Here is a 72,089-nt window from a genome sequence, read left to right as displayed (position 1 = left end):
ATTTTGATGCACAAATTATCCCTTCTTTGGCCCTTAAGAGCATTTTATGACTCTTTTCATATAAGTCATAGTTAGAAAACTCCCATTATAGCAAAATTTTATAATTATCATAACAAAAATTAGTTTGGGCAAGAATCACCATTGAATTCATATTTAAGGGAGGATTTTGATAAGAAAACAGAAACGGGTCTATTTTAAAACTGACCTGTGTTCTTCACAAATATTAATATCACAGAAGGACAGGAGAGTAACAGCAGATTAAAGGGGGACTAAGGGACATGACATTACAGTATGTGATCATGGAGAAGATTCCATAATACAGAGGAAATCACAACAGGACAATATTAGGTAGCTAATAGCACTAAAATATGAATCGCAAATAAAAGTATTGTATCAATAATACTTTTTTTACTTTAACAATGTATTATGATATCTTTAAATATATATAGAAATATAAAAGAATAAATGTTTACACAGTGATAAAGCAAATATGCAAAAATGTTAAAAACAAAGGAAGCTGAGTAAATGATATACTTGGGTTTTCTGTATTATTACTAATCTCACAAAATTTTTGTAACTTTGAAACTTTCAAAATAAATAGTTAAAAACACATAACAACAATATATATTTTCAGTAGGACCCAAGATATTTTAAGATAATTAAGATATTTTGGGGAGTGAATTTCAAGGAAAGCAAGAATATGTATAAAGTAAACAACAACAAAAATAAATTTTAATATCAGGAAATCGTAGAATTATCTCATATTAAGATGTTTTGAGTAAAAAATTAAAATATAAACCTCAGGAGAGAACAAATATTATGTGAAAATAATTTTGCTGTTTTTATTTTCCATAAGCGTAAGAAATGAGCCATGGATGAATAGACAACAAGGTAAAGATAATAAATAGGTGTGGCCAAAATACGTTTTCTGAAAGTATAAAAATAATCCGTTAAATTTTAACACTTGAGAAAAATTTGATTTGTTGAAATTCTCAAGTTAGTTTATCTCACTACTCCGAAATAGAATAACACATCATTAAATATCATTAAATTAAAGATATTCATTGTCCTAGTCAACCTCAATGCCCATCTGTTCTCTGCAATGGTTTGGAATTTATACACGTGAACAACTGGTTTTCTGTTGCATTTCTGCATATCGACAGTAATCATATTAGTTGTAGCCAATTATTTTAATCTTGTCAATCTTCATATCCACTAGCGAAAACATCTGAGCTTGGGGCACAGGGTCAAGATTCAACAAAGAAAATTTCTTAAAATTATGGGACACAAAATATCCCTATGGTCCTCTGATGTTCAGAAATTATTATCATTAAGTTTAGGATTGTGACTGGCACTTAGCATATTTATGAAATTTAGGTATGTGAAATATAGTGCAAATGCACTAAACAAGAAACTAGAGATAATAAAATGTATCCATATTTTTGCTTTTGTGTCCAAAGCGCCTTTTCTGCATCACACTTGCTCTTTGACAAAATTGAAAGATTCTGTGGAAAAAATTCCAATAATATAGAAATGCTTGATAAATTATTTATGAGTACATGCACATGAATTATCAGTATAAAGTTACAGAAGCATTTTTTTTAATTTGATGAATCTCTTGTGTAATATTTCATTGTGTATATGTACCACATCTTCTTGATCCAGTCATCTATTTTTGGGCATTTGGGTTACTCAGCAATCAAAAAAGATAAACTCATGCAATTTGCAGCAATATGGATGGAGCTGGAAGGGATCACGCTCAGCAAAATAAGCCAGAAAGAAAAAGAAAAATACCAGATGGCCTCACTCATAGCAGGAATTTAGAAAACCTAAATAAGGGACCAGGAAAAAGACTAATTATAATAAAGTAAAAATTAAAATCAACAAGCAACTATAAACTAGAGTGGGGGGGGGAAGGGGAGGAGGGAGCAGGATCAAAACAAGGGGGGGGTGTGGGAATTGTATGGAGACTATAACCAAGATGAAAATGCATACATTGTGCAAAAAGGAAAAATGATGTAAAAATATATAAAATTAAAAAAATAATAATAATAAATGGAGAATATAAAAAAAGAATCTCTTGTGTTAAAAATCAGGGAACTACAAAGTTTTAACATTTTTTATCACAATAATATAAAGAAGAGTGAATTAAATCCCAATTACATAATATTCACATTTCACATAATCAAATCTACATATCATTATGTAAACCCCTAGAGTTATGAAACAAGATCAGATCCTTCATGATGGAGGAAAATTCTCCATTTGAAAATTGACTTTTGGTTGATTTTGGTCACTAACAAAAACTGAGCATATGGTTCTAAATGACTTTAGTAACACACAACTTATTATGAGAAAGTATCAGTAGATGTGCCAAATCACAAGTCTGGGTGAATGCCGCAGGAAAACCCAGAATATGATGAAAACGATTTACTTTAAATGGCATGGCCAGTTCACAGACTTCTGTGGCACTGAAATTATTTCCCAACTCACACCTATCAGTTTCCTAAGCATCAGCCTTACTCAAAATATATTGTTTTATCTGACAGCAATATATACTGGTTGAAGACAGAAAGCAATGGTTGCTGCCTTTAAAGATAGTCTAGAAAGAGAATGTTGAAATCTTTAGAGAGGGCAAAGCTATGAACAGTACAGTTAATTATAGACTTATGTGAAAGAAAATCAACGTGTAGTTTGAACATTTATTGACTCGTGGGCAGTAGGGTCAGCTTGTCTAGTGGGTCAAAAAACTGAAAGCTCAACCCCAAAATATAGGGCAGAGAAGTCTGACGATGAGGTATATGGCTCTATACATGGAGGAAGGCACGAATATGTGCTCCTTAACAACCCCACATAAAAATATTTATCCAGATCCCTCTTGTTTTCCACAAAAATAAAATCAGTTTTTATAAATACTATGAATGAAGAATTATAGGAATAACAAGGAAAATCTTATTTCATTACTTTATGAGTAATTTGGGCTTCTATTTCCAAATGGGACGGGGCAGGGATGACTTGAGTCTGAAATCATCTACATAAATTCTCAGTGTCAATATCTACATGTAATGAGGTCATTTATGAAGACTAAAATTCCTAATATTAAGTACTACCTAGCTTTCATAGGTGCTCAGAAATGACATTTTTATTCTCATATAACATTACAAATATTGATTTTTTTTAATGGGAATGTTTTTGAATTTATTTTACCATTCATTACAGAGTTGACTGACCTAACGCTTGTTTTTAGGGTTATCCAGTCAGGTTACTAGTATATATTCTGAGGCATTTGAAACTCTCTGAAATCAAGGTTTTGAAAGCACTCTCACAAACAGCAATAAAATGGTCCATAAATCCAGCAGAGCTCTACTTAAGTTTCATTTTTTTAATTTGTTTTCTTGTTGTAACACTTCAAGATTTTAAAGTGTTGCTTTTCCTTATTTATAAACATTTAAAACTTGTAAAGCTGACTGTAGCTGGGCAATATTAAAGAAAGCGCATAATAAAAGAGTCTGAAAATGCTAAAGGTGACATTTTACAATGAGTAGAAAAAAATGAGGTGAAAATTGTGAAGTAATTTAGAGTTTGAGTGGATATATTCATACATTTAAGCAGTAAAGCCAAATTAGAGAGATTTTTACAAAGAACTCTAAGGATACAGGGCCTCCCTGGTGGCACAAGGGTTTAAGATGCAACCCATGAAGCTGTTCACAGCTGCTGCAGCACAAGTTTGATCCCTGGCCTGCCAAGGAGCTACCCTCATGGGGCAGCAGACCTCTCCTGCCTCATCCTCTGCTCCCCTCAGCAGTGTATTTCAGTCAATCCACATGTTCTGCTCCCCACTCTGTCTCTGGTGAATCCTCTCACCCCCCACACCTCTGGTTTGTACCCCGCCCCGGCTTTTGTATGCATAAATAAATAAATCTTTGAAAAAAAGAACTCTAAGGATACAAAAAGGGTAAATAATGGGTATCACCTAATTAAATGTTTTTCCTCTAAAGTCATACTGATTTATCATTTCTTAGCTCTGGCACATGTTCTGAGAAAGAAAAATAGTTTACTGGAGTTCCTCATTGTTGCTGACAGATTCTTACATATAAGAAACAATAAGGGATTATCTAAATCAGGAGGTCATTTCCTAACACATGAGTCAACCATGGAAAAGTTATTTAAATAATTCACATTAAGAAATACTTTTTGCTCATCAATCATATTTACAATGGGTATAAAATATAACATGTTATCTTGATTAGGTTCATAATTTGCCAGAAAAAATTGATTTATGAAGTATTCAAGGTATTCAATTCAATTCCAATCCACCAGAATAAAGACTGTCTAATGAAAGACACAGGTATAATTTTACATAATATATAATTAATTGAAATTGTTTCACATGGAGACCCATTTATTCTTATGGATGTTCACAGGAAAAAACATTATGATCTAGTGATAGCTTCAAATGATATCTTCAAAAACTTTGTTACCTATGCCTTTTCATATAAATATGCAAGTGTATTTATAAAGAAGCTACATGTTTGTTATGACATGTAGATGACTATGTTTGTTCCCTACCACCATCAGCAGTCCTGTGTTTATTCAGCCATGTCCATAGCTAAGAATCTATAACATTCTCTCTGTAGGTAGTCCAGGACTTCAAAGGACCAATCCACAATTAAATTTCTGCAATGAAATTAAATTTACAAACTTACTTATAGGTATTTAGTTACATAATATGTATTCCCTTTGTGGTATTGACAATAAAGAAATATAAAAAATGGTTTATTTTAAGAACCAAAAAATAAGTTGAAAAAAATGACAACACATGTTTAAAATCTTAAATATCCAGAAAAGATTTTACATATTTAAACATCTTAAAAGTTGCATGTGCTGTCATATTATTAAGAGTGTAATAAGGTAGAAGAGAGTCGTAGAAAAAGCTTGTTTGAAGATATAAACTTGAGTTAATCACCTTGTATACCAAACCACTATTTCATTCAAATCAATGACGCCCTTATTTCTTACTTTGCTGCTCCAATTCCTTCAGATATCAAGACCTAATTCTACAAATAATAAAATATTAAAATATGACACTGTCTTGTTTAGAATTAGGGAGCATTTCCATATTTCAAGTAGAAGTGCTAGATCTACAATATGGAACTATACAAAGATCAAAAAATAACTGGCAATCTTTGGCTCAATAACCACCCTAAAAGTGTAACAAATTCTGCCTGGTATTAACCAAAAACAGGGAAGTAATTTGTTTGGAAAAAGATTGAGAGTCTGTTGACTTAGTTTCCTTCCCAATTCCACCCCTATCGTCACATAAAGGAGATGAGGGACTTAACGGAGACCAGAGAACATGACCCTGATTCCAGCAATATGTGAGTTACAAAGATCAAAGCAAGAACCAAACTGAAAATTTTGTCAAGATTAGTTTTTCGACAATGCAGGAAAGTAAAATGACCATGCTGGAAACAGCCTGTCCTAGCAGGGTTTGTTCTGAACAAGATGTTACCATGAAGGGATAAAAGCTGGTCTGGAGGAACTGTAAAGAAAATTTTCCCCAAGACAGTTGGCTACAAGAGCCATTGAATTCTGACAGAGTGCATATGGGAGGAAAGGACTATAAAAAGTCAAAAGGTGAGCAAAATTGCAAGCAAAGTAGACGTTATTTGAATTAAGAGAATGTAATAAATCCTAAGTGTGGAGGGGTTCTCCAGGAATAAACCAAACAAACAAACAGACACCTGCTAAGGGAAAGGATCAGCTCTCCAGAGCAATCTTACCCCAGGGCTCCTTAATCTCACTTGCCAAACACTGAGAGCCATAAAACAGTGCTAAAGGAAATCTTCCCTTACCAGTCCTCTCACATAATTACCTAAAAGTTCCAAAAGTCACAGTCAGGCTGGGAAGAACAGAAGAAATAAGTGAGAAAATTAAACAAGAAGTCAATTGTTTTCCCTTTACCACATCATTGATGCCCAGGCTTGAAGTGATCTGAACTAGAAAAGAGAGATTCACCCATTGATGAAATTTAGAATATTGACGATTATTCTGAATAATCATTTTAAATTAATGAAACATAATGGTTATCGTTACTAGTTACTATCTAAGAGTGCTAAAAAGGATGTATTTTTCTGCCCAATGATTAAAAGCAGTGAAGATAGTAAACACACAATGATTAAAAGCAGTGAAGAAAGTAAACAGGAGGTATGAAATCAATGACTTTCTGTTTTAACCAGTAATTTTATTTTTAATCAAAATGAGTATTGCATGTATTTCAAGTTAAGTAAAGATTCTCAGGATCTAAGTAAGGGCTTTTAGCAAAGATTTTGGAGAATTATATCATTTGATATCTCCCAAAAATCCTGAATTCTTTCAGATCTTCTGGTTATTTCTTACTTTGCTCATAAACAAACAAAATGATGTTAAGATTAATGTATATTTTTCATACATCAACTCCTCTCCAATGCAGGAGCATGAATATACTTATTTTCTGTTTTTGTCTTATCCCCAATATCTTTCTATTATATATATTTTATGTAGCTTTTCCAAGAAGTTTAGTTTTAGCATTATCTCAGCATGAATATTTCCCTTGAAAGTATATTTAAATGCCTTAAGCTAGTCCATTTTTTCCATAATAAAATTGTCATGGAAAGTGTCAAATTATGAGCACAAATTGTATGCTTTTTTCTAGTCTATATTTCTTCTTAAATGTTTAGCAATTTTATAAATTGTGAAGTTCACTAATTTTGACAGTAATAATCTCTATCGATAAACAACAGCAAATGGACTTTTCCTATGAAATAAAAACATTTTCATTCTAACTTAGTTGTAGTCAAATGATTTAGGCAGTTGTCAAAAGGTAAACATAACTTTAAATAAACAAGGTATAACTGCCATGTTATTGGTCTCATTCTTCACTTTTACTTCACTCATACTTTATTATGATAGCCTTTTAAGTAGCAATTCAACTCAATAATATATTTGTAAATAATGTAAGTTTTACAGATGATTTCATTCAAAAACTAGGAAGAAACTATATATTGAATATCAAATTGAAAAATTCCCTGACATTGTTATTATGTATCTTATCTCTTTTACCCAAATCCCTCATTTAGTAAAAGTCATATTTTGGTAATACAGGTTTCCCCCATATTTGGAGGATATTTTGCTAATATAGGTTTAAAAGTCATATTTTGGTAATATAGGTTTAAAAGCAAAACATTCTGTAGAATGTTTCTATTTGATAGGTTATTTTCTGGGTCTAGGAATGCATTATCATTAATTCATATGAAGAAAATTTTTGAGGATTCCCAATCCAAAAATTTACCTAACAAATCATACCAAATAGGATGTTGTACTTTCAGATAGCAAGGGAAACCTGTATTGGAAACTATTTTTTATCTGTGACCTTTAAACTTCTTCATCCACTAAAACAAAAAGACTATTACTAGCAAACCACAACTTCTCAGAGAACAGCTTATATTCTATACCTCAATGTATTATTAAAAGTTACTACAAAGCCCCATTCAAGATTAGTGACTTAAAACAATTTCTGTAGGCCAGGAATCTGGACGCAGCCTGAGTCCTAGGCTTCAAGGTCTCTAACAGAACATAACCAAGATTCTGATTAAAACTAAAGTCATCTCAATACAGAACTGGGGAAAGGTTCACTTCCACATTGGGTTATGTGGTTGATGGCAAAATTTGACTCTTTACTAGCTGTTGTCTAGAGGCTACCTGCAGTCCTCTGCCATGATGGCCTCCCCATAGGGCAGCTCAAACATGGCAACTGGCTTACCAGAACAAAAAAAAAAAAAAAAAAGACAGAAAGAAGGGATGCAAGTTGGAAGTCACAGTCTTTGGTAACTTAACCTGTGACATCCCATTACCCTGGACATTTTATTAGTTAGATTAGTTTCATTAGGTTGAGTCCACACTCAAGTAAAGGGGAAAACACAAAAGCTCCAATACCATGAAGTAAGGATCAGTGTAGACCATCTTGTAAGTGTAGACAGTGACTTATAAGGCAATAATGACTGACAGGCAATAAAGTCTTTAGGAGAAATCTCATTTTCCATCCAACTGACTTATCAACATATTGACTCAATTAAAATAGGTATTTCCCTGTAGAAGGATTCTGAATTTTTCTACAAAAATATTTGTTTATAATATCACTGACACACACATGCACTCACATTCATGGGCATATACCACCTAAAAACTATACCACAGAGCAAACTTACAAGATAGGAAATAACTCTTATGTAAAAAAATGATTATTTCCTTCACAATAGGATTCAAAACAGAATCATTTTAAATTAAAACATTCCTGGATATACCATTTCCAAAATATGAAATTATCAGTAGTTTTAGAAATACATTAATTACGAAAGAACAAATATTCAAATACTTTGCATAATTTCATCTTATATCAACATATTGTTATATTTTATAAGGCATGTAAGCTTTTCTTAGAGTCTTCATGAAGCCAAAATTTAAATTAAGTGATTTGAGTCATTTTTGAAATGGCAATTACAAGGAAGATGATTTTAATACACATCCAAAGGGGTGTGAATCTAAACCTCTGAACCATAAATGGCACTCTATGACATTATCTTAATTAAAATGATATTTTTGCTTATTAAAACCTTTAATAAGTATTCTTTACCAACCACAACACTGGTATTTTAGCTCTGACTAGGGGAAATAATGGGTTCTCTACTCATAATCCCTATTCTACTTTCTTAGAAAAGAGTAGAATTACCTGTTAAACTTAAAATGTCCCATTCCCATACACTTCTACATTTTCATCAAGTAAGCAAAAATGGGAAAACCAGACTGTGGGATAGAAGAGAATTAAACTGAAAATATAAGTGGCAGCATGAGTGATTGTAACAGGTACTTCACACCCAGAGGCTACCTAACTTCATCTAATGGATTGTGACAATGACACCTGAAATAGTGTGTGAAAAGTACAGCAATTTTACTATTACACCTGCTCTTATTAAGCCAATATGTCTCTAATTATCTAGGAATACAGAACTGTCACTGCAAAAAGGAAATATGATATCTAGGAAGCATGTACATTATTAATAGCCGCAAAAGGTAATAATTAAGGAAATATCATCAATGAAACTAGGAATCATTTCATTATTATGTTACAGAGATTAAGGATATCTTGCCAATGCAATATATTTAAATAGCAGATAAATTAATACAAATAAATAAGAACACAATGTTCAAGATGAGAGAGAACTGTGAAAGGATATGAAGTTACTTTTTCCAAAAGTGAAAAATCATAGCAGAATATAAACAGAAGGGGTGTTGCTTTTAAATAACAACAATGAAAAAGAACAAATAGCAAAACTGGGGCTTTACTTTCCTATATCCATTTAGAAATATAAAGTTGCATGGATAGAAAACCCCTCCCTTTATAGAGCAATTTGACTATTACATATTCTAGATGGGAGAATTGGGGAAAACGTAGAATTTCCTCTTGATGAAGTCCCTTTCCCACACAAATGTAAAAAGCCTGCTAGGGACCCCAAGCTAAAGTCTGCTCTTACTTCGATGTACTAATTCATTCTTTCATTTGTTCATTCTTTTATTCATTTATCTCTGAGATCATCACAAAGTAAAGGGATACACCAAAATCAAAAGGGTATTTATTCAAAGTAGAGAACACTTGCTCAATTGGGCAAAATTGGGCCTAAATTTTTGTGCTTTCAAAAATCATAAAAGGCACAGAGATAAAGATGTGCACTGGACCCTTCTAGAGTCCCTCTCACTTGTCTGAAAGCAGTCCCGTATTGAATATCCTCCTTCAAATTACAAAGTTTTAAACAAATTTTAGAAGATCAAGGCACATCAGGGAAATTGGGAGGGTAGGCAAGAATATCCCATTCCAAATCTTTTTTTCTGTAAATACAAGAGTTGGATAGAAATTATTACAGTGAAAGCAAAGGAAAAATTAAGCAAATTTTCTGTAACTAGTAAAATTATGCACAGAACATACAGAGTGCAAGTAAGGAATATAGCAGAAAAGTGCTAAGTCACTGAGATGCAGAAGTCCAGCAAAAGATTAGCTGAATGAGTGTTACCAGAAACAATAAATAGAGTCAATAATGTTGAAACCCAAGTCAAAGATGTGAAGATGATTGATAAATCACTTGTCACATGCAGCAAATAGAATAGATGAAAATGGAGTTAGTGAGCAATGGAGGTATTAGAAAGGCCTAAAGTACTGAAAGGTTGAACATCAAAATGATTTGGATCACTGGAAATGAATAAATAAAACAAAAAGTTAAAATACATTACTGGCATTTAATTAAAAAATAAAACATTAAGTGTTATTTTTAAATATCTGAAGTGAAAGGACATTGGAACTTGTAAATCCAAGGGAATCCCATATAACCAGAAAAAAAAATAAACAATTTAAATTTAAATAGAGCAAAACCTAGTGACATTATTGAACTCCTAGGATAAATACAAAAATCTCACATTGAACTAGACCAAAAAAAATAAATAAACCCAGTCCTCTTACAAATTATTTAGACCAAATATCAAACATTTCAAACTTCTCTTCCTCATTAATAGAGTTCAGGTTAAGGTATTGTCCATGTTTGAAGTCAACAGAAAGGAATTCTTGAAGTTCACGCAATCAAAAATAAATCAATTTGAAGATATGAAGCTAAACTTAATTTGATTAATCAAAGTAAAATTTTATCAATAAAAAAAGACTTGTAATAAAAGTCTTTGCAATGAATCCTGACTCAAGTAAAATACAATTAAATACAAATAATTGTCACAGTAAGCTTTTAATATATAGGTTAATTTAGCTTTCTTGGCACCACTGCTATTCTTTCCTCATTATCTATTATTTATAGATTGTGTGGTGCAGGCCTTGTGATGGGCTTCCCTTAGTGGAAGTTTAAGTGTGAATATATGTAATAAAGAAGGGCAAATTTCAATATTCAACTTTAATAATTTTTCCCTAATAACCTTTTGATCACTGCTTTAACATGCTAAGGAGAGGGGATTTTCATTTTAACAGACAATTGATGGCTTAATTTATTATTTCTATTCTAGGATTCAAATGGTAAAGAAATTTATACTAAGTGACCTACATGAAGAAGTAACTATCTTTGTAGATTAGACACAAAAATGATCTTGGGAAAATGTGCATTTCTTTTAAAGAAGTCCTACCAAATTGTAAGTCTCTACTTAACTATTACTGTGGTTTATGTGCATTTGTATATGTGGATTTTCTGAAAGCATAAGCTAACAACTCTTGGATGTTTTCCCTTCCTCAGCTAAGTAATTATATTTGTATTTAATTGTGAACCTGTTACATATAATATTTTTGCAATTATAATCACTTAGGATCATTTTGACATGGGTTTAGCATCATAAATATTGACAGTATAAAAACTGACCATATTTGCTGACAATATGAGGATTTTGATTCAAATACATGAGATTTAGACATTGAAATATGCAAAAAATCTCATTTCATCCAGGATCTTCCAGGCAGCTAATGAATTGTGATATCATTCCATTGCACTCAGTTTAGGCTTTGATCTCAAGAGTTACCCTCTCTGCAATGTACCAAAGTTGAGTCACTGCTGAGGACAATCAAATTCTATTAACCTCTAAGCCAAAACCAGAATGATAATGCTCTGTACCAGAAACAGGTTTCTGCCTGTTATTTGTTTTCTAGAAACAAAAACAAAAACACCACCACATCTCTAATCCCTTACAACCTAAAACTCTCTAAAACTCTTCTTCATACTTCTGTACCCATTTATTTCTATCCAAGAACCTGCAATTACATAGACTAAAGAAATCTCCAAGATCATTGAGTAGACTTAAATCCTACTGCTCTATGTGCTTTATTGTAAAATCACCACCTTTATTATAAAATCACTTTATTATAAAATCACCACCTTTTTGACATGATTACTGTTTTCAGAAACATCCAATTAGATTTTGCTCTTAAAGAACTGAAATAACAAGCACTTCCAGTTGAATGTGGGTAATTGTCTGAGCCCCAACTGCAAAGGGAAGATAGGTATTCTCTGAACTTCGAAATACTGGTATAATTTCCTTCTTGCCTTGCTTGCTTTCTTCCTTCATATATTTCTTTTTTCGTCCTTCCTTTCCCATTCTCTTTTCTTTCTCCCAGCCCCCCAGCCGTTCCTTCCTTCCTCTCTTTAGCACTCAGTCTAAAACTATTATGTTGCCCGAGTAAGTTTAGAGTCTATGAGGTAACAAATCACTGAGTGTTATTTTAATCAAATTTTTTTATTGATTTCTTTTATGCCAGGGGCCAGCATTAGCAAAAAAGCAAGTTTCTGTTTTAGCTTATTCTTTCCCATAGTTTTCAGACTCACAGATGTAGACAGTTTTACTGGTAACAGATCCAAGATTATCCCATTTCAGGGTTGGCAGCAAGTTCAAAGAGAATCCAACCTTGTGTGAAACTAGTACACTTGCCTTATGGCTGACTGCAAGGCCATGAGACCAGCTTCAGTATCACTGTGTCTCCTTATACAACCAAGACCAGTGTTCAGACCCAATGGGAAAGGGAACTAGAGGGTCACATCCCTGAGTTTTGAAGTCAAAATGGAGAGAAGGGCACTTGGCAGGAAGGGCATCACAGGCTTTGTCCATGTTATCAGATTTGAGCGGCCTGCAGAGGGCATGAAACAGCAGCCTAATATGGCAGCTCAAGAGCCCAAATAGAATGAGCCAAGGTCTGAGGATGAAGAGGGGAGTGGTAAGGGGACCTCTAGTGGTGGCCAGAATACCACAGGGTGAGGAGGTGGCAGAGGTGACTGTGAGAAAATGGTTACACAAACAGAGCATGACCCACTAGTAAATACACTATGGGAAGGGGAGGGAGATTTCTTCCTATTTGAGGAAGGCTTATAATATGGAAAAGGAGAAAACCAAAAAAGCACCTTTTGGAATGGAATTTAAAGCATTAGTGTGAATTCATGGTTTTTAATATATACAAGGATCTAGTGGAATGGGAGGTGTAAGTGTGAAACCAGTTTTCAATCTATAGAGATAGAGATAATAAAAGGAAAGGTTTGTATGTTTTGTAGCATTCTCAACCTACACAGCCTCAGCAGAGCAGCGCCTCAATGACCTCACTGAGATTACAGATAATGGTTTCTACATGGCATTTCTATTAAGGAACCAGAACTTGTAAAAATGACTGATTCCTGGGCCTCCCTGGTGGCGCAGGTGGTTGAGCGCGGCGCAGTGAAGCTCTCCACAGCCTCTGCAGCGCCGGTTCGATCCTGGCCGGCTGGCAAGGGTCCCACATGGCGCGGCAGACCTCTCCTGTCTGCCCGCTGCTCCCCCCGGCAGTGTATTTCTTCGTCAGTCTGCCTGTTCTGTTCCCCACTCTGTCTCTGGTGAATCCTCCCACCCTCCTGCGCCTCTGGCCTATACCCCGGTTCTTGTATAAATTAAAAAAATAAATAAATCTTAAAAAAAAATTGGCTGCTTCCAGGCCTGGGACAGGGAAAGAACAAGATGATACTGGAACATCTACTTTTGCCAGAATGTGAGGAAGTGCTTCAAGAATAATGGGTACATAGCAAATCAAAAACAGACAAGGTGTTCACACTGCCAAAGGTGGAGATATGAGCAACAAAATGACACGTGCTAATCACAGATAGCAACTCCGACATTAAGAAAAGCAAGGATCTGTTTGTCTATAGTTATATAAATGGATAAAGAACACTTTTCTTTCAAGGGGGCTGAAACTAATAAATGTAAAGGGAATGGTAGTATCAGAAGTTCATCATTTGACAATTATAGCAAACAGCAATTTAGTCGAGAAACATCAGTGTATACTAAAACTAGTAAGTGAATTTATAGGGAAAATAGATTTATATTTTCTCAAACTATCTTCTCACAAAATATTTGTTATACATAAAGGAAAAAAGAGAAACTTTACAGTGGAAAAAAGCAGGTAATCACCAATCAAATAACCAAAATGAACACCAGTAATGTGGCAATCAAAACCATGTGCAGCCTGATGGAATACTAACAGCAGAACACAGCATCACTCTGACATCTCAAAGATGTATTACCTGAACCATCATGCAGAAGCACCAGAAAAACTCAAACTGAGGCATAGTTTACCAAAAAAAAATAATAATAATAAAATGACTTGTAATCTACAAAAGTGCCAGAGTAACGAAAAGCAAGAAAAAACTAGAAGAAAAATTGATATATTGCAGGAAGTTAAAAAGTATGATGCAATTTGTGATTCTGGACTGTATTTGCTATAAAGGGCATCATTGTGACTGCTGGCAAGAAATGACTGCATCTGTGGTTTGTACAGCAATAATGTATTAACATTAATTTCCTGATGCTGATGATTTGTGTATAGGAAATCCCCCTTTTTGTAGGAAATATGAACCCAATTAGTTTTTGAAGATGATGGAACATCATGTTGAGAATATAGTTATTCCTAAACAATTCAGGAGAAGTTCTTTGTAATATTTTTGCAAGTTTATCTATAAGTTTGAAATATTTCAAACTAAAAAAAAAAAGTATCACTTACATTCTCTCCCTATATTTTTTCTTTCCTTTTTGTAGACATAGAGTAGGCTCTTAATCCTGGATATCACAACTGAGGAAGTTATGTGTAGTGATTTAGCATAAAGAATGTTAAGATAACATGCTCCAGAGGAAAAATTTTATATGTTTTTAGAATAATGAATTAATATAGATTGATAACCAATTGCCATTGAGGTACCTGAATTAGTTTTCTTGTTCATTTGTGAAATTGTTGATAGGTAAAAGAGAACTCAATTTTAAGTGAATGGTTCCTCAAAATCTTATGCTAGAGAAAGGTTTAGAGGCCAATTTTATTTTCTTAAACCAATAAAAGATAATGAAGAGAGAATATCACATTAACTCATAATAGATTCACTGTTTCCATGGTCCTCAGCATAATTTATTGAAATGGTTTTTAATTTAATTGACAGTATATATACATAATTCAGAGGCGATGATAACCATAGGATAACAGAATTAGAGATGAAAAATCTCAACATGTTTCCAACCAGAGAGGATATCATTTATCTCATTGCTTTTGGGTGTTCTATGGAGTTGGATGTGAAAACCTCTTACAAAAATAATTCAGAAGCAGAAGATAGAGGTTTTAAAATTCTTCAAGCAGAAATAGATTTTTCAGGGAGGGTTGTCATAAAGATTTCAAATTGATAGCCTCTACATTCTATAAGAAGTTATAACAGTTCTCATTAAATATTTAACTCTTTCACTTCTTTCTTGCATCAGTTTTAGTCAAATTTGAAGAAAAAATAAGAGCTTTTAAAAATGCTTCAATTTCTCTATTCAGGGCCCTCCTGACTTAGGTCTATATATTCTAAAATCTTGGAGATCAGTTCAAGTCCTAAGTCTCATCTGTCATTAAAGTAGTTTTCTAATTAAGTCCATAATAAAAAGGAATTAGTAGTTAAAATAATTTGCCCTTCCAGTAATCTTTGCATTTTGGCAGTCAAATGCCTGACAATTCTGAGTAGGATATGAATCATCAACAAATATAATTTCAGGAAACAAAACTAGTCTAATTCTTCCTCCTCATTAATTATTTCATATGGTTGTATAGCTGCATGGATTCCCTGAGATTTCAGGGGAATTTGCCTGTCCCAGTCTTACTGTTATTATGAGATTTAAAATACATATATATTCTATATGTTTGAATCACACTTCCTTGGATTTTATGTTATTTATTTCTCAATGTACCCCTAACTGGTGCAATATAAAGTGGGTCACATACTTACATAATCTAATATAAATACTTGATTCTCAGCAATTGGAAAACAATGATAATACAAAGTTCATTTTAGTACAACCAAAATTGCAACAGGAACATCCATAACTCTCAAATATATAAAAAAATAGGAAAATTTAGCTCAGATTTCTCTAAAGCTTCACAATTTTTGGTTCTTTAGATTTTTATTTTTTAATTAAAGATCTGTAGGCATTTCCTTTATCCATGAGAGCACTAAATGATAATTAAAATATGACTTAGTTAAATTAAGTGGATGAAAAATCAATGGAAAAAATTAATATATCATTCCAAATTTATAATGTCTACTACAGCCCTGTGGCACGATGATTCAACCTCTCTCCTTCCTCATGTGACTCAAATCGTGAAAGAGCATTTGAACATGACTTCTGCTAAATTTTTTCAATTACATGCAATGAGTTTCTGTTTCATGTGCATCTATGCATCAAATCAATTCATCAGTGTCCAGACATATAACATGAACAGGAGTCATTTATATCTTCACTTACATATAGAAAATTACTAAACTATAAAGTCCTCAGTTTCCTTTATTTACACTCTTCACACAAAACTTACACTGTCCCAACTTGTGAATTTCATTATAAGTAAACATTTCAAAAATATTTTGGAAAATGGCATAATTTTAAAGTTTTACTATGGAAGTTTTAGAATAAAAATGTCTTTTAAATTGAGTATATTCATTTTGTGACAATTGCATCTTACTTATGCAGCTCTTACCTTCATTTGCAGAAGACTAAGAAAATCTTCTTTGAAGAGCAACTGTTCTTGGCTTAATATGTAGGGGGTGATTTGCTAGATTCATAAACAATGGTCTTGTACCTAGAATGCATGTTTTGATTAAAATATTGTTTTCCTACAAGGTTTAATTTGAAGTTGTCAGGTTTACCAGGAGCATATTTTTCTGTCCCCACCATTAAATCACTGTCTGGTCCCTTCTGGTAATTTGGTAATTTCAAATGTCTTATTCAACACAAAATTATTTTTCCAAAGACTACATTAATTGACATTAATTACAAAAAACTTAAAGGATATTTTCAACTTTATTCTCAACTTGATTTCTCAAAATTCAAAATTGTATATAAGTAAGTAAAGAAAATAAACCAAAATCTACAAGATTTTGTGCAGCTATAGTATTGTAAATTGTCTTTGTAAAGAGGGATTTTGTTCACAGATTTTGGAAAATGGTAGGTCTGTCAAGAGCTTATATTATTCTGTCTGTGTTAATTTTGTGTAGAAGCATGAGTTTTCCTTAATCACATTTTAAAAAATTAGTAAGTTTGGGGAGGCAAATTGAAGAAATTTTGAGTCCATATTAACTGCAAGCAAAATTTTTTTCCTGAATAAAGGCACAACTAGCTGAGGATTAGATAAAATACACCAAGATTACCTCTACCCTATCATCAATTATGTGTGTTTCATAAAATCATTGGATGAAGATTTGTGTGTGAGGCCTCTACATGTAGCCTGGCAAATGTTGGAATTCAATAAATGTCATCAACATTAATTTAAAAATAAGAAACAACACTTACTATTGATATAAGCAAAAAAATCAAATAAGGAAAATCATTTGTACAGATAGTGGCTCTAAACTGTTAATTAAAATAACAATCATTGTCTTAAAAGTCATGCTACATATTGACTTTTTTTCTTGTAAAGAAAACAATATAGGTGGCAATTCTGACAATCTCTGGTATGTAACTATTCAGTTCAGTTATCCTATATTATACTTACTCTTTGCCAAATATCTAAGTGATCTACCTGAGGTAGTAACAATAAATGTCTTATGTAGAGCATCAAACAGAAAAGCACCATGAAACTGATGGGTAATCTTGGCATTTCCCTATTTAATGATTACTTGACTGGAAAAAAGTTTAAACTATTAAATGATTTTTTGCCTTGCTTTGCCACTATTCAGTCTGGGGTATAACTGGGTTGCCCAGCTATGTATTAAAACAACTTAGGAAAACTGAAAAGATGATTAAGTTTTTTATATGCCTAGAAATAAAACTTTAAATCCAGAGGTAAAACTGCAGTGGTCGGTCATCAGGTCTTCATAGTTAATATGATTGGTAGTCAGGAATGAAGAAGGGTATTTGGGAAAATGAAAGAAAACATTTTCACCTAAATTCTAAACATGTCCCTCCTATGGTCCCATGAGTAGTCTGAAACCCCTATGAAACTCCCTGAACTTTTTTTCAAGATTGATATATTTATGCATACAAGAACTGGGGTACAGGCCAGAGGTGGAGGGTGGGGGGTGGTGAGAGGATTCACCAGAGACAGAGTGGGAAGCAGAACAAGTAGATCTACTGAAATATACTGCTAAAGGGAGCAGCAGGTGAGACAGGAGATGTCTGCTGCACCATGTGGGTTAGCTCCCTGTCCTGCTGGGGATCAAACTCGTGCTGCAGTGGCTGCGGATTGCTTCATAGTGCTAACACTTAACCCCTTGAATCCACAGGGCGGCCCTAATGCTTAGTTTTAAAAAGAAATCTCTAGACATACACTACACTAAAACTTATATGTTTGCCCACTGTAACAGTTCTGAAGAGGGTATATATCAATACATAAATGAAGCAGAAATACAGAAACCAGAACTCAAATCACATATAACTTAATATGTCACAACTATTTAACAATTACAACCTTTGCAAATAACAAATTGACAATAATAAATTGTCATCAAATGGTAGTCTAGAGTATATTTTCCCCAATATTCAGTGCCCTCCCTGAAGGAGAATTATGCTCACAAATTCTTGAAGTAGGTGTGCTTGTTAACAAAGTATAAACAGTAAAGCAGTCACTTCTGCTAGATGTAAAATGGGGAAATTTCTTCACCTCATCTGGGTTCTTTCAAGGATGAACAAAGAAATTAACATCAGACAGATTAGTAATAGAAAAGGCCAAAATGTAATAACATATGTATGAAGAATTTACATGGCTGTAAATTTGAAAAATAATAATGGAGCAGACTGAGAATATATATATATATATATATATATATATATATATATATACATACTATGTTTAAGGATCTGGGCATCAAGGAGAGAAGGTGGGGAACTTTAGAGACAAAAAGGGGGTATTTCATCCTTACTCATAGTAAAGATAAGATTTTACATAGAAAGGACATGTTTGATGCCATTTGATGCAACGTGGATGGAGCTAGAAGGAATTATACTCAGAGAAATAAGCCAGAAGGAAAAAGAAAAATACCGGATGGTTTCACTTATAGCAGGAATATAGGGGAACCAAATGAGACATCAGTGTAAAAAAATAATAACAGTACAAAATACAAGAAAGCAAAAACGGACTATATAAATCAGAGACATCCTGCAGGGGAGGAGGAGGGAGAGGGATCAGAGGGAGGGAGGGAGGAGCACAGGGGACTGAGGTGATGGTGCACAGGCACATTGGTGAAGGAAATTCTATGGGGACTACACCTGAGGGGGTGAAGGGAAGCAAATATTGTTTAAAAATGAACAATGAGGTAAAAAAGTAAAATTAAGGAAAAAAAAAAAGAAAGGATATGTTTGCTGATAAACATACATCTGGATGAGATCCACCCCTGCTCCACCCAATTGATACGGGGAAACAGGGGGTACTAAAAAACTGGCCAAGGACACTGCCCAAATGGTTTACTGGTCACTGTCTGAGTTCTTAACCAGCGCGCACAATTGCAAGACTACTCAGGCTCAGGGAACAACAATAATGAGATTTAGTTAACAAACCAGGGAAAAGCAAAGAGTTACTCAGGCCAAAAATGGCCTTTACCTCACCCAAAGCAGTGTCCAGTGTTTTTCAGTCCTACACAAAAGTAGCTGAGAGCTCATCTTCCCACCACTGAGGACAGAGGGAGCTCCTGTCCCGAACAATAGGCCACGTGTCCAAGATAGTGTCTTCCTGCCTCTGCTGTCCTGGAGCATCGGCAGCCAGACTCTAGGCCAGGTTCTGACTCACAGAAACAGCAGAAGACACAACAGGAGACACTCCCGGAGCTGCCAGGACACATCAGCACAGCACCCGACAAGCGACACCCAAGACAGCAGCTGCAGTAGCCGAAGAGGTCACGCTCGTGCAGCTCAGCTAGGAGCCTGGGTCTGGGTTGTAGCCCTCTCTGCCAGACTGTAACAGCAGCAAAACAAGGAACAATTTCAATGCTCTGCTAATTGCAAAGCCTTTTCCTCTCCAAGATTGGCTTCTGGAGGCCTCCACCTTAAGAGGCCTGCAATAGCCTTCTGGAAGATCAGTGCGTTGGCAGCCAGAATCCGCAGACCCCAAAGGCTGAAGATCCAAAAATGGCTGAATCCCCAAGACTGAATGAATCCCACCCCTTTCTGCAGTCTCTTGTATTTCTTATCTGTCACCCCACCGCAAAATGTGATACTTTTTAGCATTTTCCCTGGGGCTATCTATCCTCACTGGCAACTCCTTACAGTCTATGGCTTCAGCCACAGGTTACACAATCACATTCTTATGGGTCATAATAGGGGGAACAGTAATTGTTTCTCTAATTAGGAAAAGTGCAGAATTTAGGATATGATAATCCTTAATTAGGGAAGAGGAAATGACAGATAAGGACAGAAACTTCTAAGCATCAAGGGATTTTATTTCTCTTAGCTCAGAACACTCTGCACGCTATTGTGGGATATCTTGAGAAGCCAAGTTCTGAGAATCTTAGGGTGGTCTGATGTGGGCACCTTCACTTCCCAGCAGAACCTTTAAGAACCAAGCTCATTCTGCTGCCCCTGTGACAGGGACAATGCCCAGACTATGATGCCCACACAGCCTGTGTGGCGCAGTGAGGACCTTATTTACCAGACTCCAATCTGATCCACAATTAATGCAACACAAGCAAGAAGCAAACCTTTGTTGTGGTAAGTTACTGAGATATGGGATTGTACTATGAAATCTTGCCTTAAAAACTACAGATCTGTATGCATGTTTTCTTCACATTTATCAACAAAAACAAAACATTGCAGCAGATTATAAGCAGAAGCAGAACTGACGATTCTAGCTGTGTTCTAGCAAAGCAGACATTTCCAAAAAATATAAAGCAATGGTACTTATTAATTTTTTTTGTTCAGGAAATTAAAGTAACATGTCTTAAGATAGCTTGTTTATGTTAACATACAATGGATTTACCACTGTTTTAGTTTTGATTTTTTCTTGACTTTTTGTTTTGTTTCTCTGTATTCCACATAATTTTTTTTTTTAATACAAGAGCCGGGGTACAGGCCAGATGCGTGGGAGGGTGAGAGGATTCACCAAAGACAGAGTGGGGAACAGAACAGGCAGACTGACGAAATACACTGCTGAGGGGAGCAGTCGGAGGGCAAGATAGGAGAGGTCTGCTTGCCATGAGGGTTGCTCCGAGGCCGGCGGGGATCAAACTGGCACTGCAGAGGCTGCGGACAGCTTCAAAACACTGCGCTCAACTGCCTGCGCCACCAGGGAAGCCCTATATTCCACATAATTTTTCCTGACTAATTTCAACTAGCATAATCCCTTCCAGCTCCATCCATGTTGCCATAAATGGCATGAGTGTCTTTTTTTTAACCACTGAGTAATATTCCATTGATAAATACATCACAACTTCTTGATCCATTCGTCTATTTGGGGCACTTGGGTTGTTTCCGTATCTTGGCTATTGAAAATAGTGCTGCAATCAACAGAGTACAGATTTAATTGATTTCTCTTTTTTTTTTTATTGTAATTTTCTCTGAAGAAGCAGAATAGAAGTTGAAAACATGCATGTTCTATTATGTGTGGAACAGAATAGTCTTTCTTGAGCTTTTGCATTGTAGGCATAACTGGTCTTTAGTACGAATGAAATAGTTTTACCTTGCTCAAAAAGACTTAAGGTTTTGACTTTTTTTTAACCTCTCCTTTGGTTTGTCCTTCCTTTTTTTCCCATTGTTTTTCTTTCTTTCCTTCACACTAAATTTTTTAAGTTGAAAAAGAATTACTGTACATAAAATTTGAGGCTGAACTAAAACCTCTGGAACATTTCTGACAAACAAAGTAGAACACAATTAACTGGCTTTACCTAACAAATAAATAAGAATAAACTTACCTACATTTCAGCGTGACAGAACAGCTTCCTGAACCTCAACCCACGTAGACTGGGTTGGGAATGGGAGTTTGCATTTTATGTTGTTTCAGGTGATGTTGCTGCTGTAAGAATAGGAACCACATGTTGAGAACTGAATCCTGGGATATCATCAGCCGATGTAGATCAAGGAGAAAATGCAAGGCTGTTGCCAATCCAGACTACTCCCCTTCATCCTCCTTTGAGGATGTTATTTTCTTCTGTAGGGTAAGGTAAAAGTATCAGGCTTTTCTGCCCTCCCGCCATTAGGATAGATGAGGGAAACCTGTGGTCCTGAATGTATGCCTGATGGCAGGCACCTGAAGTGGGTACACCTGGGCTGAGAGACTGAATTGATAAGGGCAGCGTCATGGGGACACCAGCAGAAGCCAAGAACAAACAGAAGCCGAGAGAAGAAGAAGAGAAGCAGAGAGATCGTCAGAGAAATCCCAGATAGAGTGAAGATTTGCTGGGGGCTGGGAGGCCTGCCAGCCTCCCGGCCCCCCAGCACCCCTGCCTGCCATATGCCTGGTAAATCTCAATAAAAGACCTGCAAAAGCCACTGAGGACTCTGACTCCTCCTTTACCCGGTCTGCTGGATCATAGAGATCCTGCTCAGTGTCCTGTTCCTGTCACTACACTTCTATCCTTGTTTTGTCAACTACCATCACTTAGACGCAGGGATCATAGGTTTCTTTCACTCCAAGACTTGACCTTTTTCTTTGTATTTTACTTTTTGATTGGGTATTTTAATCACCTTCTAATTTTCATCACTCCTTTATGCCTCATTTCAAACAAAATCATGTACTACTCAACCATTACATATTTTTGTCCATACCAGGTCTTGTCTTTACCCCAAATGTTCCTACTCATAAATAAATAATGCAGAAAAAAAATCCGACATTTCCAGTTTGTTTATGTAAACACCTTTGGTATAAATAACCATTCTTCAAGCAAATAGGTTTTAAAAAGAGATACTTGTTATCACTGTTTTAATAATATTAAAAACATTATCTGCTACTGTCATTTATTGAGTGCTGACTATGCATTAGTTATTAAAGAAAAGCTTACACTAGACAAATGGAGCAAAAAGAGGTTGATATTATTGCAAGTGCAAGCAATAGAAGAGAGAGCACAAAGTGCAGAGACTCATTTTCACTGAAATAAAGGGCAGGAGAGTCCTTAAGAGCAAGAGTGGGAGGGGGTAGGGGGAGTTGTAGCATCTGTTTGCTAATTGCCTTCAACTTAAGGAAAAGTAAATGTTTTGTGCTAAGAGGTAGTTTTAGTACTTGGAAGGACATATCCACTGAAGTCAAGTTCTGACTCTCCCACAGAAACTGGGAGGTAGGGACTCTCTCTTCCTTGAGGATTATTTTTCGAAGAGACTGCCCCAGAATCCTTGAGTGACACAGTCCTGTGTTATAAAACTGGCAAGTGGCTTTAATAAAAATTTTATCTGAAAGAGAAAGAATTTATAATGACCAGTTTCTAAAGTAAATGCCCTAGGAAAACACAGGAAAGGAAAATGTTTAACCAAACTAAGGAAAACAGTAAGGTTGTCTTGCTCATAGGCAATGAATAAACAAATTTTAATAATAGTACTCATAATAACAGCCCACATGATCAAGAACTCATTAAATGCCAGGAATTGTACTAGAGATATTTTATGTATTGTCTTACCTAATCTTACCAGCCCTAGGCAGTTCATCTTAAATTCTTTGCTGCAAACACTTTCATTGCATAAAGCAAGCTAATTATAAAAGAAAATAGCTGGCTGACAATTGGATTCAATATTTTGGTTCAAATTTTGGTTTCAAATTTGGGTTCAACTGACCCAGTATTCCCATTTTTACATTGTATTAACATTAGCCCTCCTAATGGTCTGTACAGTGAAGAATAGATGTAGTGGTGATAGTGAATGTTAACTGTGTATATCAACTTGATAGAAAAATAGAGGAATAAAACTTACTGGGGAAATGGCAGCAAATAAGTTTGCTAATCCTAGGAGAGCACAGTCATCCCCCTACCCATCAAAACCAACTGTGTACTGTGTTATGGCAAACATTAAAAAAGGCAACTAATAATTATCAATTCGTTAAGTTAGATACAACACTTTCTCTACTACAGTCTTCACCGAATTAATCATGCCATGTTAGAAGTTGGAGGAAAAAGAATAATCAAGCTCCTTTTAAACCCCCCAAGAGAGATGATGGTGATTTCTGATGAGTATGAAATAGTGCAGATCATTTATTATTTGTTATTGGAGAACATGATATAGACAGAATTTTGGTATTTGGCACAGAATCTGGCTTGGATGATTAAGTGAAATATAAGAAGTAGGCATTTGATGGAACATTTAAATGCAATCTTGTCAATGGCAGAGCCAGATATTGTTATTGGTCTTTGAGAGTTCTTGTTTTGTCTTGTTAACATGATGAAAGGAATTTAGAGAGAGACCCAATCAAGGAGACAAACAAGGAGCATTTATTGTGGGTCCCACAACAGGAGATGGGCAACAACTCCCTTAGATACACTCTTGGCCTGAGAATGGAGGGGCTTTTGGGTTATGGAGATGCTTACCAGGCTGGGGTGTCATGTGTTTAGGCTGGGCTACACTGGGGCTCATTAGATATGAGATATCTTAGATGATGATATCTAACATATCATTAGATATGTTACACACTTCTTCAAACATCACATCTCAGTAACATCTTAAGTCTCCATCCAGAGGGCGTATGTTTTAGCACAACTCAGTCACTTTTAGTTCAGGTCCTCTGCCACCTACATCTATTCTGTCATCAAGCTTCAGCTGATACTGGAGTCATTCCCCTAAATCAGGAAACTTCTGCAGGGTTTGTTTCTCACCAGTGATTTGCTATCTGTGATTTCCTGGAATTTTGATTTGCCTACGGACTCAACAGATTAGGCAACCATGGTTAGGTTCCAAGGGCCCTATAACAATATGTAGTGCCGACTATAGACATTACATATAATAAGAAGAAATATCAGCATCCCCCCATCAGTCAAACAAAGGCTTTTACAATGTACTATAAAGATGTTACAAATAAGCACCCTGATATATGGAAACTGATGCCTCTCTTCTGAAGGAATAAAATTAAAAAAAAAAAAAGCAGGGGTTTATTCTGTCCTTTTAAATTAATATCCCCCTTTTATTTTTTGTAATTTTTGTCTTTATTTTTTTAACAGCAAAATTGCCTTATGGCTAGTTACCTAACAAAAATTTTTGCTGTGAAAATGCTTTCAACAAAGAACTTACTGCAAATCTACTGGACACGGATCTTGCAAACATCCACTGTGAAGTAGGGATCATTACTCTCTCCCAATTTAGAAATGATGAAACGGAGGTTCAAGGGGCCTCAGCAATTTTGCAAGATCGTTTATCCTGTCAATGGCACAGCCAGGATTCTGTTGCTATTTGCTCTGGTTCCAAAGACTGTGCTATCTGTTTCGCCTGTTATCAGCAACACTCCCCAAGAGTATAAGCTGCTATCGGATATATTACTGAAAAACTACATCATTTAAATGAAATATTTTGATTTAGGGGGGTTGTTGGAGAAAAAAATGGTATGGCTTATTAGAAACCACATTTTCTTTAAGAAAGTATTAATGGGTCTTTATTACTGGAAAATTATACCTAAATGCAAAAGCAAATTTACTTAGCACAGTCTTCCCATGGGAATGCTGGAGAGGAAGTGTTCATCACACATTATTGCATTGTAGTAATAAAAATAAGGAGGGGTGAACTATATAAAATGGATAAGCATATAATAATAGGAAATCCAATTCATTTTCTGGTAAAGAAAGAGAAAAATTCAGTGTACGTAAATCATATTTAAAAGGGTATATTTCCTTTTCTACTAGTAGTGCCTAAGACTTATTACCCAATTCTAGGTACTGGTCTTTCATTCCCTTATACAAGTAACATCAAACTTACACTAAAATTTAACACATAGATGTTAATATACATACATTATGGCCATATAATTATTGTTAACTGAAAATAAAGTCTCAACATGCTTAGACAAAGAGTTTATTAGATAATCAAAGTGAGGATTTAAACACAGGACACAGTCCCACAGAATTTAACCTGTGAGACTTGTTCCAATGAACAACTTGAATTTAGTATACATAGTAGGAACAGTGATTCATTGACTAAAGGATATAATTTATCTTTGAGAGGAGGGGCATCTAGTTCTAAGTTTTCCTGACCTAAAGATATGCTAATGCTAGAGGAGGCAATGTAAGATTGCTAATGGATGCACTGCAGAGATGCAAAAGCTAAGTGACCCCTGTTAAATCTTTTTTTTTTTTAATCAGAAAAGACTGACTTTGCCTTCAGACCACAGATATCTGCACACAAAATGGAGCCTGTGAAGATGGCTTTGTTCTCTTGTCTGCTTGACCAAAAGCAAGACTCCCAGAAAATTTTACAACATTTCACACACTGAGTTTTCCAACTAATAAATCTCATGTTTATGTTTTCTTTTACATTTGCATGCATTTGTCTTTACTCTCATTAAAAAATTAAATGTAGAATGTTTTTAATGTCACCTCTCTTGATGTTGTCATTATTATTATTACTAACATGTTTGTCTTTCCTGAGAACTTTACATTGCAAAGTGCCAGCACACCATGCATATAGATGTTCAGTGCAGTGAAAGAAATATTAGAAAACTAGGGTCAATCTGATACAGGGCAGCGAGAGGGGTACCTTAGAACCCCAAACACGCTTGCTCTAATTAGATTCTGCCATCTGCCACATCAACACAAACCATATAAGACATTTAATGGAAAGGAACTTTAAGACAATTAGGAAACAATACAGAAAAGGCAAAGAATATAGTTTCTAAATCAAGCACCCAAAGTTACCCGTCCCCTCATGGGTAAAAGTCCACCCAAACAGGATTGGCTCAGAGCAAGGCCCTAAAGCCTGCCACAGGTCTAAAGCACCTTCCAGCAGGGAACCACAAAAATCATCAGAAACAACCAGATAGGTCTGGGAGGAAAAGAACAAAACCAAAACCAAGACAAAAGCCGTCATTGTCACCTCCCCACGGGTCTCTCACCCACATCTGTGTCACCCAGTGCACAACCAAAAGGCAAGCGCAGTTTCTTCACGTGTCTCTCGGCTCCATGTGCCTCCTCCAGGTCTCCTTCTGACTCCATCCTGCTTCCTTTCTTCCCTAGCTTCTTGTCTTCTCTCTTTAGTTCCACCCTCCTTTGAGTGGGGCAAGGAACCTGGAACTTCCCCTTTGCCTGGGTTACAATACAGATAGCACACCTTCAAGAAACAAGTCTGTATAGAAAACCACACACTTGAACTGTTTTATGTTTTTAATGTTAAAACAAAAACCAAATGGAGACAAATTTTGGAAATTCCACGGGCAGACAAAACCAGTTTAGTCATACAATTGTCAACTGGAATAAAAGTCTCAATGCTGGTTAGACAGAGTTTATTAGATAATCAAAGCTTTCAGGCCCCAGTGCCCCATTTCAGGCCAATCCTGTTTGGCTGGACATTTACCCATAAGGGGATAAGTAAACTTGGGATATTTTGTTTGGAAACTATTATTCTTTCTTCTTTTCTCTTTCTATGCACAGTAATTCTCTTAAAGTTCTTTTACAATTAGCGTATGCTTTGTCTTTTTGCACATGATGGCCTGGCCCCTCTAGAACACATGAGTTTAGGGGTCCAGGGCTATTCCTTGGTCTGCTTGCTAACATACATAAAACTTTCTTTCAATATTGTTATTCAACAGATTATTTTAGCCATCTGCACTATTTCATTGAGTTATACTTAGCCAAAAATGATAATCTTTAAGATAGCTTTGTTTCATGTTTCTTCCCCTTACCTATCCAAACTTGCAGGCACTCTGAAATGCTTAGCAGTCCTAAGAACTCTAAAAAGAGGAGGGATTTCTCAGCTCCATAATTAAGAATTTTCTAAGTAGGACAAAATGTCTTTTTTCATGCAAGAGATAAACTACCCCAAACACCCGTAAGTAAGCAGGATTTTAGTGCACTCAACCTGACTCTGATTGCCTGGACTACATTGTAACCAGTCCATTGCAAACCATAAGTGACCATCATTTGTTTCATATTCTTTCATTTTCATTCCCTTCCATTTGAAGAAAACTCTTTTTCCTGTCAAATACCTTTCCTACTTTAGCAGTCCTATAACACTAAAGTCTTGACAGAGCAGTTGAAGATTTACAAATGGAGTTTAATTACTCTCTCTTTGCTGAAATGCCCTTATCAGACCTTCCAGGGTTGGAAAAGCCTTAGGCTACCAGTTGCTGAATGGGGGAAGGGGGAAGCGACAACCACAACTTTAATGAAAACAATTCAGTGTGATGCTTCCATAATCATTTCTGCCACCATTTTATAAGTGAAATGTCTTCTCGATCAATGTTAAGGTATTATTTGTTATTTAGTGTGTAATTTTCCTCAGTAAAATAATATCCATCATTATCTGCATAGTTGTATTTAGAAGATGTTTTTCCTGCTCCTATTTTTTAATGCTTTTTTATTTTTTTTAAAGATTTATTTATTTATGCATACAAGAGCTGGGGTACAGGCCAGAGATGCGGGGTGAGAGAGTGTAACAGGGTGGTCCCCAAGAAAGGGGAAGGCTCCAGGTTTCCTGCCCCACCCAAAAGGAGGGTAGAGCTGAGCAGGGAGAGAAGAAGCTGCAGAGGAAACTGAGGAAGGAAGGAAGCAGGATGGAGCCAGAAGGAGACCTGGAGAAGGCACATGGAGCCGAGAGACACGTGAAGAAACTACACTTGCCTTTTGGTCGTGGACTGGTTGAAACAGATGTGGGTGAGAGACCCTTGGGGGGGTGACAATGGTGGTTTTTGTCTTGATTTTGATTTTGCTCTTTTCCTTCCAGACTTGTCGGGTTGTTTCTGATGCTTTTCTGTGGGTCCCCGACTGGAAGGTGCTTTAGACTTGTGACAGGCTTTGGGGCCTTGCTCTGGGCCAATTCTGCTTGGGTGGACTTTTACCCACGAGGGGACAGGTAATTTTGGGTACTTGATTTAGAAACTATATTCTTTGCCTTTCCTGTATTGTTTCCTAATTGTATTAAAGTTCCTTCCCATTAAAGTCTAACATGTTTTGTGTTGATGCGGAGGATGGCAGAAACTATTTAGAAGAGGCAGGTTTGCAGGCTCTGGGGTGGCCCTCTCCCTGCCCTGTAACAGGATTCACCAGAGACAGAGTGGGGAACAAAACAGGCAGACTGACAGAAATATACTGCTGAGAGGAGCCACGGGCGAGTCAGGAGAGGTCTGCTGCACCTTGTGGGTTGCGCCATGTGGGTTGCTCCCTGGCCGGATGGGGATCGAACTCGTGCTGCAGAGGCTGCAGATTTCTTCACAGTGTGTTGCTCAACCCCTTGCACCACCAGGGAGGACCTGCTCCTATTTTTAGATATCAAAGTTATTAGTTAAAAAACAAGTCTGACATAGTCATCAGTTTTGGCCAGATCAGGTTTCTTACATTCATACATGATCAAAATTTAAAACTGACTTAACATGGTTGTGGTACAATTCTGAGTGGAACCTAAAATGTCCAGTAATTATTCCATCTCAAATGGCTGAGCATGTTTAGCCCCTAGTGACTTGCAACCTGTCAATCATTTTCTCCTCTATAAATATAAAGTACACATCCACCCAGGAGTCTATTGTTGATGTTCCTGAATTGAGCAACTACTCATTCTGTAAATGAACAAGTATTGAGAAAAATTTTGAACATATTTATGATTTTAGGCTAGTATTTAAAGTCTTCACATGGGGAGCTTTACCCATACCCATATAGCTTTAGTTTTTACTAATATACACATGCATATATGCACACTTTTTAAATGAATAGCTATAGAATTAGAAATTTTATGCATAGATGAAAGTCATCTGAAATGATCCACAGACAAATTAATTGACCAAAATAATACTGAAAACACTTTATCAGTATTGAATGCAGAAGAGAAACAAAACACATAGACCTAAAAGTTATTAGGCTAAAAATAAATTCAAGATGTTGTTCAAGTTTTCAAAATTTTAGTTAGTATTTCCAATGAAAATCATTAATCTGAAGCTTTTGTACAATAACTACTATACTATTACTGTTTCCATTATTTTAATGGTGAACCATCAGATAGCATTTTTCTGTCTCAAAACAATATATGACAGCATCAATACCATTAAATATAATCCCTTCTGTGATAGAAAAGTAATGGCAGATCTGATCAATCTCATCAGAACTGTTTATATAACTAAGTCTATATCCAACAATATATCCAAAGATATATAGATGATAGATTGATGATAGATTACATGAAGACATATAAACTTTCCACATAAGATCTAGATATCTCTCTTCAAGGATATCAATCAATACAGATGACTTTTATATTTATATAAAATATATATGAATTTTAATGTGAAAAATTCAGATGCAAACCAGCCTGATGTTGGTAGATTAGGGATTTATATATGTAATGGATTTCATATCTTACATTCATTGTATTTATAATGAATTATTATATATAATAATTATATTATTATATTATATTACTTTACACACACACACACACATATATATCTGGAAAAATGATGGATAATGGGGTAAAAGGAATCAATTATATGGTGAAGGCTGAAAACCAGTGTTTTGGTGGTAAGTACAATGTAGTATCTACAGATATTGATTTACAGTGTTGTACACTGAAACCTAAATAATGTTATTAACCAAAGTGTTATTTCAATTTTAAAAAGTTGGTTCCATTGATATTATGTTTCTATGTACAAAAATTTAGGCTAAACTTTTCCTAAATCCACTAATTACTCTTCTAATAAAAGATTCATTTTGTAGTCTTGGATATTGTAGAAAGTGAAATTATTATCCACAGAAGGGCTTGAGGATCACAACCCAGACACATATGAAAGTTAGTTGTTAGTAAATAAAATGTAATTTTTACAACTGGCATCAGTATCTTGATAGAGGGCCTCCCTGGTAGTGCAGGGGTTAAAGACAGCTTTATCAAGCTATCGACAGCCACTACAGCACAAGTTTGATCCCCAGCCAGCCAGGGAGCAACCCACATGGCGCAGCAGACCTCTCCTGCCTCACCCACCATTCCCCTTAGCACTGTGTTTCAGTATATCTGCCTATTCTGCTTCCCACTCTCTTTGGTGACTCCTCTCACCTCCTGTACCTCTGGCTTATACCCCAGTTCTTGTATGCATAAATAAACAAATCTTTAAAAAATATATCTTGATAGAAATTCCTTAAGCGCAGTTTGAACTTGTCAAAAACCTGATAGCGAAAGAGATAGTAAATCTAAATAAATTAAGTGATTCTATATAAAAAATTAGCAAGAATGCAAGTACTTGTGAAAGAAGAAAGGAGGTTGGCGATCTAAGACAGAATCAAGGAATCGAGAGAAGAGGAACAGAACCAAACCAGAGACTGCAGATAAATGCAGTCATATCTTATTACCTATGTCCTGCAAGACTTGCCTGCAATTTAAAATCTCAGGTACATAGGATTATTTAACAGAACTTAGACCTTCTGTGAGAAAACAGAGTAAGAACTGCATGACATCTAGTGGAAGTTGCTGTAATAACAGTTGGTTGCCCTAAATGTTATAAAAAATGTGCTTTGTTTTTAATGTAATTCTGAATAGGTAGATTTGAGTTGGTTGTGTATAATTTCTTTTTGTAATCATGAAATTATATATTTATTACATGACAGTCATATCCTCTTTTTACAACTTCAGTTATAACTCATAAAAATCAGTTTTTCTCACTTTTGAATGTGTTGAAATTATTTCAAAGGTATTGAATTAAAATTGGAATCTTATAGTTAACTTTCAGAGCACGTTATCCTAAGTAAATAAATTAGAATCACACCATCATTATTTATAGCTCTTATTTTCAGGACAACCAACGTACTTGTTAAAAATATAAATGCATGAAGAGGCTCAAGGGAAGCTCATTAAGTGATAAATAAGAATAACAATAATAATAAGCAGCTAATATTTATTGTAGGTATACCATCTGCTAGGTAGGTGAGTGTCATAAGTACTTTACAATGTAATCCTCACAAAAAACCTCCTGGAGATGCTGTCTTTACTTGAATTTTCAGGTGAGAACACTGAAGTTAGGCAACTTATCTACAACCAGCCAAACAGGTTGGATCCTGCAGCCCATTTAGTGAGCCTTATGTTGCAGTGAAGTTTCAAATACATTTTCACTCACTCATTCACTCTTTCCTTAATTTATTCAATAACATATATCAAGTACTTCGTATTTGCCAAAAACCCGTCTTACGTAGGAGACACATTAGTTAAATAACATCTAAGCAGAGATTTCATGGAAATTAGGAACAAGACCTCCCACACGCTAAGAAATCAAAGTGAGGGACAATAGGTATAAATAATAACAGCGTAATGATAGCAGCATAGAGTAGGAGAGGAAAAAGGCAAAAATGGCAAAAGATGGAGGGATTTTGGTGGGAACTAAAATAAAGAGGAAACCCCTGAGGATATATTGTGTCAAATGGTCCTCTCAGCATCGATTCCTTCAAGTCCTTCTGTGATTTAAGTACCTTGGAATTAGTAACAGGGTGGAGTATTTTTGCAGGGTTGCTTGATATTTTTTACTAGACATTCTAGGAAGTATTCCGGAGATACTGCCTTTCTTATACGTGGTTCTTCTATGGAGTATCTTTACCAGTAGCCATAAAGTGGTTGAAGTTTGGGCACTGCATGATTGCTTTTTACTCCAAAGAACTCTGTTCAAGGAACGTTTTCTTCAAATGAAGAGGATAGTGATAATTCATGTCAAAGCAAATATGTGTGTCTGAGTTGCTAAGGATTAAAAAACAATTGGCAATCACCAAAGACGGACCTTTTAGGCATAAGGGCATCTTTCTATTCATATATTTTATTGCCTATTGATAAAAAAAATGGGTTACAAGATTAGCACATGGAAGAAAAAGACATATTGAAATTACTTTTTATGGGCAGTTATTCAACAACTAATTAGATCTTACATGAAAGTTATTTCTCTCCACTTACTAAATATGTTTCCCTACTGGGGTTAAGAATTCCAGTTAACAACTCTATTTATAGCTGATAGCAAGTGTTCAAAGGGTTGCATCAGCTTGTCCCACAGTCTATGTGATTCGGTGGATAAATCACCATGAGTAAAGCCGTGCAATCTTAAAATGATCTATCACAACTGAAAATCAATATATCAAACACATAAAATAGTGCAGGATAATTCACTTGCCAAGTAATAAATTACACATGCATATCAATGCCACATGTAATGCAACGCCTCATAAAAAATAAGCTTAAAATTTTTTAAATATATGATTAATGAAACTAGCACAGACTGAAAAATATATATTATACTGCTTACACTACCCAATATATTATACTCAGAGTTTTATGCTTCTGAGAAATGGCATTTACATATATAGTATCAACAGTGCAGATAAATCAGGATTTCTTGCACTGAAGTTCAATTCTTTGGGTAGTGATTCATGTTTCACTTTTTAAAATGGTGATTTACACTAATGTATCTCTCATAAAATATTTAATACTGCTTACAATTATTGCCAAAACTATGTTCTAACCCTCTCTATCAGGATGCCTACAGAAATGATTCCCAGAGCAATAAGAAATTTGTGAACTTTGATATTTTACAATAGAGTGACAATATTTCAAACATAGAGAATTCTTGTGCTACAAACCTGAACCTCCTCCTCGGTCTAACATCTGTTACAGATATCCAAAGCTAATTATAAACAGGGTGTAGCGTGGTCACAGATTTAAGATGAGCTTGGTCTGTTCCATTCTGCACTGACCATCTGATTCAGGGGTGTAACAAAAACACATTCCTCTCTGAGGAATTCTTTTTAAGTCAAACTTTTATTCATTTACAGTTGCTTTACACACTATACAGTTTTTCAAAGTATAGTTTCACACCTCAGTATGTGCATACACCTCACCTTGCTACCAATGTCATGGTGGTTAGTGAGCCTGGTGTCCAGAAGGACCAAACACTAGGATCAAACACCAAGAGGTGTTTGAAGCAGAAATGTTTTTTAGTTTAGAAATGATGCCAACTGAGGATAGAAGCCAAGCTCAAATCCACCTCCTCAAAGAAGGAAGCCTTTGGGATTTTATTAGCAAGGGTACAGGTTTCAGGTTGGGAAAGAATGTGAGTTATTTAGGAAAAGTAAACAAATCAGCAAGCGGTTTCAGGAACTAGTCATCTTTGCATCCGGGCAGGCAGTTTTCTCAAAACAACAATTTATCTCAACAACTTCAGGGTAGTTCTGTCCAGTTGGTTTCCATAACACAAGCTCCTTCATGATGGCCTTGGGATCTGGAAATAAAGGTTAAAAATCTTAACATTTAGCTTGCAGGACTACATATATTTGCTTACTACTTGAATTCCTTTGCTGTTATAGCAAACTCACCCACCACCATAGTTCTAGTGCTATTCACCATTATCAAATTGACCCCTCCTACTCCATTCCTCCTAACCCCTTCCTCTCTGAGAACCAAGATATTTTCCTCTCTAAGGAATTCATATTAGAGAATGCTGACAATGCTAAATTCACCTGAGGCCCATCCTCCTAGGAAAAAGTGATGACTAAGAAATACTGTCATCCGGGCCTCCCCGGTGGCGCAGCGGTTGAGCGCTGGGTTGCGAAGCTGCCTGCAGCCTCTGCAACGCCGGTTCGATGCCCGGCTGCTCCCCGGCCACCGGAGGAGGGTCCCACATGGCGCGCAGACCTCTCCTGCCGCCCGCTGCTCCCCTCAGCAGTGTACTTCCGTCCTTCTGCCTGCTCTGCTCCCTGCTCTGGCTCTGGTGAATTCTCTCACCCTCCCGCGCTTCTGACTGTACCCAGTGCTTGTATAAACAAAACAAACAAACAAACAAACAAAACATGCCTCTATAAAAAAAAAAATTAAATAAAATAAAAATTAAAAAAAAAAAGAAATACTGTCATCCTTTTGTGTCTCAGAAGAGAGTTTATTGTGAAGAGCCCCCCTCCCCCACATGACAGCTAAGGCTCGCTGCTTTAGTGAGGGCAAGGCAAGACAGGTGCTCTCCACATCCCCACACTCTCATCTCATAAATGATTAGCTGAACTTTGTGCCCCACTGACCAATCTGGATAAATTGCTCAATAATTTGAATTGGTCAAACTTCAGTGGGGTTTCTCTATTCCCAGCCTTGTCCCTGCACTGAAGCCGGTGTGCGAGCGCACATAGCCCGTTCTTAACTGCAACCCTGGGAATCAGGTGACCACAAAGCAAGCTGTTTCCTGTTTCAAATTCCCTCTGGTCATGCCACCTACTCATCCCATTTCCTAACACCCAGTTATCTCCAGCCTTGCTTCTTCCTCCCTATAAAGAAAGGCCTTTTCTGCCTGACCTCTGAGTTACATACAACTCTCATGAATGGGATGTTCTCCCCATTGCCATAGTTTTGCCCAGATTGGAAGAGTCTTTTAGAATAAAGTCTTAGCGATCAGGATTTATTTTTGGCTTTTTCTTTTTTCATTTAACAGCATCAAAAATACTGAGAGCAAACTATTACTCTCATAAACTATTAGGACACTGCACTTTTCAGCAACAGTTGTATTGAGATATAATTCTTATGCCATAAAATTTTCACTTTTAAAGTATTCAAGTTAGGAACTTTTTTTTTTTTTTGGAATACTCCTACCCCACCACGAGGATACTGCATTTTTCACTATGTCAATAAAGTAGTGAATTAGCGTTTCATTTGTCTTTTAAAATCTTGCATAAAATGTTTTATGTAAATACAATTTCTACATTCATTTTCACTTTCTTGACACTAAATTTTTACTACAAAGATATTTGTAAATATGTCCATGATTCTTTCTTAATGTTATACTCCAACTTACGTTTGAAACATTTTAGTTCCAGGCATGCACCATTCTACAAATATTAACACATATTAACTTCATGCCTTTGCTAAACTTTGTAAACTTATTGAAAAGTATAGATTGTATGAAATTGCATAAATAAAGCAACCTGATTGTGGGGGAAGGGGCAGGAATAGGCCAGAGAAGACTCTCCTGAAAAAAAATTTTTTTTTTTTATATGACCTCCAGTTAACTTGGTAAGGGGCAGAAGTGGGTTGGTGAGTATCCAAGAACTTCTTGAGTAGGAAATGGCAAATGCCCATAGGTCACAATGAGGTCAATATGTCTGGGTCAGAGAGAGCGACAGACCAGTGAGGTCTGTAGTCAGAATGAAGACAGGCTGTCATACCAGCAGGACTGCATTGTGTCAAGTATTTGAGGGTTTATCCCAAGAACAAAGGGAAACTATTGAGCAGTTTTATGTAGGGCAGTGACATGATGTGATTTGCATTTTAAACTGATCACTTAGGCTTTACTGCTGAGAAGAAATTGCAGGGGGGTGAGTGTGACTGTAAGCAGAACGCTATAAAGTCGAAATTTTCAGTCCAGTGATTTGGATCACAAATAGTTTTTATCATAACTATATAATGTTTTTGTTATTTATGATTTTCATCAGTATCACAATATGACATCCCCAGACTTCAGTTTTGGCAATATAAATTTGAAAGGCACTATATTTGCCCATTGGCAGAAAAGCCTTTCCCAGAGCTCCTGGGCTTTGGGCAAATTTGGCAAGTTCTGTGGCAGGCCATCTGTGCGAAAATTCTCCACTTTTTCTAGCACATTTAGCTCTGTGGTTCTGTTCAGAATAGCCTGAAAATGCTGTTTCATTATTTCATTTCAGTTTCAAGCAGAGCAAGAAAGATTTAAGAGCTTCTTTAAATGGTTTATGCTCAGTTAAATTTTACTTTTGCTCTTTTATTTTTATCAGTATAATTCCTGAAATAAGTGCTGCTAATTACCAATTGATATCTGTTGAGCATATAATTTTTAAACCTTGAGATCTTCTAAGGTTTCCCACGTGAGTAATAGGTTAATAATATATGCTAAGCCTTGGCTATTTCTTTCTAGTCCTTTCTACATGTATGAAATATAGTAAACTTGATATATTTCATATTTACTTAGAGCAAATATTTACTTGCCTTTTTAAAGGCATTACAGACAGAGATCTTCACTGTAGCACAAATTATTGTGAATAAGAATATGGAACTACAAAGTAATTCACAAAATATGTTTCTTACTCTAAAGAATTAATAGACACAAATATCTAGAAGTGCAACAGGGTGGTCCCCAGGAAAGGGGGAGGTTCCCTGCCCCACCCAAGGGAGGGTGGAGCTGAGCAGGAAGAGAAGAAGCTGCAGAAGAGACTGAGGAAGGAAGCAGGATGGAGCCAGGAGACCTGGAGGAGGCGCATGGAGCCTAGAGACACGTGAAGAAACTGCGCTTGTCTTTTGGTCGTGGACTGGGTGACACAGATGTGGGTGAGACCCGTGGGGAGGTGACAATGGCAGCTTTTATCTTGATGTTGATTTTGCTCTTTTCCTTCCAGGCTTGTCCGGTTGTTTGTGACCCTTTTCTGTGGGTCCCCACTGGAAGATGCTTTAGACTTGTAGCAGGCTTTGGGGCCTTGCTCTGGGCCGATCCCATATGGATGGACTTTTACCCACGAGGGGACGGGTAACTTTGGGTGCTTCATTTAGAAACTAGACTCTTTGCCTTACCTGTATTGTTTCCTAGTTTTATTAAAGATCCTTCCCATTAGTCTCATGTGTTTTGTGTTGATGCGGCGGATGGCCGAACCCATTTAGAATAGGCAGGTTTGCGGGGTTTGGGCTGCCCCTCTCCCTGTCCTATAACAGAAGGAGCCACATTTAACTTCAGCATTTATTTTATTTTACAAAAGCAGCACAAGTTACTTAACTGATGCTTTTCCAGAACAATAGTAGAAAATGTATTTTGTGTGTTCTTTAGAAATTTATAATTCACAATTTAGTACTTAATACACAAGTACAAATTCAGCATTACAACTTACAATATAAATATATATTTATAGTTATTTCTATAATAACCCATATAAAGTTTAATAACTAGCATATATTTGTGTGTATATGCACATATATATGTAGTCTAAAAGTTTCAATCACAAGAAAATAAATATTAGATTATTTCTTTACCCCAATGCAGATTAGTTAATGAAGAAAATTAGTTAGACTGTTTGGCATACGGACTGCAAATTACCAGGTATAAGAAAAAAAAGGAAAGTTATAGAACCTTCCAGAAAACACTGGTTATAAAAGGAGAAGGCATGAGCTGTCATAACTATAACTAGCCATTAAGGGGAGGAGAGAGAGAGAGAGGCTAGCAGCAAGGTGCTATACAGGAAAATAGATCACAACTAGAAAGATGACTGCCATGGCCAGGGTATGAAAGGAACACTGGGGGGAATCTGGCATTTATATAGGATTTTAACAAGTCCTGCAGTGGGAAAGGCAAATAACTCTCTTCTCCATTACTTCATGCAAACCTCATTTAAAAAAATACATGCTCCATTAGGCTTTTAGGAATCAGGTGTATGCCTGTTTGTACATATTTGTGTGTTAACTATTGAGTGTGTGTTGTGAGATGGGGGATATATGAAGTTTGTTAAAACTGAACCCTAGAAATTTCAGTTGCTCTTGGACTAAATTCAGAAAATAGGGAGATTAGCAGGGTAGGTTGAAAAAACTATATTCTGGGATTTGATTTGCAAAAAAACCCAAATAAATCATATCAGGTTAAACTTGGGAATAACTTGGGCCAAAGCTTTTGAATTCTAGTAGCTCACAGTTAGAATCCTTGATCTCCCATTCAGAATGGAGGGATCTTTATCAAATGATTTATTCAATTTTAACCTCTACAAAATAAAAATGATAAAATAATAAAACCAGAAATATAAGGATTAAACTGGATAGTAGGCATAAAATCCTGACAGATCTTAGAACATATTAATTGCTCAATAAATGGTGACTTCTATTATTTTAATTAACTTAAAAAAGAGATTCAAAAAGTTTCTGATGCATATGCTGCTTTAGGCCTTTGTCTTTTCTAAGTAATATAATTTTCTCAAAAATAATTAAGAGTTTAAAATAAAAGAGTACTCAATTGAGTATTTATGCCAAGAAAAGAATAGCAGTCAATGCTTAGCTACTGTTTTAAGACCCAACATAAATTATATTATAAAATAGATATATTGCTATAAACTATATGTAAATATATATTTTTTTATAATTTTTAAAAATTTATTTATTTATACAAGAACCGGGGGTACAGGCCAAATGTGCAGGAGGTTGAGAGGATTCACCATAGACAGAATGGGGAAAACAACAGGCAGACTGACAAAATATACTGCTGAGGGGAGCAGTGGGCAAGACAGGAGAGGTCTGCTGTGCCATGTGGGTTTCTCCCTGGCTGGCTGGGATCGAACCCGTGCTGCAGAGGCTGTGGACAGCTTCACAGTACGGCACTCAACCACCTGCGCCACCAGGGAGGCCCTATATGTAAATATAGTTTGTAAAATATGATCACATATATAGCTCAGAGCAACCACTCGCTCCCCCCACAATACACACACAAACAGAGTCTAAGAAAATAGGCATTTTGCTGTTTAAAACCATCCGTGGTACACAAATCATACCTTTTCAGTTTCCCTAAGATACAGCTATTTCCTCACTCGCAGTAACATCATCATTTCCTTCTTCACAATGTGATATGAATATCCTTAAATTTCTCCATGTTCCTCAAACCATTTCTAATCAGAATACAACCCCTCTTCCTATGCCCTCCAAGAAAGTCTTGTGGCAAATTTTGTCCAAAGTCAATCTTCAATTTGTAGCAGTAGTTCCCTCATTGCATTGCATCCTCATCCTATCCCCCTCATCATCACTTTTACCTTCAGTAGAATTTGTTCCATGTATTCTCTTTCTCTCTTCAAATGTTTTATTTTATTGAGGAGACATATTTTTCATCTCTTTCATTAAATAATTCACATTAACAATATTTTCTAATTCAAAAACTTGTTCTCTCCCTGGTTCATGACTGGGTATACGAAGGCACAACAGGCTGTGCCTGGGACCTCACCCTCACCAGTGTCCTTACTCTGCTTTAGTTACCAGACTCAAGTGACTCCAAAATGCTTCTTTTTGCTTGCCAGCTACTGTTGAAACCATCTTGCCATTTTTCTATTTCAGGTATTTTTTTTTTCCTGTTTCTGCTTATCTCACAAGCAGGAGGGCTTGACCATAAATTGTACAATAACAAGTGTGGAACAAAAATAACCAAACCCAGCTTAAATGAAAAAATAAAAAACAGATTTTTCATAAGCTGACAAATATTTTAGAGCACAGGCCCAAAAGGCTATTTGCTGTCCCTGAGGTGACCTCTCAACTGAGCAGAATACAAATTGCTCTAGAAAAAAAGGGGAAAAAGGTGCCCAGCTAATGGTTAAGTAGACATTTAGAAGTTAGAGGTACTCAATTTTGTAGCAGTCCTGAACCCAAATTTGATTTACATCATGATTCAGCAGAAAGCAGCCAATCAGACTCTACCAACTTACATTTTTTTTTTAGACTTTCTTTGTTCCCAACCCAGAAGTACTGCTCAGTGTTCCACCTTTGAGGAGACTGATTTGAGCCTTGCTTCCATCTCCTTGCAGGTAACCTTGCAATAAATTCTTTTCTAAAAAATCAGTGGCATGGTTATTAGCTTTCAGTGCCACTGGGCAGTAGAACCACATTCAGCAACAGTATCCTAAAAGAAGTGACCATTTCCTAACTTTTTGTGTCTCTGTTTAAACTTTACTCCTGTTAATAAATTCTTCAGAATTATCTTGCAGTCAGATTATCCTTTCAAAGCACAAATCTAGTGAATTCACCTTTGCTAAAAGCATTTTAATGTATCACCCTTTTCTTAAAATTAAATTTAAACTCCATATTTTGTTTTACAAATGTCGGAGAGGTGTGGTTCATTGTGCTGTGGGCCTATTAGCCTTCCTTTACTTATATTATTTACAGTGCTCCCAGAAAATCTTCACTTTGAACATGATTTTCCTCTCTTCATGGAATATTCTTCCTCATTCCTAACACATCTGTTTTCACCTAGTTAATCATTATCATACTTTGTATTTCTGCTTTTGTGCCATATACCTGACATCTTTTATATTGTCATTTTCCTGTATATGGCTTTTTTTTAGTGCTTGCCCCAATTCCATTTTTATATTATAGTGTGATTTTTTTTCCCCCACCACTGTACTTCCAGTGCCAAGCATGTTTCCAGGCAAAATAGTAGATACAGGTATTTTCTCAATGTATGCATGAGGAAAGAGTTGACATCGCTAGTTCATATTTTGGTCACAATACTTTCTAGGGTGCTGTGCACATGATAGGTCCAAACACTATTTCTTTGCAAAAAAGGAGAGGGATGAAAATTAAAAGTAAGAAGTATTTCATAATATGATTAGCATCTCTCAAAAAATGGCCACTCTAAGAAGTTTCTCATACATTTGACTGCTAACTGCAAAATGAATGAGAGACAGGCTAAAAAATAGTTTAAATGTTTCCTGAAATAGATAATAGAATTTAAGAGCTTAGAAAAAAAAGGATTTTATTCCCCATTAAAAAATTTATGCATCTTATAGTCTTGAATTGTGTTAATTTTGATGGGTTAATCTTGTCTATGTTTATAGCAACACACTGACATCAGCAGCATTTTCTTTGCCTCACCTGGAAACTGACTTAAGGCATAGCCTGCTGGTATGCAGTGAAACAGAAGCAATTGCTCACTAAATGAGTTTTACATCAAGCTACATCTTGATTAAACTTTTTCCCTTTGTAACATTGCTCATTAACCACTATGGCCCTTAATAAAGAATTTTGTATTTGAAACAATGCAATTTTACTTGTTTTAATGTAATCATCTGAAGTTTTATTCAATGATTTGCTTGAAGTATTACCTTGAATTATTTATAGACAAGAACTATAATCACAGTTTTCATGTTTTCTAGAAAGACTCGTTTTTCTAGAAGAAAATGTGGTATTATCAGTATATTTCCTAACACAAGCTTCACTTTGAAAACAAACTGGAGGTTTAAAAACACCCTGTGAGGGAAATACTTTTTGAGAGTAAGTTCCCAAGCATGTATGGAAGCTATAACTGTGTTTAGATCTGTTTAACGAATTTATCAAATACCTTTCAACTCAAAAATTCACCTATTTCCTGTGAGCAATAGAAATCCAGAGTTGTATTCTACTCTGTAGGCTAACATAAGGACAATATAATATATTGTTTGATATATTATAACTATTGTTTATATATTGTTTATATATTATAACTATTGTTATATATTATAACTATAGGCAACATTTATAGCAAAATAGTCAACATTACGAATTGGCTGACAGATTTCCCCCACTATATAAATGGCTGGCATGTGATTTTGTCAAGAATATTTGGAATATTTGTTGTCTTTTTACTAACGTGTGCTGATATTTTGTTTAACAGCAAAAACATATTTGCATGTAGGTAAAACTCACTTCCTAAAACTCCTGAAAATAATATGAATGTTTTCAGGAACTTTTTTTTGCACTGACATTTTCATAAAATTAGACATGTGTTAGAGAAGTTTCAATGAGGGAATTGAACACTTTGGAGGAGAAAGGGGAAAGTGGAACCAATCTCTCCACGTATTAGTCATTACATCAGGCACACTAGCACCAGCAGCATTACTGACACCCCCCAATCCTCTGATATGCTTTTGGTTTTAATTGAATTCTTGTATTCATAAGATTCTTCTTTTCACCACTGGTCTTTTGTTCAATCTAGAAAATCAGATATTTCACCTTGTTTCAAGTTCTTAGAATATACTGATTTTTTCTGTATGTACTTTTTCTGTATATACGGATGTATGTATTTCTGTATGTATTTTTTCTGTATATACTGATTTTTTTCATGTATGTTCTTTGTATGTCTCCTTTTGTCAAAGATTAAAGTGTCAAATAAAATTGGGTTGTAATTTTATATATTACTGTTAGAAATCTCATCTAACAAAAATTCAGACCAGATATCACTCCATCTAAAATAAGGAAAAGACCTGCATTTTAGTTCATGGATGTTACTATACATATGTTTAAAAGGACTTAGTTTAGCACAATCATCCAATGCCAAGTAGCATCGTTAAGTTTTATAACAACTGATTGTCTATATAGTAAAATTCTTTTATATTTAAAATGCATGAAATATTATGTACTCATAAAATAAAATGATAGTTTGATTCATTTTGTCTGATTTTCAAATAGTCATCAGTTGGATGGCTTTCAAAACACATATTTCTGAGTATATAAAATACGCAATTAACATACAGGACAACATTAAAGGTGTTTGAAAACCCACCCCTTGGAAACAATAAATCTCATTTGCACACATAATGAATCATAATGTTACAGAATCAGAATAATAAAAGCAAGTTGTTTTTTAAACATTTTATGTTGTGATCTAAGAGATTTGTATTTTAACCTCTCTTCACAAGTGTCAATTAGCTTCAGCTTTCCCTAACCATATTTGATTCTACCTTAGATAAAAACAGAGACCCAGTGACCATTGTTTTTTGGTTTTTTTTAGCACATAGCAAGGTTTCAATGAATGTTAACTGAACAAGTGAATAAATTAATGGGTGAGTAACTCTGCTTGAATATTATTTACATAGTTTCCTTGCTTTGGGGATTATTTTCCTTTCTAAGTCTGTATATGAATACAGTTAGATCAATCCCCCCTGGGATTGATGCGATCACATCAAATTTTCTCAAAAAATTCCTTAGTTCCATAAAACCACAAAGCCTAGACTCTGACATTTATCATTCTCCACTGAATGAACCCAGATTTGTTTTTTGAATGTCTCTTTCAATATTTCCCTACACTAATCCTTTAGCCACACAATCTGATATGCTCACACTCTTCAAACTTATTCAAGTTGCTATCTTCTTTACCTACATGATTTTGCACACAACTTTCCAAACCCTAGTCATCCTTAAAGAACAGTTGAGATCTTTCATATTCAGCAAAGATTTTCCTGATAACCACAGTCAAAATTGTACTCATCCAATCACTCAGGTATGATTAAGAACCCCTGCTAGAAATCTGAGCTTTGGAAGTCCCAGAAATGCAGTCTATGGACCTAAAGGCACACATACCACTCAACTATCAAGCCCATAACTGGCTTGTTCATCTCTTGGTTCATCCACTGATACCAGATCCCCAAGGGAAATATCATACTCCATCCATCAGCAATACCAACTCCCCAATACCCAATCGCAAGAGAAATAGCATAACCAGGGCCTCCCCAGTGGCGCAGTGGTTGAGCACTAGGTTGCGAAGCTGCCTGCGGCCTCTGCAGCACCGGTTCGATCCCCGGCTGCTCCCCGGCCACCGGGGGAGCGTCCCACATGGCGCGCAGACCTCTCCTGCCGCCCGCTGCTCCCCTCAGCAGTGTACTTCGGTCCTTCTGCCTGCTCTGCTCTCTGCTCTGGCTCTGGTGAATTCTCTCACCCTCCCGTGCTTCTGACTGTACCCAGTGCATGTATAAACAAAACAAATAAATAAATAAATAAATAAATAAATAAATAAAACATGCCTCTATAAAAAAAAAAAGAAATATCATAACCAATCCATCAGCAAGTATTGTCTCTTCTAACTCCAAGCTAAATATATTCAATTGACTTCTTAATCTTACTTTTTCTTAGAATAATTTGCCATCATCTCTTTCCTACATGGGCAACCGCAGTTGTTCTCCTTATTTCCACCCCAGTGTTCATACATTTCCCTATTTGTTATCATTGCCACCCCCCAATTCAATTTCTGTATGTTTGTTAGATTTAATATAAATATAATAGGTTTAACTTCTATAATCTTGGATAAGAATGTTTACCATTATATATAGAACAAAAACAAACTTCTCCCCACGACCTGTAAGGCTCTACATGAACTAGTCCCTGATTCACTTCTAGTTTTATTCCCCACTTTTCTTTCCTTTCTTTCTGAGTGTTTATATGAGCCTTTCACTGTTCATCTCAGACTCACCATTTGGAATCTGCACTTAGAGTTTCGCTGACCTGTAATTTTCTACCGTGAGATCTTAACATGACTGATTCATTGTAAAATTTCAGCTCTGATGTTAGTTGCTCAGAGTACATCTTCTCAAGCAATATCCCTAAGATACATATCATACCCATTTTCATATCCTCTATTTTGGAACATTTTCTACTACTGAAATAACACTATGCTGTTTAGGCCTTATTCCCAATATACCTTGGCTAGAATGTGAATTCAAGGAGAACCAAGATATTATTGGTCTTTTTCACTTCTATATCCCCAACATCTAGAATGTTTATCATAGGACAGTGGAGAATATAAATGGGGAAAGACAATAAATAAAAGGATTAGACAAAATTATTCATGTTAAAGCACTTTTTATAAAGCTCTAAAACTGTCACCATTACAACCATTTATTTGACTCTTAGCTAAACACTGCTTTATATGCATTATTATGATATTTTATTTTAAAGTATGTGATGAATTTATCCAGTTAATATTATTAAGTGGTACCCTGGGAGATATAGCACTAAATTCCATATATTTATTACCAACATCATGGAGGTGAAATGCAATCTAGATTGCATTGGGATAACAGTTAGAAAAGGCTTCCCATAACATTCAAATGGAGACTTCAAGAATGAACAGGAATAAGTGAAATGGATATTGGGGTAAGGGAACTAGGAGAATAATATGTTTTTAACTTCTTTTATCCTCCATATTACCCAGCAATTTTCTTTAATCCTGAATTGAAAATAAAGAAAGTAGAAATACCACACAGGCATTAGAAAGTGGCTATTGTATTTGGGTTCCCTATCCTGTAAAGGACCAAGGTGCAGAGGGGTGAGGCAGAAGACAATAGGAAAATAATATTTATTAATACCTAGTACATGCCAAATACTGTACCAGCAGTTTTCACATGAACAATTTTACTTTATTCTTTCACCAGCTCTGTTTCAGAGGCTCATTAGATTTAATTGATGCTCATAAACCGTACTTATGGCTGCGGTTCTATTTGGGTCTATTCTGACTCTCCAAAATCCATGTTCCTTTCTAATATGTCACCTGCGGAGGCCAGTAGTTTTCAATCCTGACTTCATATTAGAATCAGGAAGCTGAGACCTATAAAATAAGAATGTCTGGGAGTGGAACCCAGACTTCCATGGTAGTTAAAGCTCTTCAGTTTGATCAGCAGCCAAATTAGAGAATCACTGGTGTAGGCCAAAGACACAACACCAGCTGGTTAAATTAATTCATTTTGGTTATTTCATCCATATTTCTGCTTTTATGCAAGGTGCTACTTTAACCACAATAAGCAAAAAGGAAGATTCTGTTCTTTGTCATGACTTTTTAATGCACTAGTCCTAAAAAAAAAAAAAAGTGAACTGTGAAGGTTGAAACAGCGTAACTAAATAATTAAGCTACTTTTGTCTCTCAATGCACTATGTACTGTGTCTGTTTTATTAATTCCTGACTTCACCAGCATATGCTATCAGATTTAATTCTCTATGGTCTGGCACTACATATTTTTAGCAACCTTAGTTTTAGAAAGAAGAACAGAAGAAAGTAACACCATTTACATAGCTACAGGAACATGATTTATTTAAGTTTGCAAAAGAATATCACAGGGGAATTCATGAAACTTAAAATTTTTCTTTTACTTGCTACAACAGAAGATCAGTTGGCACTTAACAAAAATGCTAGTGTATATATTATTAGATAAGGCATCTGTAACTTAATATAAAAGGAATTAACACTGCTGGTAGCATTGTCCTAAATGAAACAATAGTCTCGTACTGCCCTAGGCTACAAAACATTTTTCTATCTTAAAGATAATATATGACTCTTGTCTTACAGTTGTTGTTATGACATTTATTACCACAAGCAGTACTTTGTAAATAAATGCCTAATTTGAATGTCCTCTTGGATCCTTGAGGTAAAGTATTATCTTAGAAAAGTATTTTATGGGGGGCCTCGCTGGTGGCCTAGGAGTTAAGTCTCAGTGCTATCACTGCAGCAAAGACTGCCCCTCTACCCCCACATCCCACCTCCCCACCCCCTACCCCCTCCCACCCCCTCCCTCCACCAGCAGCAACCTCAGTTAGACCCCACCAGGATGCTAACCCACATTTGGCACAGCAGACCTCTCCTGTCTCGTGTTACTCCTCTTACCAGTGTATTTCATAAATTCACCTGTTCTGCTCCCCACTCTGTCTGGGGTGAATCTTCTCACCCTCTGCACCTCTGGCGTATACCCCAGTTCTTCTACACATGAAAAAAGAAAAGTATTTTACACCAATCAATAGATATCTTGATCTTTGGTTCATCATTAATTCATGAGACTAATAACTACTTAGCACAAGGATCACTGAAAATTAAAACCATATGATATCATTGTGTGAACTTTTAACCCAATGATTTTCCTTTCTTCTGCTTTATATCCACACTCAGTGATATGCACTTGACTCATTAACATAAATAATTAGAATAAAAAGTGGATAAAGTTACTTTTATCTTTCAAAGGGGTTTTTTTCTGTACATATATGTTTGTAGTAGCTTTGCTCATAATTACCAAAACTTCATAGCAACCATGGGGTATTTTAGTAGGTAGAAAAACTGTGGCATCTTCACACCATGGAATATCCAGTGCTGAAAAGCAATGAAGTATCATTTAAGAAAAGACATGGAAGAATTTTAAATGTAGATTTCTAAGTGAAATAAACCAGTCCGAAAAGACTATGTACTGTGTGGTTCCAACTGCATGACATTCTAGAAAAGGTAGAACTACAGAGACAGGAAAAAGGTCAGTGATTTCCTGAGGTTGGTGGGTAGATAAATAATAGAACCCAGTGAATTTCCAGGGCAGTGAAAATACTCTTTATAACATTATAATAATGGATACATGTTATTATACATTGATCCCAGCCCATAAAATATACAACACTGAAATGAACCCTAATGTAAATGATGGATTGTGGGTAATTCTGATGTATCAAGGTGGTTCATCAATTGTAACTAATGTACATCTAATGTGTGGGGGAAGCAGATATGGGAAATCTCTGCACATTCCTCTCAATTTTGTGGAGAACCTAAAACTGCTTTGAAAAAATGAAATATATGTATAAATATATATATGTGTGTGTGTGTGTGTGTATATATATATATATATATGCATCTACATAAATGAATCTCCCAAACATATACACTGTATGGTTGTATTTACATAAATTTCTAAAACAGGCAAAACTAAATTATGGTTTTAGAATAAACATTTATTGACTCCCATGTGTGAGGTGCTATAACTATAAAACTAAATAAAGTATGGTGTTAGATCAGGCTACTGTTTACATTTGCAGAGAAGAGGAGGTAGTGACTGCAGGCAACCCTAGAAACGCTTCTAAGTTGCTGATAATATTGAGTATCTGAATTGTGGCTACTGCCCTTGCTTTGGGGTAATTTATAGACCTTATTACTGGCATACTTTTCATATGTAGATCAACAAATAAACATTTGTTAAGTACCTAATGTGTATATGTAAGATTGCTTGGGACTTTGTATTCTCTCTATTTTCTCTTCTTTGCACATCTTTATTAATATTGCCCCTACTGGAGAAATAAAATGGTTTGCTTAGGAAGTCACCATTGCATATTAGATTGTGGAGTCAGCAAGATAGAAAGAGAAATGAGAAAATTTTAGGGCCTCTCGGGTGGTGCAGGCAGTTGAGGGCAGCGTTGTGAAGCTGTCTGCGGCCTCTCAGTGCTGATTCCATCCCCACCGCCCATGGAGATACCCACATGGCGAGCAGGCCTCTCCTGTCTCGCTCACTGCGCCCCTCAGCAGTGTGTTTCAGTCAGTCTGCCTGTTCTGTTCCCCACTCTGTCTCTGGTGAATCCTCTCACCCTCCCACACATCTGGCCTGTACCCCGGTTCTTGTATAAATAAATAAATCTTTAAAAAAAAAAATGAGAAAAATTTAACTGCAATATAAAAATGCTTATTGTATTATTACTTTGTACTTATGAATAAAATAACACTGTAATTATAAATAATTAATTTAATCTACTCATTATGGAAGTCCTGATATTTACTGAAAATACTTTACTGGCTACTTTTCTAATGTATATATAGCAAATGTAACAAAACTGCATTTCTTTTCAAAATATTCCAATGCAGATGTTCTCTGAAAGCTCAACTAATCTATATTCTGAATCTTCAAATTTTTAGAAACATTTATTTTATATATTCAGCACTATGAAAAAAATGTAACATATCCAAGGCTAATCTCAAATCATGTGTTTAAGAACATCGACATTACACTGACCTTAGCCAATTTATAGCAAGCACCCTGTCAGTTGTTGGCACAAGAAAATTCTCTGTCTTGTCACCCAACATTTTAAGTTATATGTTATTAAGCAAGATTTGACCAAAAAGTGGTCAAATTTTCTCATGGTATATTGAAAATGTGGAATTGCTACATTTGATCTGCAAACTGTGACACTGACTCAGACATGTAGCAGAGCAGAACTGATGCCATCTGTCTCAAACCACAGAGAAAGACTTTCACTCAGCATGTGGCTTAGGGGTTATATTATGTTGATGACAAAACCATCAACATTACCGCTTGAAGTCAATTTCACAATATAATAGGATTAACTGCACATGCCCCTCTGTTATTCCACACTATTTGCTCACTGAATTCTATAACATCACTGTTTTGTTGGAGTTTACAATCATACTTTTCCATCTTTCCTTCTCCTGTTTACTACACCTAGACATTTGCTATGTTTATGTGTGAGTGTGTGCTAGTGCATGCACATTCTTAACATAACAGATATTTTTCTCTGGAACAGATTAGCCATGGGCTTTTCTTAATTAATTTGTTATTTTCAATTTATTTTTTTAAAAAAGATTTATTTATTTGTGCATACAAGAGCTGGGGTATAGGCCAGAGATGTAGGGGGTGAGAAAATTCACCAGAGACAGAGTGGGGAACAGAACAGGCAGAATGACCAAAGTACACTGCTGAGGAGAGCAGCAGGCGAGTCAGGAGAGGTCTGCTGCACCATGTAGGTTGCTCCCTAGCTGGCCAGGGATCGAACTCGTGCTGCAGAGTCTGAGGACTGCTTCACAGTGCTATGCTTAACCCCTTGCACCACCAGGGAGGCCCTGTTATTTTCAATTTCTTCTAAAATTGTCATATATTCTTGAATAGCATGAAACACAAAATATGGAAATAAGTTTTGTCTTGAAATGTAGGATTCTTTTGTTTTTCTTTCACACCATGATCATACTACTCTTCATGTACATATTAAACCTTGTCTCAATCATTTTTTAAACAATAGTTGCAGGGCCTCCATGGTGGCGCAAGGGGTTAAACACCTCACTATGAAGCAAACCGAAGCCTTTGCAGCACGAGTTCAATACCCAGCCAGCCAGAGAGAAATCCACATGGCGAGGCAGACCTCTCCTGTCTCGCCTGCTGCTCCCCTCAGCAGTGTATTTCAGTCAATCTGCCTGTTCTGTTCCCTACTCTGTCTCTGGAGGCTCCTCTCACCCCTCACATCTCTGGCCTGTGCCCCAGCTCTTGTATGCATAAATAAATAAATCTTAAAAAAAAAAAAAAAACAATAGTTGCAATACCAGGTACTAGAAATAAAAATAGAAAGAAGAAGCCAGGTCAGATCACTAGAGACAAAAATACAAAAAGACAGGTCAGATATCAAATAGACACAGGTCAACACAATCTTATATGTATAATAGGCTTAACAAAGTGTTTCAAGTGATGAAACCAGCATATTAATTAACTGTACTTAGTGGCAAAGAAAGAGACCATAATTTTACCTGGTATAAAAAGAGAGTAGGGCCTCCCCGGTGGCGCAGCGGTTGAGCGCTGGGCTGCAAAACTGCCAACAGCCTCTGCAGTGCTGGTTCGATCCCTGACCACCGGCGAGGATCCCACATGGTGCGACAGACCTCTCCTGTTGCACTCGCTGCTCCCCTCAGCAGTGTATTTCGTCAGTCTGCCTGTTCTGCTCCCTGCTCTGGCTCTGGTGAATCCTCTCACCCTCCCGCACTTCTGAGTGTACCCAGTGCTTGTATAAATAAATAAATAAATCTTAAAAAAAATAGAGGGTAATCTTTAATAAAGATTAACACTTGAAAGTAAAATAGGTATTCCCTAGCTGAAAGGTAGGATATGATGGCATAAGTACACAGAGCAGCTTAAACAAAACCAAGAACTGAAGTAAACTTACTGTGCATGGCAATTCTCAGTGGCAGGAACAGAGATTGTGACTTGCTGGATGTAGAAAGGGGCATAAGGGGAGGTGGAAGGTGTGACTAGATAAATACAAGATTGAAGAGGTCAGAAGGACACTGATTATAAACAGTCATGTGTATTGTATTAAAATGTATCACCTGCTGCTGAGTAAGCTGGAAATTGAAGATGTCAAGAAAATAGGAAATGTGAGACTCAGTGACAAACTAGGGATTGGTAGGGTTCTTGGGAGAAGTCAGCTAGGAAGACACCCAAGATTTTTGTCTGTTTTACCATGAGTGATTAAAAAGAATTTGCAATTTTGGAGATTAAAAAATGAAGAAGTATCAGATTAGAGAGAAAGAGGATGACTCTGGGGCCTCCATGGTAGCGTGGGGGTTAAGTCACAGAGCTATCACTGCTGCAGCATGAGCTCGATTCCTGGCCAGGGAGCTAACCCACAGGGGCAGCAGACTTCTCCTGTCTCATGGGCTGCTCCCTTCAACAATGTATTTCAGTTGATCTGCCTGCTCTGCTCCCCACTCTGTCTTTGGTGGATCCTCTCACTACCCACCCCACCACTTCTGCCTACAGTTCTTATATGTATCAATTAAAAAAAAAAAAAGATGATGACTTTTTTTTTTTAACATATTCAACAAATGCCCAGGTTAACTCCAGTAGGCAATATAAACAGTTTGGCAAACTAGGCAGTTAATAATTAAGAAGGCTGTGGTTGATAGTGTTAAATGTTGCAGAAAAGTCAAATAAGATGAGACAAAAAAAATACATACATACAGAGAAGTAGAAATTACTAACTTTGCTGGAGCCATTCTGATGAGATCAGAAGCCTGAGTGATCTGACTTGAGAAACATTAAAAGATGATACAATTATATATATAAGGAGAGGAGACATATTTTGAGATCTTGTCTTCAATGGGAAGATTTTTTTTTTTTTTTATAAAGAGGCATGTGTTTTTATTTATTTATTCGTTTTGTTTTTTTGTTTATACATGCACTGGGTACAGTCAGAAGCGCGGGAGGGTGAGAGAATTCACCAGAGCCAGAGCGGGGAGCAGAGCAGGCAGAAGGACCGAAGTACACTGCAGAGGGGAACAGCGGGAGGCAGGAGAGGTCTGCGCGCCATGTGGGACCCTCATCCATGTGGGACCCTCATCCGGTGGCCGGGGAGCAGCCGGGGATCGAGGGGATCGAACCGGCGCCTCAGAGGCTGCGGGCAGCTTCGCAACCCAGCGCTCAACTGCTGCGCCACCGGGGAGGCCCAATCAATGGGAAGATTTCTAAAGGATATCTAGAAACAGAAGTTTGAGAGTTTTGTTTTTACTTTTATATTTGTTTTATTTTAACAGGAAAATTGAATATGTTTTGGTCTAGAAGAAAAAAATGAGTGGTAGAATACTGAAAATAAAATATTATAAAAAGTAAGTATTATAAAATTGATCAGCTCAGACCCAGAAGATACGGAAGAGAATCAGATCAAACAGATTTGGGGAAACATCTTTATCTGATATCACAAAAAAGGATGTAAGGATAGGTACAGATATTAGTACCCTAAAAAGTACAGGGACTTTATACTAACAACTCTTAAAATTCTTAAATTATATGTAAGACTTTTATTCAATTTATTTTATGCTGATTTTATTAACTGCAATATTTTGATTATGAAAGGCAGTTTATAAGCATATTTACATTTTTTATAATTTGATAAATGTTATAAGAAAACATTTGTTTGCAATAATGCACTCTAATTTTCCACAGCTAGACAGCATTTGAGAAAGTTAAATTCCAGGTATATGTTAAACAGCTATATGATTTATATGTGATATTTAACAACCGTCACTAGGCATTTGCTCAAGATTAAGAAGCAAATTGTATTGGAGTAAAGGTACATTTTTTTTCCTTTTTGCCACCTTCCTTATCTCTTCTCCAAAGGCAATTTAATAAATAATTTTAATGTACTATTACAATTTACCATAAGTATTTTATAATTATTGTATAGTAACTATTACATATAATCCTGGAGAAAATCAAATAACATCATCAATCAAACAGAACTATTACAAAACCTTCCATAGATTTAGCATATAAAAGAGGTTTGGAAATAAAAGAATATTTGGACATTTTGTGCCTTTAAGAGAGAGCAAAATCTTATGTTTCCCCTAACTCTTTGAATTACTCTCCATACTTCAATCAGCAAAGGCCAACATCCACCACCACAAGAGATACAGTATAGGGTTTCCCCGGTGGTGCAGCGGGTTGAGCGCCACGCTGTAAAGCTGTCTGCAGCCTACGCAGCGCGGGTTCAATTCCTGGCTGGCCAGGGATAAACCCACATGACAGGGCAGACCTCTCTTGCCTCTCCCGCTGCTCTGCTCAGCAGTGTCTTTGGTCCATCTGCCTGTTCTTCTCCCCGCACTGTCTCTGGTGAATTCTCTCACCCTCCCGTGCCTCTGACCTGCACCCCAGTTCTTGTATAAATAAATAAATCTTTCAAAAAAATTAAAAAAGAGAGATACAGTAGATGACCCACAGTATTTTTAGGGTTGCACCAAAATATTTTAACATCTTTTAAAATCAGAAGGAAAAAATAAACATTTAGATCAAAGAAAATGTTTTAATAAAGAATATTAATTTGCCTTTATATCAATGTAGTTGTAAAATATAATTTTAACACTTCTCTATGAAGGATAGACTAATGAAGGCAAAAATGGTAATGGTGGAGGGTGTGGGAGTGGGAGTGGGAGCAGAGGTGGGAGGAGGCCAAATTATTGGGGCTTTGGTGGGAGGCATGGTATGAAACATACATTTGCAGGGGTTTGAACCTATGGCCCCTAAAATAAATACAATGTTGTAAACCAATTTTAATAACCATAATTGGAAAAGAAAAGATGCAAGTAATAAAATTATAACTTTTGTCCAACAACTAGCAATATCACAGATAAAATCTAACAATTATTATGTGCAAACTGTATAAACATGTGCTTTCCAATAGAGTAGCCACACATGGTTATTGAGCATTTAATATTTGCTTGGTCTGAATTTGTTAGATTTTGAACACTTAATACAAAAAAAATTTAAATATCCAGTTAATAATTTTACATCAATTACTTACTGAAATAATATTTTGTATATGCTTGGAGCAATTAAAATATACACTTAAATTTTTTAAAAAGTGGTTATGGCTAAAGACAGATATAAAGTGGCCCTGGAGTCAGAGTGTTTTAACTTGATACCCTCCCCAAGGAGTTATGTTGCAACCTTCTGAGAATCATGCCAAAGTTTTCACTCAAAGGACATGTATTTCTTACTTCCAGCAGACACCTTTGGCTGGCTATCTCTTATCCCTTTAGTCTACCTATGATTTCAGTCGTAACTCTGGTAGTTAGTTTCATGTGGTATCACACTCATGCGGACAAGTGTTTCATCTCAGGCACATACCCCACTTTACAACTTTCCTCTTTCTGATTCAACCTTCTTCTAAACACATACTCTGCTGTCATTGGTTGTAGTAAATTCTATAAATGTCAATTTGATTAAGTTGGCAACAGTATCATTCAAACCTTCTACATACTTACTGGTTTGCTAATTACTTTTTCTGTCAATTCTTGAGAGAGGAGCACTGAAATCTTCCCCCTGATAATTTTCTATTTATCCATCTCTATTTTTAAGTTCTATAGAATTTGGGGTGTATATTTCATCTTTATGCATTTATCTTCTTTGTCTAATATTAATATATCCACTCCTGTTTTCTTTTGAATAGTGTTTGTGTGCTTTATCATTTCCATCATTTTACCTTTACCTTGTCTGTTCTTTTATATTTAAAATGGGCTTCGTAGAGCACAATTGAGTTCTTTTTAAAATCCAATCTTAGGGCCTCCCTGGTGGCGCAAGGGGTTAATACGCAACCTATGAAGCTGACTGCAGCCACTGCAGCACGAGTTCGATCCCTGGCCAGGGAGCAACCCACATGGCGCAGCAGACCTCTCCTGACTCGCCCGCAGCTCCCCTCAGCAGTGTATTTCAGTCAGTCTGCCTGTTCTATTCCCCACTCTGTCTCTGATAAATCCTCTCACCCCGCCCCGCCCCCATACCTCTGGCCTATACCCCAGTTCTTGTATGCATAAAAATAAAATAAATCTTTTAAAAAATAAAATAAAATCCAGTCTTAGATTCTCAGTGTTTTAAATGGAGTTTTTATATTTTCTGCTTTTAAAGCAGTTTTCAATATAGTTAATTTTAAGTCCGCTATCTTGTTTTTATTTTCTATTTGATCCATCTACTTGTGTATTTTTCTTGTTTCATGTTTTTTTTGGATTAACTGATTATTTTGTTAAAGATTCAATGTTATAACTTCTATTGACTTACTATATATACTTTCTTGTCTTTTCCTTAGTCATTTGTCTAAAACAAGTGTTCTCAACTGGAAGTCAGCTTGACTCCAGAGGACATTTAGTAATGCTTGAAGACATTTTAAGTTTTACAACTGAAGGGGTTGTTACTGGCTTCTAGCAGGTAGAGGCCAGCCTAAGATGCTGTTAAACATTTTCCAGAACAATGCTGAAGTTCAATGAATTATCCATACCAAAAATAAAAGTTTAAATAAAAATTGAAAATTCTGCTTTAAGGCATACAAAATGCATACTTAGTTCATTACAATATACCTTTACATATTATACTACTTCTCAGATTGCTGAAAACTCATACATCCATTTCCCCTTCTGCCCTTCATGGTATTATCATATAATCTAATTTTAAAATTGTTATAAATATCCTGATATATTGTTATTTTTGCTTTTAATAATCCATTAAACTTTTAAATTATTTTGACTTCTATTTCTAAGGTACATGTTATTTAAAATATATAGTTGCAGACAAAAGATAAAATTTTAATGGTCCCCAAAGTCATATTTAAAAAAATTGAAACCTAACCTATTCATTTATTGGTAGATTGTCTCATTAGTGATGAACAAACCAACCACTATTTGAGGATATGCACCAACCATTAGCATAACCAAATAAATGAATCTCCTGTTTTGTAACCATGTATTTCATTTCTTTTTACTATTACCTGTCTTTTCATACAACTCTAAAAATTTAACATTGCTAGCTTATGCATCTTTTAAATTGTGGCATTTTCTTTAAAACACACACTGTTCCACTAAGTTAAATATTGGGGAATTTTAGTATGTTATATTATGTTTCTGGTTTAAAAAAAATTCCAAAGAAAATAATTTAATCATTATTATTCAGGCTGTGTATTTTTATTGCTACAGGGCTTTTATGCAAATACCCTTGCTAATTTTAGTTTATTACTAAATATATTTCTTTTATTGGGTTCTTATTTTACAGTATGAAAATTTTCAACATAAAAGTGGCAACTCTATTAGAATTAGTGAAAATTTAAAGTCTTAGATTGAAAATTTTTGAAGTATATTTCCTTTAATAGAAAGTATAACACTCAAAATACAAAGTGAGCACTGTGAGGACTTAAAAGCCTAATCCATTACAAAACATAAAAAAAAACATTTAATTTTCCTTCTAATAGTATGGATGGTCATGAAACCTTGTATATATCATGCTCTCCTTGCTTTATAGTCCCAGCAAGGTAATCTAGGTAGAAATCTGTTGAAAACAGCTTTGGTCCTTAATGTCAGTCTCCCGCCTGTATGTCTGAGATAGTGAGCACTTAGAAATCCAGACTGGGAGTGATTAGCCTTTTTGTATTCAATTATCCTTTATTAAAAAAAAAAACTTGTCAGTTCCAATTCTCTTTGCATTTACCTGGTTTTAATCTTTTTTGTCTAGTCTCTGAACTAAAAAAAAAAAAAAATGCAAAAATTTTCTAAGGGTTCAGAATGTAGGTCAACAACAAAATCTTTTCTTCAACAGACATAAACAAAATAGTTCAAATCTTAGAGTTCCAACTTAAGGATCCTCCAATTTATCATGCTTATTTATACCATAGTGTTAAAGTAGACTTTTTCTTTTAGTTCCCTTGTGGTTATTTGAACAAAATCCTACTTTCTTTTTATTTCTCACATAATTTTCTTTTGGTACTTCTTTAAAAATATCTGATGTACTGTAGTGTGTCCATATCACCCACATTCAGTGTAATTTCAATGACTAGGGCACCTACATCAATACACTTAGAGAAACTATGATAATAAAGATGTATATAAATGCAAGGCTTATTTTCTCACTTGCTATAATTGGATTCATTACCAAATTAATTCAAACAAATATTAAATATCACACAGACTCCTCTAAGGTTCTATACAGAACAAAATTAATTATTTAACAACAGAGAGATTGAATCAGTTCTTCTCATGGAATCTATACCTGCCATCACATACAAATCCGTCTGGAGATGACAGCCCTGTCCAGAAAGTGCCTATTTCTAAGTTTATCTTTAATTTGAACATTTTTTAAAGAATTTGGATGATTCTATTCACAGGAAACAGTAAACTAAAGTCAAATTGTCTTAAGAAGTGAAGAGGATCATTAATATCCTTGGTTCAGATAACTGAAAATTAAATGGGTTTGTTATATAAATGATAGCTTGCCCAAAGGCTCACCAGATTAGGAAATATGGATTGCTATAAAGTTAACTTTCGATAGTCTGAATCTTTCTGACTGCAAATTTTCCAGTTCTTCTAAGCAAAGCACAGAAAACTTCCCCAAAACCACTGGCACCATCTTAACTATTTTTTTTTCTTCAAAGGGTAAATATTTTTTGATGTGTTTGTTTAAGGCCTTCAAATGAGAAGATTCCAAGAATCCCATTGCCCTGACCAGGGGTAATCACCCCTTTTCCTGCTATCAAATTGTCACTTTTAAAAGTTAAAACCATGACTTTCATACAAATAAATTCAAACCATGGGTTAAAGATTTACTGAGCTAATTAATGAAGCATAAGTAGGAAGGTAAAGCTAATTTAAAAAACCAAGATGTTGACTATAGGAAATAAAACACACAATGTAGAGAACTATCAAAAACAGGCAATGAAAATCTAGTATTTTTGGTTCATATGTAAATATTGACAGATACATTCCAATAGTGCACCAGGAAAACATATGAAGTGATGCTGTCAGATGAGGGAAGAGGTTTTTAACTGAACATATATAGAGACAGATATAGATATATTTTATCTATCATTACATGTTTTTTGTGATCCAGTTCTCCATCACAAAGTGTTATGCTGGAGGACAGCAAGAAAAGAGATAATCAGAGAAATATTTTTATAAACTTTTCATGAAATTACTTTTCTTTAAGTTATGCCTGGGTACTATAACATGGGATATGCCATTTCACTTATAAAATCTCCCAAAATATTCTTTTAAGAATCTGAAACTTATTTCAATGTATACACTGAACCTTGGGGACTGCAACTATGGGAAGATTTATTCAGATGTTAAACAAACTACATGCTTTTTATTTAGGTTAATTTGATTTTAAAATGCACAGATTTTTCTTTAAATTGAAGTAACATTGGTTTATGATATAATATACATTTCAGGCATACAGCTTTATAAATAATCATCTATATATACTACATTAGGTCACTAAAAACCTAGTTTCCATCTTTCGCTATACAGTTGACCATTTTTAATCCAATTTATCTTCTCCCCTTTGTCCTTCCCTTTTGTAACCACTATTTTGTTCTTCTAATATGAGAGTTTGTGTTTGCTTTGTTTGTTGTGTTACTTTGTCTTCCACACATGAATGACATTATATGTTTTTTGTCTTTCGCTTAGTATAATTTATTTCGCTTAGTATAATAGCCTCTAGGCTATGTCATTGCAAATGACAGGATTTCACCATCTTTCAGACATAAGCAGTATTCCACAGTGTAGGTATACCATATTCTCTTACTCAATAATCCACAGATGTGCACTTATGTTGTTTTCAATTCAAGACTACTGTGAATGCTTTGAATATGGGGGTACATGTAAGTCTTCAAATTAGTGTTTTCTTATTCTTTGGATAAATGCCTAGAGTGTGATAACTGAATCATATGGAATTTCTATTTTAGCTTTCTGAGACTCCTTCATACTCTTTTCCATAATAACCGCACCAATTTATATTTCCAAAAATAGTTCACTGGGGTTCCCTTCTCCCACATCCTCATGAACACTTGTTGTTTCTTTTATTTTGACAATAGGCATTCTAACAGGTATGAAGTCATTTCTAATTGTTGTTTTGATTTGCAGTCCTCTAATGATAATAGATGATGAACATCGTTTTGTGTGCCTACTGGCCATCTGTATCTCTTCATTTTTTCAAAATATTTATTTATTTATGCATATAAGAACTGAGATACAGGTCAGAGGTGTGTTGGGGGGTGGGTGAGAGGATTCACCAGAGACAGAGTGGGGAGCAGAACAGGCAGACTGATGAAACACTGCTGAGGGGAGCAGCGGGCAAGACAGGAGAGGTTTGCTGCGCCATGTGGGTAGCTCCCTGGCCAGCCAGGGATCAAACTCATGCTGCGGACGCTGTGTGGATAGCTTCACAGTGCTGTGCTTAACCTCTTGCACCACTAAGAAATCCCTGTATCTCTTCTTCAGAGAAGTGTTAATTCAGATCCTTTGACCATTTTTTAATTGGGTTGTTTTTATTGTCCTTGAATTGCACGAGTCCTTTATATATTTTGGATATTAACCCCCTGTCAGATGAATAAGTACAAATATTGTTTTCCACTCAGTAGGTTATCTTTTCATATAGATGACAGTTATTTTTAGTTTGATGTACTCCTACTTGTTAATTTTTGCTTTTGTTTTCTTTGCCATTGGAGTTGAGTTCCCAAAGACATCTCATAGGCCATTGTTATAGAGCTTATCACCATGATTCCTTCTATGTATGAAAATGTACAGATCTTACGTATATAGTTACATAAATTTGACAAATGTCTATTCATGTAAACTATACTCTGATCAAAAAACAGGTCATTTCTATCAACCCAGAAATTTCTCTTGGTCTGCTGTATAAACTCTGCCCCTTGTGGCAACCATTAATTTGATTTCTAGCACCTTAACTTCATTGATTCTTACATTTTATATAAATGAAATCACTACTCTTTCAACATGCCTTTAAAATACATCCATTTTTCAGTATGTCAGTGGTCTGTTAATTTTTACTGCTACATGTTATTCTATTAACTACCTATAACAAAATTCATCTATTTTTCCATTGGTATATATTTGGGTTACTTCCAATATTGAGCTATTATAAATAAAGTTGATTTAAGTGGTTATGCATAAACTTTCAATGTCAGATATTTTTGTTATTCTCATACAAATACTAAGGAGTGGAATAATTGGGTCCTAGAGTAGTTCTATGGTTCATTTCTAAAGAATTGCCAAAGCACTTTTCAAATTTTAGACTCCCTTGAGTTACATTTGCTTTACATTCTTGCAAAATTTTTTTACTGTATTTTCAATTTTAGTCAACAAATGAGTGCTTATTATTATCTCATTGTGGTTCCTATTTGCATTTCCCCATTAGGAATTGTTTGTATATGACTGTAGATCATTTAAATTTTTTCTTAAGAGGATTTATTTAAATATGGTGTCTTTTATAAGATTGTTTGTATTATCATTATTGATTTGTAGGATTACTTTCTATATTCTGGATATGAATCTCTAGTCAGATACTTTCTTCTAGTCTGTGACTTATCTATTCATTTTAACAATGACTTGCTTTACTGAAGTCTTAAAGCCACAGGATATCTCTATGTGAAAAATTAGAAGTATCAGTTTTCTAACACATAAATATATCTATAATTTCAAAGCCTGGTGAAATAGAAAAAAAAAATAGCTCCTTTTTAATGGTGTTTAGAATGAGGGAAGATTTGAAAGGGAATATTTAAAGTCTTGGGAATAAGTAAAGTTGAGTGTAAGAATGAGGACCACAAATGAAAGGCTCTGCGACTTTAGCTTCAAAGTAAGGAGGAGAAGATAATAATATATGAGGTAGGAACAGGATGGCCAGACAGCAATGTTCTACTGAATGAAAATTTACTGTTGGCAGTGAGGAAAATAGAGGGAAAAGCACTAGTTAAGAGCCCTCTCCAGAGGGAAAGTGGAACCTTTAGGTCAGTAAAGCTAGCTCTCCCAGACCCTCTGTTCTTTTTCCTACTATCTGCAGTATGAGATGTGGATAAAGTTGTATCTCAAAATAAATAGAGGTAGCAAGGCATTAAACATCAAAAGCAGTCAGATTTATCCATAGTTTAATTCCGTATCAGTTAAGTAGAGACAAAAAGAGGTGGCTTTTCACCCCAGGAAGGTGATGAAAGTTAAAACCCAGAGTTAGATTAAAAATCCCATTCCACATATATTCTTTTGGAACAATTTAAAGTACTTATCACTGAAGTAAGCATGGTGGGCTGACACAAGAGTAATATGAGAACTAGGCAGTTTCTACAAAAAGTGAAAATACCATTTGGGGTGTCAAGAGCCTTAAATGTATAACCTAATAGCATAATAAAGGGAGACAAACAACTATCAAAGGCCAAAACCAATCTTAAGGACAATGAGTTTTCAAAAAAGGGAATCACTGACAGACATGAATAAGCAGCCAGCAGCTTGAGACAGGCTACTCATCCATTGATATTCATTCTGAAAAGGAAAAAAAATGATTTGTCCTTCACAACATTTAGGTTAAAGTCTGAATTTTATAACTATTATTTAAACATACACTCTTTGTTTCTTTTAATAAGCTACAATTTTTTTGGGCACCTGATATGTGAAGGAAGGTATTTTCAGTATAGTATCTCATTTAATTCTCACAATTATCTTTATAAGCTAAAGTTCAACAAAGTTAGATAATTTCCTTTGATGGTATACAGCTGCAAATTAAAATTCAGAGAATTAAAGTAATGCCTCCAAGTGATTAAACAGCAAATGACAATTAAATGCAATGTGTTATCCTGGATTGCATCCTAGATCAGGGAAATATCTATAAAGGCCATTATTAGGATGATTCAATATGACTAAAGTTCTATTTATATATAATATTATATTTCCTGAATTTGTACTAAAGTTATATAAAGAAACATCTTTATTTATGAAAAATATATTCAAAATACTTACTGGTAAAGGGACTCTATGTTGTGAAATCTGTTTCTCTAAAGGGCACAGGTTGGCTTTTGTCAATATGTCCAGAGTAGGCCTTTTCTAGTAAGAGTCACTGTGTCAGGGGGACCTAAGGTTAAAAGAGAAACTGTTGTCATTACATAAAGAATGCAGATTACTTATGTTCAGGGATAGTTTCAGAAACAAGCTCTTTATCAAAGAAACATAGCTTAAGGCAGGGCATACATCCAAGGGAAAGTTTTGTCAAATGAAGTAATCCCTTTGTCATGAGAAGTCTCTCCTTTTCTCTCCTTGGTGACTCAGGTCCTTTAACTAGGGATTTATACCACTTTTCTCCTGACTAATGGCAGTATCTGCATAATTGTTGTAGCTCCCCACCTCCTGTGCATGTTATCAAATTGATCTTTCTTTTCTAAACTGTCTAATGCTGTTTTGTTTACTTATCTACTTCAAGTAGAACCCAGAGGGATGAGAGATTTTCCTCTGTGCTCTGGCAATGTCAACAACTTACAAGCAACAACTGGTTTAGGAAATAACAATATTAATTATTAGATATACAGTATTATATAGACATTATGTATATGTGTATGTATATATACATTCTCAAAATGGTATTAACTGCTGAATTAATAATCTTCATAAAGAATATATGGGAATCATCTTCATATCCCCATAAATATCCTGTATTTTAAAATTATTTCAAAATTAAAACTTAAAAAACTTATAAGTATTAAACAATATCAGTGGATCAGTATTGCCATACATTTCATTTTAGTGTCTGTAAAGGTTGTGCTCAGGGCTGAGTCTTGCATAATGTATCAGTAAAATTTGTAACATTACCGTACAATTCAAAAGAAACACTATACACTATAAATAAGATTTCCAATCAAATCATTTATAATCTTGCTTAGTGTTTTTAATATATTAAATATTAAATAATATTCAAATGTTCTTCACATAATATCCATTTTTTAATCATTTTAATAGAGACAGCCTCCAGATCTTTGAAGTCTCCATTAATACTTTACATGCATATGAAATAGATTTCCTGCCTATAGCTGTATTCCTTGCTCTCACATTACCAAGAAGGATATGCTACTAATTACAGATCAAATAAATATTTCTTTTATGGTTCCTTTTCCCCCAAAGTTATGTTTTATCACTTAAAAGGGAAATATGTAAAATGAGCAATGTTATAAAATATAATATTCACACAAAAACTTTCCTTTTCAAATAAGGTGAGTTACTGTAGATCTAGTAAAGGTTTTGCCCTGAAAACAAAGATTACCCACAGGATAATGCTTCTCTTTTTCAGGAATGGCCTTTATTTCTTCTTCCTAATATCAGTTGAGGATGGCAATGTTTATGTCTCTTCTGCTTTCATACCAAGCAATAGTTGAACATATACAGAAGTTCATAAATAGTCAAAATATTTCTGAGTTTAAACGTAGGTTTTTTTAATGTGTAAATTGGAGAATATTTTAATTTTGTTAATTCAGTGTCCAACTTGATTCTGCATGTTTTAACATAAAAAAATCATGACAGCTTATATGTAAATAACACATGAATTAAATATTGTGATTTAGTACTCATTACAAAGTTGGCTATAACCAACTCTAAGGGATAGAGAAAATTTATTTGTGATATGTACCTTACTAGTTATGTGACTTTAGCCAAGTTACTTAACTTCTCCTAACTTCTGTTTCCTAATAAATGAAATAGGAATGGCATAATACATACTAGAATAACTATGAATATTATCATCATTGTTTTTCTTCCTCTCAGGTAAAGTATACAGTTGTGCATATGGTCAGAAATGAGGGACATTCACCAATTCTAAAATCATTGATACTTCAGGAGTAAAAAGGAAATTTCCTCCTATCCCTATGGATCCTTTTCAGGATAGTTGAGCAGTCAAATTAACATTAAACAGATTGGTAGGAAAATGAATAAATTACATTACTTATATATGGAGAATCTATATGATTGTAAGTTCACAGTCAATGGCACTGAACAATGGTATTTATTCTCAGCTTAAAAAAAAAATGGAATAGAGGACTGGAGCTCCAAAGAGAGAGGAGGGGATGAAAAAGAAAAATGACCAGAAGCTCTGTAACTACATCTTTCTTTGCCCCGTGATAGATTGCAAATAGATTTCTTCTGTAGACAGGTCATAACCTGTTGGCGCCTTGCCTCATGGCATCAGGATACTTCCCCCTTCCGGGATTAGCTGTGCTCCTTCCGGTCCAGTGCGCATGACGACCTCCGGCGCACCAAATAAGGTCATGTATGTAATCATTGGCTAGGCACTGTTGGCCTGCTTCTTCCGCTTTTCCCCAGCTATAAAGCCCCACTGAAACCAAAAATAAATGAGACCTGCGATAGCTGAACCAAGAGTGTACGTGTCTCCCTCCGTGGTGTACCCCTGTTCTTCAGGTCGCTGCTCTCCCCTCGAGAACCTCGTTGACCAGTCCGCGGGCTCAGGCATGTAGACAGGTCATAACCTAAAATCTGGATAACACTTCCAATTTTTAAGTTCTAGAGAGTTGAGGTAGAGTTAATCGTAAAGCATGTTATTTAACAAATTGTGAGTTGTTCCATTTTCTTCTTCAAGGAAGCCACAGCTTAGTAAACATTTATTATAGAGAATAAAAGTTTTATTTGACAGAAAAGCATCAGAGACCCTACAGGCACAAATGAAATATAACTCTGTTGATATCTGTAAATAATAACTTACAAATGATGACCCTGGAGAGTTTTATAATATTTTGTCTGTGTACAGTGCTGTTTCTTGAAATATCTCAGTGGACTTTATTATGAATCATAATTATAATCAAGCTTCAAACATCCCTGAGTTAGTTGTTTGTTTTGATTTTTCTTTTTTACTATTGCAGGTAATGATTGGAATATTAATTTTTCAAGGTCATTCAAGGAGTCAAAGGCTGAAATAGGACTAGAATAAATGTGTCTGACTCAAGTCATCTGATAAATATCACCATGAGTTCACAAAGGGTTTGGTAAAAGAACATTAAAGTGTCAGAAGAAATCATGATTGAAAATAGAAGTATACCACAGAACGATCAAAGAAAGCAAATTCAAACCTTTTAATTTGTGAAGTTTAAGAATATTCCTACCTCAAAAAAAAAAGAATATCCCTACTTCTCCACATACATTCCAGTTGCTTAATAATTCAAAATAATAAGGAAATTGCAAGAAAAAAACCTAAATAGAATTTCTCCAGAATATGATATTTTAACTGGAATATCAGTGAAACCAAGATAGGTTTTTCTTTCTGTAATCAAGAAATAGTATAGGAGATATTATTTTACACAGAGCCAAGTAAATATACAAACTAAAAGTAGTTTTTGTCAAATTTGGAATGGTATAGTCATTAAATTTTAAAATTAAATTAAAGATAAAAGATCAAAATTTTTAAAATTCACTTGCACAAAGCAATATTTATATTCATACCTTTAAAACAATTTTAATTGATTTTCATAATTTAAGAAAAATAAGTCGAGTTTCTCCCATCCAAGAAATAAGATATCCTTTAATAAATGTAAGATAACTTATTTATTATATACTCAATCTGTACTTTTCATATGTATTCATTCACACAAACACACACATATATACATATGTGTATATACATGTATATATGCATATGTACATATATATACATGTGTATATGTTCATATGTATGTATATATGTGTATGTGTCCATATACAGGAAAGGACCAGTGAAATAAAAATAAACTGATAAGTAAAAGTTGCATAAACTTCCATTTTTCTTTTACCTTTACCCATGTTTTTAAATACATAGCTACATGGCATAAATGCATTTCTTTAGTCAAATCTCATCCAATTAAAGAATAGAAACATAATTTTACCACACTTGTTCATCTAATAGTAACATAAAAATCAATACATCTAAAAGTCAACAAAAAAATTCAGAACAAAATTTTACTTTTAATACACTCTATGTATTTCATGAAATTTAGAAAACCATCCTTTAATACATTACCAAGACAGGCATAATTAGTAGGGCTTATAGACTATTTTTCCTCTAATTTTCTCAAAATATGATTTTTGTCTAATTTCTGTTAGATGGGGTAGAATTAAGTTGAACTCCAAGATTATAACTTTCTCCACTCTAAATAATAAACTGTTTTTTTTTTTTCCTACACAGACGTTTTTAAACGTTATAGGTATCAACAAATTACCAGTTAGATATTTTTCCCAGATCATATCCCTAATTTTGTTTTCTATCTCATTTTGGCTTATGAAATGAGTGTCAGATAATCAAAGTTAATAAGAATAGAGGATTTCCTGAGACAAATTCGGTAAGTATAATGTCTTAAAAAAAATAATGATTTGAAAGAATTCTCTGAAAAAGGAAATTTTTTGTACATGAAATCTTTTGATCCTAGTCAATTTTCAATCAGTTCAGTTCTTCTTGACACTTTGATGGACAAATGTCAAACCATTTTGTAGTTTTCTATAAAGCCCATTGTACCCACACAGAATAGTTTGTATTAACCATTCCATTCACAAACTGCTAGTGATCCAACAGTCCAAGCTACACAAGTAAAGCCAAGAAGAAAACATATTTTAGTCACCAGTAAACACAATAATGGTGGGTAACATTTATAGAGCCATTTCCTAATAAGAGAGACTACACTAAGTTTTACATGTCTTTGGTGGTGGCATGTTATATAGTTGTTAAGACACAGCTTCAAAACGAAAACAAAAACAAAACATAGCCTGTCTGTTTTTAATAAACTTGATCCTGTCATGCTTACATGCTTACATTAATGTTCAAATAATTCCTCAAATTGCCTAAGAAGCTTCTCTAGAGCTGCAAATAAATATACTTGCTATGGTTTTGCTTTCGTTGCGTTTTTTTTTTTTCTTTTTCTAACTACACACCATAACTATACTTCATGATTAGTTCTTGAAAATATTTTTAAAAAACTACAAAAGTTTGTTTAATGTAGTTGAAAGAATTCCAAGAGGGTCTCCATGATTAAAATTACAACCCTCCAGTGTACATGTACTGTTAACCCACTCCCTCCAGTGTGGATGAGTCTTGTAAATAGGAAAGCATAGGACAGGACACAACTCCTTCATTAGGTTAACCTCTCTGGTCAAAGTTAAGGGATTTTTGCAGAAACAATTAAGGTACTTTTACGCAGTTAACTTAAAATTCATTCAAAGGAAGATTATTCTACGTGAGTCCTTTAAAGAACTAGCAGTGGAGAGGGGATTTCAGAAGTTGGAGTAATTTCGATGCAGCAGAAATATGAGCTCCTTCAGTCCTTGCAGAAGCAAACAGCCAGGTCCTGGTGCTGGATCCTGAAGACTGCCTCTGAGAACGGACAGTGGTTTCTGGCCTCAAATCAGCAAGACTGGGATGTTAGTCTTATAACTGCAAGAAATTGAACTTTGCTAACAACCAGTAAAATCTCTGTAGCAGGGCCTCCCCTGGTGGCGCAGCGGTTGAGTGCTGGGTTGCGAGACTGCCCACAGCCTCCGCAGCACCAGTTAGATCCCCCGCCACCGGCGAGGGTCCCACCAAAAAAAAAAAAAAAAAAAAAAAAATCTCTGTAGCAGAGAGGATGCAATAGCACAAGCCAGTAACCTTGATTCCTGCTAGGCAAGATCCTGAGATCTTATAGCCAGACTCCTGGCCCTCAGGACTTGTTAGATAATAAATTTTGTTGTTGAAGTTACTGCATTCTATAATTTGTTCTTCAGCAATGTAAACTAATGCAACCAGAAATCTAATTTTCAACACAGTTGTAAACATTTAACTATGGAACATGGATACACGTCCATTTACTCTATTGAGTCAAATACACAGAAATATTTTCAGGGATATAATGCAGATTGATAAGGCTGCTACATTAAAGATATTTTATAAAATTAGGTTATGTCTCGGGCCTCCCCGGTGGCGCAGTGGTTGAGCGCTGGGTTGCGAAGCTGCCCGCGGCCTCTGCGGCGCCGGTTCGATCCCCGGCTGCTCCCCGGCCACCGGAGGAGGGTCCCACATGGCGCGCAGACCTCTCCTGCCGCCCGCTGCTCCCCTCAGCAGTGTGCTTCGGTCCTTCTGCCTGTTCTGCTCCCCGCTCTGGCTCTGGTGAATTCTCTCACCCTCCCGCGCTTCTGACTGTGCCCAGTGCTTGTATAAACAAACAAATAAATAAATAAATAAAGCATGCCTCTATTTAAAAAAAAAAAAAAAAAAAAAATTAGGTTATGTCTCCCTTAAAGAGTATATACTTATCAAGAAACAGTAATGTGCTGATTATTATCTTGAAATTTAAATGGATAACTTAAAACTATTAAGACTATGCATTTTGCCAGGTATTTTTGTAGAGAATTAAAAGAACAGAGCCCAAGAGTTTCAGTGTGTTGTAACAGCAGAAAGGCAGTACAAAATGGGAAAATCTCAGGCTCATCCCCCATCCCTTCCTCTCTTCAACTGTATATGCTAAGCATTCAGAGTCTCATTTGCCTTATTATACTCTCTTAGCTTAAAAAAGAAAGGAATGTATCATGAGAGAAAACGCAATTTGATTACATAAAAGATAAGTCTTTAAAGGATTTTTTAAGAACTAAATAGAGAAAAAGCTTCAGCAATAGCTATCGAAAACAGTTTATTTAATTCAGATTTAGTTATTTTTTGTACACTTCATTATAAAATGGGATTTGAGGTGGTTTACAGAGACGACATTATGTAATAGGTAATTCAGTAAATTAAAATGTCAAAATTGATGGAATACATAATAAACTAAAAGTACATTTAAGAGAAAAATACCATAATATTCTATGTAATAATGAGAGTCTGGAAGTTTAACCATTAACTTCTAAAAGAAACAAATGTAACAAAACCAACTTCTATATCTATAAATAGTGGATAAAAATATGCCACCTATTAAAAGCAGCATGATTTTTATTTCTGAGATCCTAAGACATTTCTCTCCTCAAAAGATATGCTACATAATGTACATAATCTTAGATAGCAATTCTTCATTAAAAACAGCCCAAGAAGTTTAGCAAATGGCTTTTTCATATAAAGCCCTTATTAAATCAATAAAGGCAATATTAATGGGCCTCCCCGGTGGTATAGCAGTAGAGCGCTGGGTTGCAAAGCTGCCCGCAGCCTCTGCAGCGCCAGTTCGATCCCCGGCTGCTCCCCGGCCACCAGAGGAGGGTCCCACATGGCGCGCAGACCTCTTCTACCGCCTGCTGCTCCCCTCAGCAGTGTACTTCGGTCCTTCTGCCTGCTCTGCTCCCTGCTCTGGCTCTGGTGAATTCTCTCACCCTCCCGCGCTTCTGACTGTACCCAGTGCTTGTATAAATAAATAAAAATAAATCTTAAAAAAAAAAGACAATATTAAAAAGAATACTAAAAAGAAAATGGACACAGATATGAATCTTTAATTTTGATATTGTGGACAATAGATGACAAATATGAAAAACCATCACACTAGTACCAAAGATATGTAAATGAATGCAGGAAAACATGCTTTTACAATTACTACAGATTTTTTAAATAATAGCATAAAATATGGCTGCATTGAGTATAATGTTATTTAAAGACATTTATTCTGTGTGTGATGCATGGTGAGTTGTTCATTCATTGATAGGAATAATTTGCCATCTGTATTCAGGCATCTTAAAAATGTTCACATCTTTTGCCCAGAAATTCACTTGATGAAAACTATTCTATGAAGTTAAAGCCAAATTTTGGGAAGCTTCTCTTTTTTTGGTAATAGTGTTTATAACACACACCAAAAAAAAACAGAACTGCCTTAAGTATCTAATAGAACATTAGTTCTCCTTTAAAATGCTTGTTTGACAGTTTGGTTTTGGAACAAAAACAGACACACAGACCAATGGAACTGAATAGAGAGTGCAGAAATAAAGCCACACTTATATGAACAACTAATCTTTGACAAAGGAGCAAAGAATATGCAATGGAACATGGACAGTTTGTTCAATAGATGGGAAAACTGGACCTTCACCTGCAAAAAAAAATGAAACTAGACCACTACCTCTCACCGTGCACAAAAATCAACTCAAAATGGATAAAAGAACTGGACATAAGACCTGAAACCATAAAATGTATAGAAGAAAATATAGGTAAAACACTATAATACATACATCTCAGAAACATCTTTAAAGACTCATCACCCAAAGCAGTGATAGTGAAGGCAAAAATGAACACCTGGGATTACATCAAACTGAAAAACTTCTGCACAGCAAAGGGACATTAACCAAAACAGAGAGACACCCCACTGATTGGGAAACAATCTTTGCAGTCCATCCAACTGATAAGGGACTGATCACAATGATATACAAAGAACTCACATAGCTCAACAAAAACAAAATAAATAATCCAGTCAAGAAATGGGCAGAAGAACTCAAAAGATATTTCTCCAAAGAAGAAATGCAAATGGCCAACAGGCATATGGAAAAATGTTCAACATCCCTGATAATCAGGGAAATGCAAATCAAAACCACACTGAGATACCACTTTACACCAGTAAGAGTGGCATATATCAAAAAAAAAAAAAAAAAAAAGCAACAACAAATGTTGGCAAGGATGCAGTGAAAAAGGAACTCTCCTACATTGCTGGTGGGAGTGCAAACTGGTCCAACCATGTGGAAAGCTTTCTGGAGGTTCCTCAGTCTACTAAAAATGGAGCTACCATACGATCCGGCAATTCTACTACTAGGGATCTACCCAAAGGACACAAAAACAGTGATTCAAAAGAGCACCTGTACCCCTATGTTTATTGCAGCACTATTTACAATAGGTAAAACCTGGAAACAACCCAAATGCCCAAAAATAGATGACTGGATCAAGAAGATGTGGTATAACTACCCAATGGAATATTATTCAGCAATCAAAAAAGATAAACTCATGCCATTCACAGCAATGTGGATGGAACTAGAAGGAATTATGCTCAGTGAAAAAAGCCAGAAGGAAAAAGAAAAATATCGGATGGTTTCACTTACGACAGGAATATAGGGGAACCAAATAAGACATCGGTGTAAAAATGTTAAAATAAAAAATCTAAAAAAAATTAAAAAATAAAATGCTTGTTTGAAAGTTTCAAATTATTTGGTAAATACTTATAATCTTGAGAAGAAAACAACTCTGGTAATCTTTAGAATTTATATATGTTTACAACTATTTTAGATACATAAATATGAATATACATATTTTAATATGTGAACTATAATGAAGTAAAACAATATGTGCGTGTTAACATGGACAAAAATTATCAATATATAGATATAATATAAATGTAGGACTTAAAATGCTATTATTAAAAAGTAAGTTTAAGAAATTCCACTGGGAATTGTTGTCTAGAAAAAAAAGGTAAAATAAAATATAGGGGAGGGGAAAAGCAAGTAAAAATAGACCAGTAAGGGAAAACTAAAAATAAAAGTGGGTTTCGTGAACAAGCTATATACCTAGCACATAATTAATAATAAATGCTAAATGTTGTTTTATAGCATTTGGTTAGCAGGCACATGTTAATTTTTCCTCTATCTTAACATTTTCTCAAAGGGGAGATATAATTTCTGAGAAAAAATTAAATCTTACAAAAAAGTAAAATAATACAGTAATAAAAACTCA

At 35.3% G+C, this 72,089-nt stretch overlaps 1 long non-coding RNA gene and 1 other non-coding gene across 2 annotated transcripts; both read right to left on the bottom strand.

The window, feature by feature from the left end:
* Nucleotides 1-12,473: 12,473 nt before the first annotated feature.
* LOC119239653 (small nucleolar RNA SNORA61) lies at nucleotides 12,474-12,602 on the bottom strand. Its single transcript, XR_005123931.1, has one exon. It is a non-coding gene; the product is annotated as a small nucleolar RNA SNORA61 (small nucleolar RNA).
* A 21,330-nt stretch (nucleotides 12,603-33,932) lies between these two features.
* Nucleotides 33,933-62,561, bottom strand: LOC129144976 (uncharacterized). The gene is made up of 3 exons (XR_008549904.1): nucleotides 62,432-62,561; nucleotides 37,669-37,797; nucleotides 33,933-34,372 (listed from the first exon to the last, which is right to left on the bottom strand). It is a non-coding gene; the product is annotated as an uncharacterized LOC129144976 (long non-coding RNA).
* Between the last annotated feature and the right edge of the window lie 9,528 nt (nucleotides 62,562-72,089).

This window comes from Talpa occidentalis, unplaced genomic scaffold (assembly GCF_014898055.3).
Source record: "Talpa occidentalis isolate TD23 unplaced genomic scaffold, MPIMG_talOcc4v2.1 talOcc4.11, whole genome shotgun sequence".
NCBI classification, from domain to species: domain Eukaryota; kingdom Metazoa; phylum Chordata; class Mammalia; order Eulipotyphla; family Talpidae; genus Talpa; species Talpa occidentalis.
The sequence above is the reverse complement of the archived record's forward strand: the minus strand, read 5'-3'. Positions and strand labels throughout refer to the sequence as shown.